The 72089-nt window shown below is 37.4% G+C and overlaps 2 long non-coding RNA genes and 1 pseudogene across 2 annotated transcripts; 2 read left to right on the top strand and 1 right to left on the bottom strand.

Annotated features, from left to right (window-relative positions):
* Window positions 1-20521: 20521 nt before the first annotated feature.
* On the bottom strand, window positions 20522-22045 carry LOC112759173 (uncharacterized). The gene is made up of 2 exons (XR_003179972.2): window positions 21519-22045; window positions 20522-20716 (listed from the first exon to the last, which is right to left on the bottom strand). It is a non-coding gene; the product is annotated as an uncharacterized lncRNA (long non-coding RNA).
* Window positions 22046-23791: 1746 nt separating this feature from the next.
* Window positions 23792-26756, top strand: LOC140179861 (uncharacterized). The gene is made up of 4 exons (XR_011873687.1): window positions 23792-23957; window positions 24050-24103; window positions 24181-24337; window positions 26478-26756. It is a non-coding gene; the product is annotated as an uncharacterized lncRNA (long non-coding RNA).
* A 521-nt stretch (window positions 26757-27277) lies between these two features.
* Window positions 27278-42806, top strand: LOC114925517 (uncharacterized; annotated as a pseudogene).
* Window positions 42807-72089: the final 29283 nt, after the last annotated feature.

Below are 72089 nucleotides of genomic sequence, written 5' to 3'. Positions count from 1 at the left end.
CTTGAATATTAGCATTCCTCTTAAAAAATTGTATCAATTCTTTAGTTTTTCACGATTATTTTATATAAAAATTTGAATATATATCCTGTAAAATATGTAAAAAAGAAGTTAGAAGAACAAATATTAAAATTTATAATACTTATTGAATTTTTTTATCAATTTATACAAATACAATAATACCAATACTTATTGAATATTCTAATATTTTTTATCATATAAAAAATTAAATTAAATAAACAGTAAAATATAAAATAATATCAAATTACATAAATAAAAAATACCTATTTTTTTATATTTGAACTCAAAGGTAGAGGGAGTATTACTTATTGAATAGAGATGAAAATTGAACTTTGATATTTTAAGTCATAATAAAGTATTTGAGCCAACTAAACTATTTTTTATTTTTTGAAGAAGTATTACTAATTTTTTTAACAAAATTTTGGGGCCATGCCCTCTTGTCTCAATTAAACTCCACCACTGGTTCTGTGAGTTGTGAAAGTCTAGAAAAAAAATGATACTATACTTTTTTAATTTTTATTAGTCTCTTGATAATCATAAAATAGAGAAGAGTTTGTCACACCGACTATAACGAGATAATATAAGCCAAAAAGATTCTGTGAATCTCAAAAGCATTCATTATAACTGCCCAAGCACTAGTGATGTGGGTGCAGACTTTTACATCTCCGAATGCAATACATCAAATCTATTGGGTCCGTCGTCGCATGTTGGTAACAATCTTGAATACACTGTTGCTGCTGCATTATTGTTGATGCATTATTGTTGTGATAGGCTTTAGCAATTGCAACATACATAACGAATTCAATGATCAACATTGTTATTATTAAGTTGTTTCTAGCCATATGCCTCAGTTCCATTTTGGCTTGCAATCATAAACTTAAAATAGATTACCCTTTATATAGGTTTAGCATGCCAACTCTATATTGTATGTGCTAATGGATAAGCTACGTTTAGATTACTCTTCCTAAATATTATTATATGTAACGTGATTCTTAATTTAGAATATTCCTCTTCTTATTATGTCCCTTCCCTCCACTAAAAGTTTTATATTACAAATATAAAAAAGAAAATAAAGGACAAAATGTTCGTTCTTACTATAAAACTAAGAGGTGTTTTAGAATGATTTATTCTTTTGGTTAAGCTTGTTTGCCTCTTAAGCTTATCATTCTTTAGAAGCAACCATTATATGATGTGTAATTTAATTCTTCGTAAAAACATATAAGATGTATATTGAAACATTAAAATACATAAAAGTTATTATAAGATATTTATACGCTAAATTGCGTTAATATTTTGGTCACAATTTCAATATATACTCAAACTCAAAAAGTTTTACATTGTGACATAATTAGATTAATTTGTTTAATTATATAACAATTCGAGTAAGAGTCATGCGAAAAATAGATAAACTTTTTTTAATATGGAAATATATGACTACATGTATAAAATCTTTTTATACATACATGGGATATATATATCAGTAGATTACAATCTAATCAATCATGTGTCACATAATTTATTATTATTATTATATTAAAATGTTAATATAATAAGTCGTTGATTAAATTTAGAGATTTATCATTGTGATAGTAATCATAATATTGAGAGATAAATCTTTTATAATTTAATCTAAATTGTTCTTGGTCATAAGATTATTAAAAAGATATTATAATCTGGAAAGATCAATATTTTATTAAAGATTTTCTTCAATAAAATTGCGTTGCAAGTATAGCTCTACCAACAACAATTCTCAGGTGTCAAATTTAGAAGAGGGATTTGGTTGTCACAAGTTCAACCCCAATAGAAATAACCAAAGTATTCAAACCTCGGGTCGTCTCACAAGGAATGGGCAAACATATGCTTCAACATTAGTTAGAAATCCGGGGTTATAATTTATGAGCATGAAAATAAATGGAAATCTTAAAAAGCAAATAATCTTAAATTGCAACAAACTAATTCAATTAACTAAGCAAAACATGAGCAATTCCAATGAATAAGTAGCATTCCACTTAATTCTACTATAAACCAAACAAGTAACTATAACTAAAGCAAATAATTGAGAAAGTTGGTTTTCAAATATGAATAATAAAAGCAACTCTTGGCTAGGCATGGGAATTGGGATCACCATCCTTGTCTAACAACCATATCTTGACAATTATAAGGAACCAAGCTCATTAAATCTACCCTCAAAGTCTTAAGTACGTGATATCTACTCCTAGACTTGAAGTACGTCAAATGGCTTTGATCACATCAACCCATAAGTCCCAACCTACCTACTAATTAGATTAGTAGTGGGTTGGCTTCAATGAGTATCAAATTGACCACCAAGGGTTCCCAAATCATCAAATCCATTAGACCCAATGACTCAAGTTTACCCAATTCCCTTGACCTAGGCCAAGAGTAAAGAAGACTACTCCATAATCAAAGTAAACAATTCATCGAACACATGGTAAGCATTAACAAAAGACATGTTCAAAATAGTAATTAAATTGGAATCTACAAATACCCACTAACAATTATCAACATACAATCATCAAAACAACAAGACTAAACATAGAAATCATCAATGTAACATCAACAAGTCAAGAATCACAACATTCATGAAATGGATATAAAATGACAAGTAACAAGGATTCATAAACTATCACAAGATATAAGCAAAATTGTAGCAAGGAATTCAAATTGAACAATTAAAACTAGCAATTAACAAGATCCAATTTATAAATCAACAAGGGAAGATCAAATTAAAACTAGATCTAGAGAGGAACAAGGGTTTCTCTCTCTAGAATCACCCAAGAACCAAAAACTAGCTAAAAATTATGTCCTAGTGTAAAATGATTGATCCCCCCTTTCCCCCTGGCATCATTGGGTCTTTTCCATGCAGAAACAGCTTGGAATTGGGCCTCATGAGCCTCAGAAATCGCCAAACACAATTTCCTTTAATGAGGTCACGTGCAGCTTCCCACGCGTGCGCGCCATGCGTGCGTGCGCGTCGATAGGAATCTTCTGATCCGCGCGGATGCGTCCATCCTTGCGCACCACTTCCAGCCAACCTCATCCACGCGTGCGCGTGGAGTGCGCGGATGCGCCGATGCTGCTTTTTCCAAGATCTCAATTCTTCATGTTCCTCCCTTTTTGTACATGCTTTCTCCCTCTCTTCTAAGTCATTCCTACCCTATAACTCTTGAAATTACTCAACAAATACATCACGGCATTGAATGGCAATAGAAGAGGATTAAAATATGGCAATTTTAAGGCAAAATAAGCATGTTTTCTATCATGGAGCAATATTGGGAAGTGAACACAAAACCATGCATTTCTTGCGAATAAGTGTGAGAATTGTTGATAAAATCCCCCAAAATAAGCACAAGATAAACCACAAAATCGGGGTTTATCACAAGGTCGAATCTTCTGGATCAGAGAATGCTGCACTTTGATTCTAGCCTTTACCACAAAGACCCTAATCTCCCCATACATCGGCTGAACTGATGTCTCGAGAAGTCCCCAACGAAGTCATGGATTATCCGTCTAAGAGACGTATCCTCAAGCTAGTGGTTCAGTAATATCCGATGAAAGACGCTCACAGAACCCATGTAGAATAGAGATAACTTGTGACGGTTCAACTCATTCACAAGGTTGAAGAACGAAGATACATCTTAGGAGAGAATCAAACACGAATTGAAATAGAAGAATAGTGCTTTTATTAATCCATAAAACTCAGCAGAGCTCCTAACCTTAACCTTAGAAGGTTAGTGACTCATACTGTACATAATAGTGTTCGAAAATAATGGGGGAGGAAGAAGATCCTAAACAAGAGTGATCTTCTCCTATATATACTAATCTAATGACTAAGGATTACAGAAATATGATAGACTAGACTTAAGAGTGCGAAAATCCACTTCTAGGGCCCACTAGGTGAGTGTTTGGGCTAAGCTTGAGTGTCTCCTAGGTGCTAATGTCCCTTAAATTAGGAGCGTTGAACACTGGCTAGGGACCCCCTTTTAGGCGTTGAACTCCAGTTGCTCCCTTGTGGGCGCTGGACGCCAGGACTGGGGCTGGTGGCTGGCATTCAACGCCAATTTTGGGCGTATATTTCTGAAACAAACTATAGACTATTATATATTTCTGAAAATCCCTGGATGTTAGCTTTCCATAGCCATTAACAGTGTACCATTTGGACTTTTGTACCTCCAGAAAAGCTCCTTTGAGTGCACGGAGATCAGATCATGACAGCATCTGCAGTCCTTTCTCTGCTTCTGAATCAGACTTCTACTCAAGCTCCTCAATTTCAGCCAGAAAATACCTGAAATCACCATAAAATATACAAACTTAAAGTATAATCCAAAAATATAAATTTTGCACAAAAACCTATGAAAATATAATAAAACTTAAACAAAACATACTAGAAACTATATGAAAATATAATGCCACAAAGCGTATAAAATATCCACTCATCAGAATCCCAAACTTAAATTGTTGCTTGTCCCCAAGAAATCAAAAACAAAGTAGGATAAAAAGAAATATAAGGGTGCAATAAATTTCAAAGTTCTCAATGAAGCTCAGTTTCAAATAGATGAGCGGGATTAGTAGCTTTTTGCTTCTGAATAGTTTTGGCATCTCAATTTCCATTGAGGCTCAGAATGATTGGCATCTTTAGGAAATCAGAATCCAGATGATATCATTGATTCTCCTAGTTAAGTTCTTTTTTATTCTTGAACACAGCTTCTTTAGAGTCTTGGCTGTGACCCTAAGCACTTTGTTTTCCAGTATTACCACCGGATACATAAATGCCACAGATACTTTAACTGGGTGAACCCCTTAGGATTGTGACTTAGCTTTGCTAGAGTCCCCAGTCAGTGGTGTCCAGGGTTCTTAAGCATACTCTTTGCTTTAGACCACGATTTTAACTGCTCAGTCTCAAGTTTTTCACTTGACACCTTCACACTACAAGCATATAGTTAGGGACCCAGCTCAATTGGATTGTTTAAGCTAAGATATTTCTTCTTTTAGGCCCTCCTAACCATTGATGCTCAAAGCCTTGGATCCTTTTGCCCTTGCCTTTTGGTTTAAAGGGTTATTGGATTTTTGCTCTTGCCTTTTGGTTTAAAGAGCTATTGGCTTTTTCTACTTTTTATTTCTTTTTCTGCTTGCTATTTTTTTTTCACATGTTTTTTTTTTCTTTAATTGCTTTTTTCTGCTTTTTCTTGCTTCAAGAATCAATTTTAGGATTTTTCAGATCACCAATAATACTTCACTTTTATCCTCATTCTTTCAAGAGCCAACATTCTTTAACTCCAACATCAAATATGCACTGTTTATTCATGTATTCAGAAAACAAAAGCAATGCCACCACATCAAAATAATTGAACTACTCTTAACATATAACTCGAAATTCATGCATCTTACTTTTCTTTTTCAATTAAAATTTTTTCTTTTAAGCAAGGTGAGAGATGCATGAAATATTTCATAACTTTAAGACATAATGACAGATGATCATGCACTAGAAATAGATAATAAAACAAAATAAATGGAAAACAGAAAAATAATAAGCAATAAGGGAGTAAAGAGAATGAATCCACCTTAGTGATGGCGGCTATTACTCCTTTTGGAGGATCCAATGGAGTGCTTGATTTCCTTTATGTCACGCCCCTGCCTCTGTTGTTCTTCCCTCATAACTCTTCATTCATCCTTTATAGCTCTTTGATCTTCTCTTATGTCATGGAAGATGGTGGAGTGCTCTTGATGTCCCATCCTCAGCTGATCCCTGTTGAAGCTCAATTCTCCTAGAAAAGTATGCAATTGGTCCTAAAAAAAATTTTTGGGGAGGAAAATACATCCTTGAGGCATCTCAGGGATTTCTTGTTGAGGCAGCTCCACATACTCTTGCTGTGGTTCATGTGCCGACTCTTTAACATGCTCCATCCTTCTTTTAGTGATGGGCTTGTCCCCTTTAATGGGGACGTCTCCTTCTGTGACAATTTCAGATGAATTGCATAGATGACATATGAGGTAAGGGAAGCGGAGGCAAGTGCCTTTCCCTTCCTTTTCCTTAAGGTTTCACCAGTCTTTGGTGCCATATTTAGGAGTGGTAGAAGTCAAAAAGCAAAGCTTTTTCAACATCAAACTTAAGAGTTTTGCTCGTCCTCGAGCAAATATGAACAATTGGGAATGAGAGAGTTAGGTAGGGTAGGTGGAGTTTTTATGGGACCCACTGGTCTTGGGGGCTAGGAAATTCGAATTTTCTGCCCCCTTATGGGCGTTGAATGCCCAGCTCTTGCTCCTGGCTGGCGTTCAACGCCAGCTTGGTGCTCCTATGTGGGCGTTGAACGTCCATTGGGATGTTCCTGCCTGGCGTTCAACGCCAGGTCTCTACCCCATCACTGGCGTTCAATGCCAACAATGTGCTCCCTGATTGGTGTTCAACCCCAGCAATGTCTCTGCTCCACGGTGTTCTGTTTTCAGCTCTGACTGTTTCTATTTCTGTTCTAACTACTACACATGATCACAAACACTAAAAAGCAAGGAAAAACTCTAAAAATAAACTAAAATAAACTCAATTGAAAATAAAATAAACTCAATTGGCAGGCTGTATGTGATTAATGCCGGTTGAGAGGCCGCCAATCTTCCTCTAGGCTGAACACCAGGTTTAGTGCGCATCCAATGTGAATGAGGGTGAAGCTCCTACAGTCCATCCCCTTGGTGATCCTACTCAAAATGCCACAGACAAGGTCGAATCTTCTGGATTAGAGAATGCTGTGCTTTGATTCAAACCTTTACCACAAAGACCCTAATCTCCCCATACCTCGGCTGAATTGATGTCTCAAGAAGTCCCCAACGAAGTCGTGGAATAGCTGTCTAAAAGACGTATCCTCAAGCTAGTGGTTCAGAAATATCCGATGAAAGACGCTCACTAAAACCATGTAGAATAGAGATAACTTGTGACAGTTCAACTTATTCATAAGGTTAAAGAACGAAGATACATCTTAGGAGAGAATCAAACACGAATTGAAATAGAACAGTAGTACTTTTATTAATCCATAAAACTCAGTAGAGCTCCTAACCTTAACCTTAGGAGGTTAGTGACTCATTGATAAACCACTATTTTATGGTTTATCTTGTGCTCATTTGAGTGGATTTTATCAATCTTTCATACACTTATTCATACTATTTGCATGGTTTTACATTCTCCTTCCTGATTTTGTGCTATGATTAAAAACATGCTTCTTTGGCCTTATATTTGCTAATATTAATCCTTTCTCATCACCATTAGATGCCTTGATATGTGTGTTAAGTGATTTCAGATATTACAGGACAGGAATGGCTCAGAGGATGGAAAAGAAGCATGCAAAGTGGAAGCAATACAAGAAGTTGGAGAAATTGCTAAGCTGTCCAGCCTGACCTCTTCACACTCAAACTGCTATAACTTCAGCTACAGAGGTCCAAATGACGCGGCTTCAGTTGCGTTGGAAAGCTAACGTCCAGAGCTTCGATTTGATATATAATAAACCATAGTTTCCCTGACGCTAGGTGATGCGAACGCGCGCTCCACTCGGACACGTCGCAGTGACGAAAAATCAGCGTGTTTGAATTCACAACTAGCGAATTTTGGGCTGTTTCTGACCCAGTTTTCGGCTCAGAAAACATATTAGAGTCTATAAAGTGGAGGAATCCATTCATTCATATCATCAGCTCATAATTCATAATTTTTAATTTTAGATGTAGCTTTTAGAGAGAGAGGCTCTCTCCTCTCTCTTAGGATTAGGATTTATACTTTTATGCTGTTGAGTTGGATATTACTACCTCTATTGAGGACTTTATTATTCTAGTTTGTTTTCTATTTCCTTACTCTTTTATATCTTTAATCCTTATTCAGAGTTACAATTGGAAAGCTTTTATGACATTATTAATGCAAAGAGTATCTTTCTATTTACCCCATTATTTGTTTGATTATCCTCAAGTATTTATTTAGTCATTTATTATATGAAATTGGCATCCATGTCAATGGAGTAGGTTCCTAACTTGATTTTGGAGTTGATTAATATTTGGAGACCCTTGGGTTGAATTACTCAAGAGTTAAATTGTAATTGGATTTATTGTTGGCTGGCTCTCTAGTCACTAACGTTAATCCTTCCCAAGGGAGAGGATTAGAACTTGTGAATAGAAGTAGACTTCCAACTTACTTGAATTTCTTTTACTTTACTTGGTAAAGGATAACTAAGTAGAAGTAACCTTCAATTATCAATTGATCTTGAGAAAAATCCAACAAGGATAGAACTTCCAATTAATCTTCTCCGGGTCAAGGCTTTTAATTTAATTACATAAAATTTCTTATTTATTTTTATTGCTTTAATTTATAATTATATCTGTGTCCATTGCCCAAACTCCAAATTCCCCAGAAAACCCATAACCATTAATAACACATCTCCCTGCAATTCCTTGAGAAGACAACCCGAGGTTTAAATACTTCGGTTATCAATTTTAAAAGGGGTTTGTTACTTGTGACAACCAAAACGTTTGTAAGAAAGGATTTTTGTTGGTTTAGAAGCTATACCTGCAACGAGGATTTATCTGCGAATTTCTAGACCACGTAAAAATTTCTCTTCAAAATGGCGCCGTTGCCGGGGAATTGCAAACGTGTGCCTTATTATTGGTTATTGTAAATATTTGCTTTTTGCTTGTTTATTTGTTTTTATTTTTGTTTTTATTTTTGCTTTTTCGTAAATTAAGAGGTTATTGGTTTTTATTTAGTTATTAAAAATTTTTCAAAAATTTTTTCTTGGTGTTCATCTTGATCTTCAAGTTGTTCTTCGTGTTCATCTTGACCTTCAAGTTGTTCTTAATTGTTTTCTTCGTTTTGATCTAAAAATTTTAAGTTTGGTGTCATTTTATTGTTTTTCTCTTTCCTCATTGAATTCAAAAAATTCAAAATTTAAAACTCAAATTTCAAATTTCAAATAAAAAAAATTTTAAATTCAAATTTCAAAATTTCAATTTTCAATTTTCAAAATTCAAATCTTTTTCAAAAATCATATCTTTTCAAAATCTTATCTTATCTTATTTCAAAAATCAAATTTCAAAATTCAATATTTAAATTTCAAATTTCAAAATTTCAAAATTCAAATTTCAAAAATTTAAAATTCAAAATTTCAAATTTCAAATTTCAAATTTCAAAATTTAAAATTCAAATTTCAAAATTTAATTTTAAATTTGTTTTATTTTCGTTTTTAATTTTTATTTACTATTATGAGTTCTCACCCCTCTCGCTTTGAGTTTGGTTCCAATGTTGTTGCAAGGAATGGAAATTATAGCAGGAACATGCATCAAGGTCAAATTAATCAGAGATGGAAGGAGCCACGAGGATCTGATTAACCCTTTAGGCAACAACACCCTCCAAGATACCATGGACCACGACCATTCCACAATGCATGTCAAAACAACAGTTATGGTGGACCCTTCCGTGACAACCAACAACCACCAAACTACTATGGTCAAGAGCCATTCCAGGGAGCATGCCAAGATGATGAATATGGTGAACCCCTTGTAATTACCAACAAGGCCCACCACATGATTATGAACCGTCTCTTCAACATGACTTTAGACCACCATACTCACAAGCCTCCTACTACCAAACACCATCACATGATTCTAACCCTTATCTACCATACCAACCACCTTATGAGCCAAATGAACCATACACAGAACCACCCCCATTCCAACACAACTACTCTCATGAACCACCACCTCAATATACACCATCTCCTTATCATTATCAAGATGAACCACCTTCCTATTATGAACCCTCTCTCCCAACCAATGAACCCTCATATCCACCCCAACCTCCAATGGATGACAAACTTAGTGTTATTCTTCAAGGGCAAGAAAAGATGAATAAGAGTGTGCTAAATTTCGGCCGCCTTAGGCGAGTTAGTAAATATAATAGCTTCCCGACATCTGAGCACTCAAAGTACTCCCATGGCTACATGTGGAGAATCAAAAGAAGAGCGAAGCATGAAGTAGACACTAGAAACTTCGGTGGACAATGAGGAACATGGCTTTGTATTGGAACAAGTGGAGGAAGCCATAATAGTTGCAGAGGAAGAAATGGTTGAAGACTTGGGAGATGCTGAACCTCCATGGGAAAGTCAAGACATAGAGCCTCCTTCCAAGACGGTTACATTTGATGTTGAGGAGGGTGTACAACCTCCAAGGCATATCATGGTTGAAGACTTGGAAGAGGTTGATCAAGAGATGGAGACTAAAGAAGCAGAAGCACAGCCTCCCATGCCCTTGGTGAGCAATGAAGAAGAGATTGAATTGGAAGAAAGCTACCAAGAGGAAGAGGTTGATATTAAATAAACTTGCAAAGAGGTGGAAGTTGTCAGAGAAGAGCACAAGGGAGTGGAGCTTGCAAATTCGTTAGAAATACCTCCCCCTAAGTTGCCATCATCCTTCACAACATTCAAGTGGGTAAAATTCATATCCCTTAGCTTTCTAATTTCACTTGAATATGGGCTACTGGAGACGGATGGTCAACTTAGAGCTTTTTGTGGCATTAAGAGTAAGAGGAAGATGGTCAGTGGTAAGAATTGTCCTGCAAGGTTCATTATGGTTGGAAGCTTTAAGTTTAAACGCAAAGGTTGGTGTAGAGCTCAATTGAATGGGTCTGGGAAGTTGTTTGGATGCTTCAGTGAGAATTCTAAGGCTAAACCACCCGGATGGAATCATGATAATCAACTTGAAGACGGGTGTAGAAACAAGATTTTGGATCCAGGAATATATGAGGATCAACTTTGGGAGCTCAAAGCTTGTGAAGAACCCCATCAAAGCTTGAGGAATTTACTTAGTATCAATAGAGCTTATTGGAAGTCCAAGCATTGGCGGAAATTTCAAGATGAGTTCAAGCACAAGCCGCCATGACAAGGAGCTCAGCACATGTCCAACTTAAGGACTTTAACTAAAAGTGCTAGGTGGGAGACAACCCACCATGGTATGATCGTTCCTTTTTTCATTTTTTATTTAGTTTTATTTGTTTTCGAGTTTTATTTTATTTTATTGTATTGAACCTGGAGTTTTGCATAACATTCATATTAGCATTGCATTATGCATACTGCATTATTAAAAAAAAATCATGCACGCGACGCGACAGCGTCGCTGACGCGTCCGCGTCACCAGTGCGTTGTGAAGAAAAGAAAGTAAACAGAAAGTCACGCGAAAGCGTGGCTGGAGGCGTGCTTTAGGCTTAAACATGCCCACGCGTCCGCGTGACCCACGCGGCCGCGTCATTTGGAAAATAGCCTCCCACGCATCCGCGTCGCCCACGCGAAGGCGTGCTCCAACAGATCGACGTAAAAGGAGTGCATGGCCGAAATTTGTGCTGCTAGAGTAGGGCTGGACTCGTGCTAGAAGCCCAAGTCCTCCCACGCGAACGCGTCACCCACGCGTCCGCGTCATATTGGAAATAAGGCCATCCACGCGATCGTGTCAACCACGCGACCGCGTCACCCAAAAATTTGGCAAAAAGAGTTTCGAACAGAGAGTTACGCGAACGCGAGGCTGCACTCGCGCCACTAGCACAAATCGAGTCATGCGACCGCGTGACCCACGCGTCCGCGTCACATGACCTTATTGCGCACCACGCGACCGCATCACTCACGCGTCCGCGTCGCCTACGTCGCACAACTTATCTAGATTAGTGCCAATTATCTTATCTTTTCTTCCCTACTCCTAATTTCTTCTATCTTCTCTTCTTTCTCTCTCCTTTCTTACTTTCTTTTTCTTCATCTTTTTAACTTCTCATTCTTTTTCACTTCCATTCTATTTCATTTGCATACATTCATTCATTGCATTATTTTCATTGGTGTTAGAAATTTATTTGGGTCATTATTTTCTATATTTTTGTGGATTATTAAAGGAATTGTTTGCAATTATATATTACTTTTTAAAAGGTTGCTTGCATGTTCAATTTAATACTTTCAATAGCTTATTTACCATGCTTGCTATGTATTTGTGAAACAGCCTGTATGGCATTGTGCCCTATTTTTCGATTTCTTTCTATTTACTACTCTAAATGCTTGCTTTTCACAAAATCTTTTGTATATTTTATTACTTAAATATAATTGTTATTACAAACATGTTGTTAGTTTGAAAGACTTGGTAATCTAACTTGGACATTGAATGCTTGACCTATGCTACTCATGCCTTTACCAGCATGCCAATAAACATCTTGCATTTAATTGTCATTACATGCACTTGCTATATTTTCATTGATGAACTTTTCACATGTAGTCATGACCATGTGTTAACGTCATTCTTCTTTCTTGTACATTGATTACCACCTTTCCCGCTCTCTTCCTTGCTCTAACCCTTAGCTTTCAAAGTTACTTTCTTTTTCCCTTTTCAGGATGGCCACCAAGAAGGGTAAAGAGAAAGCTACTCCCAAACCACCGGCAAGGAAAGAAACAAAAAAAAGAGCCCCAGCTGAGGCACCACAACCCCCATCCACTTGCACATCTTAGCATGCACCGAGGATGGTGCAATCTTTAAGTGTGGGGAGGTCGATACCGACTTCCAGGGGTTAGTTACCTTCTTTTCAACACTAATACTCTATTTTCTTTGTTTGTTCATTGTTGCATTTGCATATTTGATTGCATATTTGTTTGATTTTATGCATTTAGTCACTACTTGGTTGAAGTAATATTTTCTTTTTCAAGAAATTTTTATAGTATTTCACTAATTTAAAAATTAAAATTTTCTATGTGTTAAATTTGTTTGAAGTTGTATTTGGAACATGGTTTTTGAGCTAAAGAACACACAACCCGTGAGATTTTGAGCTTATTTACATGGTTACATTATTTAACCATAAATTTTTATTCTTGTGTGCTTTCTTCTCTATGATTGCAATCTTTGATTTGTTTCAGTCTATATGTCCAATATTTAGTGTATTTACATGCTTGCATATGATTGATGCCATTACTTATTATTAGCTCACTTATCCCAAATAAGCCTACCTTTTACATCACCCTTGCTAGCCACCTTGAGCCTTTTATCTCCATTTATTATGTTCTATAACCACATCACTAGCCTTAAGCAGAAAAATAATTAAATATCCCAATTGAATCTTTGGTTAGCTTAAGATAGGGATTGTGTAACAATTAAGTGTGGAGAAACTGTGGGAACATGGGTGAATAAGGGAATGTGTTATGTTTTTACTTTGATAAAATATTAGGAATTTGGGTACCTACTCATGTGAAACTATAAAAAATTAAAAAAATCCATGTGCATTGATAAGCTATGTTTATTTTCATGTTCAAAAAAAAATCTAAAAAAATATTCAATAAATAAGTAAATAAATAAGGGGACAAAATTACCCCAATGCTAAGCTTAATAATGAAAGATCAATGCACATGTGATAAATTAAAAAAGAAAAGTTGATACATGAGTGTGTGATGCAAAAGTGGGAATTTTGGGTAGCTAGGCATGAATTAGAATATATAGAGTGTATGTATGTTAGGTGAGAGCTTAGGTTAGTCAAAGATTCAATTCATAGCTCACTTAGCCATATATATACCCTTACCCTTACCTTAGCCCCATTACAACCTTGAAAAGACCTCATGATGTTTGTATTGATACATTAAATATTGTTGATTGGTTAGATGAAGAACAAAGTTTTAGAAAGCATGACTAGAGATGAGTAGAGTGATTAACCCTAGACACTTGAGAGATTAGAGTGATATACACTACCAGTAAGGGTTCAATGCTTGATTCTATGTTCTCTGCTTTCATGAGCTATCTTCTTACAAGTTTACTTGTCTTTTATTGTATAATTTGAATTACTGAAATCTGATTTATGTATATTCTTGGAGAATTCGATTTACTTTTAACCAAGTAGGTAGAAACATTTTGCATGTAGTTGCATTCATATAGATATGTTGCATTTCATACATTCTACCATTCCTCTTCACTCCTTTATAGCTTCTCTTGAGCTTAGCATGAGGACATGCTAGTGTTTAAGTGTGGGGAGGTTGATAAACCACTATTTTATGGTTTATCTTGTGCTCATTTGAGTGGATTTTATCAATCTTTCATACACTTATTCATACTATTTGCATGGTTTTACATTCTCCTTCCTGATTTTGTGCTATGATTAAAAACATGCTTCTTTGGCCTTATATTTGCTAATATTAATCATCTCTCATTACCATTAGATGCCTTGATATGTGTGTTAAGTGATTTCAGATATTACAGGGCAGGAATGGCTCAGAGGATGGAAAGGAAGCATGCAAAAGTGGAATGAATACAAGAAGTTGGAGAAATTGCTAAGCTGTCCAGCATGACCTCTTCACACTCAAACGGATATAACTTTAGCTACAGAGGTCCAAACGATGCAGTTCCCATTGCGTTGGAAAGCTAACGTTCGGGGCTTCAATTTGATATATAATATGTCATAGTTGCCCTAATGCTAGGTGACGTGAACGCGCGCTCCACACGGACGCGTCGCAGTGACAAAAAATCAGCGTGTTTGAATTCGCAACCAGCGAATTCTGGGCTATTTCTGACCCAGTTTTTGGCCTAGAAAATACATATTAGAGGCTATAAAGTGGGGGAATCCATTCATTCATATCATCAGCTCATAATTCATATTTTTTAGTTTTAGATGTAGTTTTTAGAGAGAGGCTCTCTCTTCTCTCTTAGGATTAGGATTTCTACTTTTATGATGTTGAGTTGGATATTACTACCTCCATTGAGGATTTTATTATTCTAGTTTGTTTTCTATTTCCTTACTCTTTTATATCTTTAATCCTTATTCAGAGTTACAATTGGAAAGCTTTTATGACATTATTAATGCAAAGAGTATCTTTCTATTTACCCCATTATTTGTTTGATTATCCTCAAGTATTTATTTAGTCATTTATTATATGAAATTGGCATCCATGTCAATGGAGTAGGTTCCTAACTTGATTTTGGAGTTGATTAATATTTGGAGACCCTTGAGTTGAATTACTCAAGAGTTAAATCGTAATTGGGCTTATTGTTGGCTGGCTCTTTAGTCACTAACGCTAATCCTTCCCAAGGGAGAGGATTAGAACTTGTGAATAGAGGTAGACTTCTAACTTACTTGAATTTCTTTTACTTTACTTGGTAAAGGATAACTAAGTAGAAGTAACCTTCAATTATCAATTGATCTCGAGAAAAATCCAACAAGGATAGACTTCCAATTAATCTTCTCCGGGTCAAGGCTTTTAATTTAATTACATAAAATTTCTTATTTATTTTTATTGCTTTAATTTATAATTATATCTGTGCCCATTTCCCAAACTCCAAATTCCCCAGAAAACCCATAACCATTAATAACACACCTCCTTTCAATTCCTTGAGAAGACGACCCGAGGTTTAAATACTTCGGTTATCAATTTTAAAAGGGATTTGTTACTTGTGACAACCAGAACGTTTGTAAGAAAGGATTTTTGTTGGTTTAGAAGCTATACCTGCAACGAGGATTTATCTGCAAATTTCTAGACCACGCAAAAATTCTCTCTTCACTCATACTATACATAATAGTGTTCGAAAATAATGGGGGAGGAAGAAGATCCTAAATATACTAATCTAATGACTAAGCATTACAGAAATATGATAGACTAGACTTAATTAGGAGTGCGAAAATCCACTTCTGGGGCCCACTAGGTGAGTATTTGGGCTGAGCTTGAGTGTCTCCCACGTGCTAACGTCCCTTAGGGGCGTTGAATGCTGGCTAGGGACCCCCTTTTGGGTGTTGAACTCCAGTTGCTCCTTTGTGGGCGCTGGACGCCAGGACTGGGGCTGGTGGCTGGTGTTGAACGCCAGTTTTGGGCCTTTATTTCCAAAACAAATTATAGACTATTATATATTTCTGGAAAGCCCTGGATGTTAAATTTCCATAGCCATTGAGAGCGCGCCATTTGGACTTCTGCAGCTCCAGAAAAGCTCATTCGAGTTCACGGAGGTCAGATCTTGACAGTATCTACAGTCCTTTCTTTACTTCTGAATCAGACTTCTGCTCAAGCTCCTCAATTTCAGCAAAAAAATACCTGAGATCACCATAAAACACAAAAACTCAAAGTAGAATCCAAAAATATGAATTTTTCACAAAAACCTATGAAAATATAATAAAACTTAAACAAAACATACTAGAAACTATATGAAAACAATGCCACAAAGCGTATAAAATATTCGCTCATCAATAGTCAAAATTAGCACCAGTTTTGGTTTCAAAATAGTAATCCATGCAATAACTTTTCATGTCATACTGCATTTCAGATTTGATCTTGTATGTGTTTTTAGAATTCTCCAAGGGAATTGCACCTTTTTCCTAGAATCAAAGAAAATAGCAAAATTCCATTATTAGAAATGTAAAGAATAGGAAAATACACTTGGTATACTAAACTAATAATATCTTAGAACTGATTATTAAAGATTTTAATATTCATACTAGCTGCAACTAAACAAACTGTATTTACCACGAGATAATCCAAATCAAACATATAATTTATTCAAAAAGAAAGTTAATTCTTAAATTCAAGTCCTGAAATTTGAAATTAAACAAGCATATCAATAAATTATTAGGACCATCAGCCATCCAAAGACAACAAATTGCCTCAATTTTAGAAATGAACCTACTTAGGATACACTTGCTTAGATAACATAAGCCTAGATAACATTTTGACATACTTAGAAAATACTTGCTGCATCAACCAAGTAAAAAAGGAACTTGTTAGTTGTTACTTCTAACCCAAACATGAACAATACATATTGATGATAAAAACTGCAAATGAATCAATGAACATACAAGTATACAAGACACTGTATGCCAAGTAAGGAACATACTGCATAAAAGTAAAATATTTTCCCATATTAATAATAAAATATTAATTAGCTAGAAACCTTACAGGATAATAAGGAATTAAGAAAACTTACAGAATCCAGCAAATGTAATAGAAAGCATAACAGCAGAAACAATGATAAGGGCCAATCTCCTACAAGCCATAGCTGATCTTTGTTAATTATCAATAAAAATACAAATAAAATGGTATACATATAGTTAATTATTATTATTATAACAACAAAAATGAATGATCTAATACAGAAGCCATCAATGGAGAAGAAAACTCAGAGCATAGATAGTGAATCAAAAAATGGTGACAGAACAAAGAATGGTAGTGAAATTAAAGTCAAACGAATAAGCCAATCATTAATGGCAGCAAGATCATCACAAATAGAATAAAGAACAAAATTAGAATTCAACACTAATAATAACAAGCAATTCTCAAATGTGATACGAGAAAGCTTCTAACACAAACAGCACGACATAAATTGAACCAGACATAGAAAAATCCTAATTAAATACGAAATTGTGATATAAAACTCTAATTAAATTTAACACAGGCCAGTGATATAGAACCCTAAAAATCAGAACAACAAATTCTCAAAAAAAATTGCAAAACTAGAAATTTCATATACATCACTTATCTCTATTCAGTGTTAATGTCTTGGTTCATCGTCACTACCATCTCAGTTCTCCATCGCGGTTCGTCATCACCAAGGCCAACTTGTCGTTCTTCAGTGTTCTTTGTCTTTGAGAATAGAGAATGAGCGGTTTTGACCGAGACCGACTGAGTGGTTACGAGAGGGATAGAGAGATTCTGAGAAATTAAAATGTGGAGCCAGAGTGGTGAGTGGAGATGAATCAATTACAAATGAAGAGTGTGACACAACGTCGCAGATTTATCTCATTCGCAGCGTCTTATCTTCGCATCTCCACCCATATCAGTCACCATCACACCTCTTTCTTGCAGTCGCAGCTTAGTTCCCGTCGCAACTCACCTCGCCTCCTCTGTTCTGTTGCTTTTTACCAGTCGTGGTTCTGTTACTCAATGCCTCCCCTGCCATTAGCTATCGTCTGTCCAGTGCTAGAACCATAAATGAGTGTTTGAGAGATGAGAGTGTGTGATTTTGAAGATAAAGGGGCAAGGGTTTCAAGAGAATTAAAAGGAGAAAGGGGTTTTTACTTTTTAGAAACATCAGGGTAGTTTCAGAGAATTAGAAGGGGGAAGAAAAAGGGAAAAGGGTTTTGCAAGATTAAGGGTAAAGAAGGGGTTTCACGGGTTTGTTAAGAAGGAGGACGAAAACGGCGAAGAAGAAGGTAAACTCTGATCTCTCAACGAAGGAGAAGGGCGCAGGTTTATGAAAAGGAGAAATTCATTGACGTTATAGCCCGCTTATATTAGGAAACACTTCGTAAGCATACCCAAAATATAACCATTAGGCTGCTCTTAAAAAGCACCCTCTTTGATGAAAAAAATGTACTTATAGATATTAAGATAAGGCTATGCTTTATAAGTGATATTTATAATATCTAAGGAGACACTTTTTAAGTGATGCCACAACTGTGTTTCCTATTCTTCTATAAAATGGTAGCACGGAGAAAAGCGTAGCCTATTCTATGAATCGGCTATGCTTTTCAAATGTAGCTTAAAAAATGTGGCTGAATGAGTATTTTTCTTATAGTATTATATTTTATTGAGAAGGTTGAGAATGGTTTGGTTGGGACCCTTGAAGGGTGGCAGAGTCTAAATTTTAGAGGATGTGCTGTCGAAATTTTTATAAAAATTGAAAGTTTCGTTTGAATTGCTTATTAGAAAGATTTGGATTTTTAAGAATTTTATAATTTGATTTTGAGTTATTAAGAAAAGAAATTACGTTTTGAGTTTGATTTATTTAGAAAAGAATGAATTATGTTTTAAGTTCGAATTACTGATGAACAGAATGGGAGGAATGACGATGATTGAAAGAGAATGAAGAATGATGAGATTATGACTGTAAAAGTATGATTTTTGAATGAATTGAATGATATTGAGAAATGGATTTGAAAATGAAAATGAATTTGATTAAGAATGGAGACCCCGGGTAAGAGGCAGTGGCGTTGTCCACTTGCTTCGGGAAAGAGATGAGGAAGAAGAATGATGAAAACTAAGTTTGATTATGAAATTAAATGAATATCATAAATGAGACATGGTTGAGGATGATTGATGACAAGTATGTCTGTGTCTTCTCTCTGGTTGTAAGGGTGACAGGACATATAATCCCTCTAATGGTGACAGGGCACATAATCCCTCTAATGGTGACAGGGCACGTATTCCCTCTAATGGTATTAATGCGCAATAGAGAGACAGTATCCGGGTTAGCTACCAGACATGTCGGGTTTGACTATATAACCGACAAATGAGCTCATTGGCCATGGGGCAGACATGCATCATATGCATTTGCATGCTTTGTTTGAGTTTGAATTTGTTTTGGTTTGCTTAACTGTTTAATTGTTATTAACTGCTATCTGAGCTACTTGTTGTAACTTCTATCTATACCTGTGTTTTTTTTGTCTGTTTTGCATGTGTTTGCTCTAGTGTGGTACTTTTGAGATTGAGTTTTGGTGCTGAATTGATGATAACTGCTGATTGATTGCGTGAATGGGCATGAGGTCGTGATTGTTTTTTATTGAGGTTAAGTATGAAAAATCAAGCTGGTTCTGCATAGACTTAATGAACATATGCTTGGAACAGGTTGGTCATTCATACAGTCTAGGAAACTTTTAAGATTTTTCTTATACGAAAAGAAAGGTTTTAGATTTGAATAGTTAACTGATTTCTTTTAAAAAGGTTTTGAATTTTTGGATGGTTAAACTGTCGGTTTTCAAAAAATTCATGAGACGACGATAATCACTGAGCTTGAAAACAATATTCTTATTAAATATCTTCTCATGACAATTCTAAAACTCCGTGGTAAGGCCGTATGGTTAGGTTCTCACCCCCTACAGCTTTATCTTTTCAAGAAGCGAATAAAGAAGTGTATGAAAAGTTTTATTACGTTTTTTCTATATAATGTTGTTTTAGTTAGATAATTTTTCTTCCCTTGCCTTTGTTATTATAATTTTATAAGAAGGACGGGAGTTGTATATTTATATATATATTATATTTATAAGCTACTTATGTAATAAATTTTGTATATATGAATATGCTTGTTGATTTTCAAAAAAACAGCGATACGGTTTCGAGTCAAAGAGAAACCAATAGAAGATGTTACACAGTCCATTATTGCACCAGTTTTAGCTAGCATATTTTTTTTTATAATCAAAGAGAAAACAATAGAAGTCCAAGAATACCTAAGTATAAACCATTTGTGAGAATCTATCAGCATCTTTGATTTTTTTTCCCATTTTAGAATATTATCTGCTTTGAAATTTTGGATCTCACAGTTTTATTTTTAAGCGACTGATGTTTATTTTTCCAAAATAACTATACTTGGCTACACATTAAGTAATTGAACATGTCTTATATTTATGTTAATTAATTTAGCATTCCCAAGTTTGGATTGGAGTTTAGACTGAGAATTTATTAATAATAATTGTAGCTATTATTAATTCATCTCAGGATGTTTTACTGCATTTGATTGTAACATATAGGTTGCTACCATTGAATTACAATAAATATAATTAAAGTGTTGATACTCAAACATAATATAATTGAGATACACGACAAGGAAATAATATTGTAAACAATCATTGAAACACCTAATAAAACCAACATTGCGAATCATCCACTTTCTGATATGATCAAAGTGCTTGAATATTCTATCCATGGGAGAATTTATTTAAATTTTGACTTTGAAAGACCTGTGACAAGTAAACTTTATGTCTAAATTAAAAGAATAATTAACTATGGGGTTCACATAAAATAATTTAAACTCAAGGAATCATAACAAAAAGTTCATATAGTTAGATCTTGGCTGCAAAACAATTATTTGAGAATTACTTCATACCAATTTACTAAATTTACTACATTTAATTGTAGTTAATTATATAAAGAGTTTACATGTGATGAATAACATTAACAAACACTTGTGGTATATCTCATTCCACAAACATTTATTACATATTATCATAATTTAGGTAACTATATTATTTTTCTGAAAAATACAATAAACAAATTGCTAAAACTCGATGATAAATGAAATATATATGACAAAAAAGTAAATATTGTAACAAAAAACATCAAACACATCCTAGTTTGATTGAGTGCTTAAGTGGTTTTTTTTTTTTTTTTGAAGATTTATTTAAATGAAGTTCAACTTGAACGAACATGTAAATAGAAAATGATATCTTATTAGATTCCATTAACAATAAGTATAGTACAAGTAGAACATTTCAAGCTTAGAAAAGCACTAAAAACTAAGATAAATTTTGAATTTATTTATTTAATATATTATTATAGGCTACTCTAGGTTTCCTAATTCGTTTAAAATTTTCAAAAATAATTGTATTTAATGCTATACAAGTGAATAGCACGAAACTATACTATTTTCATTGGTCTTTTGATAATCATAAAATAGAGAAGAGTTTGTCATCACATAAAATATTCATAAGCCAAAAAAATTCACAAAATCCCAAAACCATTCATTATAACTTAGATGCTTACCACTACCCAAGCACTAGTCATGCGGGTGCATACTTTCACATCTATTAATGCACAATGTCAAAACTATTGGGTCCGGTGAGTGCGTTTTACAATCTTCAATACATTGTTGTCGCATAACTGATGCAACATAATATGATGGAGTCCATGATTGTTTAGGAATGTTGCCATAGACTTCAGCAATCGCAACATACATAACTAATCCAATAATCCACATTGTTATTATTAAGTTGTTTCTAGCCATATGTCTCTCTTTCTTTTTGGATTGCAATCATAAACTTATAATATGTTACTCTTTATATAGGTTTAGTGTGAATGAACAAGTTTTGCCCAAAGTACTCTTCCTAGATATTTTTATTTCATGTAATATGTTTTCTTGATTAATTTACGATATTCTTTGTTTTGATTATGTCTCCTCCCTTCACTAAAAGTTGTAAATTACGAATAAAGACAAAACAAAATGTTCTCATTATAAAACTAAGAGTTGTTTTAGAATACTATTATTTTTATCAAGCGCGTTTGCCTCTTAAGCTTAATGAAGTTTTGGAAGCAACCACTATATGATGTGTAATTTGATTTTGTATAAGATGTATTACGGGGTATTAGTTGTTCTTGTATATAAAACGCAAATTAAAATACATCAAAGTTAAAAGATATTTATGCGTTAAATTAGATCAATATTTATTTCTAGAATTTCAATATATTAAAGTTCAAAAAGTTTTATAGTCATAAATTTAGATTGATTTGTTTCGATTACAATTCGAGTAATGATCGTGAAAAGAAATTAAACTATTATAAAAATAAGATTTAGGATTTGAAAAGAAATTAAAAAGGGAAGAGAAAAGAGCATAGTTGTTAGAATCGGATCGACCCGTGTGTCTGGTCGGACCGAAAATCCGGTGAACCGATGACAAGGTCGATTCAGGTGTGTTAGCTAACCAAACAAGGAAGCAAACCAGTGAGATTTGGTTTGAATCGGTCGAGTTTGACCAAAACCAGCGAACCGGCAAATTTGAAAAATCCGGACCGGTTTGGACTCTATTTTTTTTCTCCAAGTGAAACGGCGTCGTTTCGACCCTTTAAAAAAAAAAAAGAAACCTGAAACCCTAGCTAAGTTGCTCACAGCCTCCCAGACACAAACTCATTCCCTTCCCCCAAACTCCAAATGGCTGAGACAGTGACTGTGAGAGAGACCCCTTCACATCCTTACCGTGCTCGCAGTCTTGCACCACCCGACCACAACCAGTGCCACCTCCACCGCATGGTGCGACGTCAGCGGCTACTCAGAGTCGTTGTCTCGGTAGCCCCTGTGCATCTCGGCTTGTCGCCTTCTGTCCTGTGTGTCTGTCGTCGTTCTCCTTTTGCCGGTCCGGTCATCCACTCGTCCCTATCATCGTTGTCGGTGCCATACTTCTTCTCCGATCTCCCTCTTCTCTACACGCCGTGCATCAGCCATCAGGTATGTGTTTTTTATTTTTTTAAGCTATTCAGTGTTTCAATAATTTAGCACTTCAGTTAGAATTAATTGATTAATGATGTTGCTTATCTATGTTGATTATATTTGGTTGATTTATAACTTGTTGATTTCTGTTCAATTGTTCAATTTTTTGTTTTATGTTGTTACTGTAATATATTGTTGTTGTTCAACTGTTGTATATTATTCCCAATAGATTATTGTTTTATATTATTCCTGGTAGATTAGTCATTTAGTCCTGGTTGATTAGGATGCCTTCATCAAATACATCATTAGAAATACCAACTTTCCAAGAACAAGGATAAACTCCTTATGTTTTACTTATATGGGACCGGATTAACCGGTTCAACCAGTGACCCACAGGTTGAACCAGTGACCCAATGACCAATAGCCTGACCGGTTCAATCACCAGTTTGGTTATGACAACTATGGAAAAGAAAATAGAAAAAAATAATAGATGACTTTATTAATAATTGTGTTCTCTAAAGAACATCTAAAATGGACTATTTATAGCCAAGCGCCCAACTCCTAACTGACTCAGCTAGGTTACATTTGTAAACCCCGCTAAAATCGGTAAATTATTAGTTAGTAAATTGAATTTTAATTAGGAAAGTTAAAAATACAAAACTAATATCAAAATAGGATAGAGCTCATCGAAACGAGAATTTTGATACCAATTTCGATAATTTGGCCCAAAATCGGACCGGAAGGGCCGAACCAGTTGAACCGGGGCCCAAACCGGACCCATGGGTTCAACCGGGCCCCTAACATAAATGAAGCAGCAGCTTCATCTTCTCCATTTCACCACAGCAATGAAAAACACAGCAAGGGGGAGAAGAGAAGAAACCTAACCCTCACCATTCCTTCCAACTACCATAACTTTCTCATCCGGGCTCCGATTGCCGCACCGTTCGCGGCCACGCGCTCAGCGCGTCGAGCTCTACCTTTCTATCCAAACAATTTCTCTGGTAAGCCTTCTATTGAGTTCAGAATCTCTATCCCTCTTTCTTTGGTAAACTTGAAAACCTATAGTGAATCTTGTCCAATTTTTGTGTTCTAGGTTCAAGTTAGATTCCGGAACTTGTGGGCTCAAGCTATTGAGCATATGGGTATGGTAAGAACACCCTAACCCTAGCTCAATCTTATTTTTGGTAATGGAGAACTGAATTGGAACATATATATGTGTATTAGGTGTAGTTTAAGAGGGTGTTTATGCATTGAACTTGAATTTGGATTACTTGGAGCTTTGTTGGTGACAAGGCTTGCTTTGGGGCTGTTTGATTGAGCTTGGAGGGGCTGTGATTTTATGTTGAGAAGCTGCCTTGGGTGAATTAAGTGATCGGCCAAGGTATGGTTTAAGTTTCGCACGTTTAATATTTACGGTGTTGTGAAAACTTAGGTTAGAGGAACCATAGAATAAGTTGGATTGTTTGTTGTATTTAATGATTAGCCTTGTAATGTTGTTAGAATAGATTTGTTAGTGAATTTATATATTAGAATTATGAGGTGTGAAAGCTATTAATGGTGTGCTCTTATATTTATTTATGATGGATTAGAATTGGTGTTTGTTAATAAGGATGTAGAGTTGTGTTATGGTGGTATTGTATATGCTGTAACTAATTATGTAATGATTGGAATTGCATGAGACCAAGTTTGGGCTAAACTTGGGAATATAAGGAACTAAACTGGAAATTTTGGGACCTTTTTGTTAAATATACAATTTATGGCAAATTTTTAAAGTTAGGTTGTTAAATCTGTCCAGCAGCAGAAAAGATCAAACAGGCAGCAACTTGTTTGTCTTGCTGCGACTTTTACGAGTTGATTTTTGGAGCGAAACCAATTTTGTTATAAAATTTGATTAACTTGCTTTAGTTCTCTAAAATTTCAGAATTTTAAGAGTTGAGGATTGGGAGCTGTGAATTTTTGAATATTGGTGGTCAAAACTAAAAAGAAACAGATTTCAGCAAGCTATGCATCAACTTCCAATGCTTGTAACTCTTAGAATTAAATAGAAATTGGGTTGCAACCAAGACACACTTGTTTTTAGATGAGCTAGGGGTTCTCAAATCAAAATTTAGCTTAATTGGAGTTTTGTAATAAAAGTTATTCCAATTGAAAGGTACTAAGCTTGTTGGTTTTTAAAACAGATTTTGTCTCATTTTTACTTAACTTCCAGGTAATGTAACTTTTTCATTAAAAATGGTATTGACTCAGAACCAATTGAAAAAGAAACCTGGATGAGTAAATTTTAACTACATTAATTTTCAAAGTCATTGGATTTAACTTGGATTTTATATTGAATTTTGAATATCACATGCTGCTGCTGTTTTTCTGGTTTTATGCACTGCAGAGCAGTCACGGTTTTTCCTTTATTCTTGAGGCTAGAAAAATCAGAAAATTATGATATTTAGTTTGTTAGAAAGCTTATTTCAATATGAACGCCTGGACATAAAGTTTGTGCAATTCCGAGTTCATTTGCTATATTAGAAACAGAAAAGAAAATAGAGTGTCGAGGATGTCTTAGTGATAGTCATGAGTTCGAGAAGTTAAAGTTCAATCCTTGTGTGATGTGATTGATTTAATGTTAGAGTTGGGTTGATTTTAAGATTATTCGATATTAAGAAGGATGAGAAGAGTTTGATAAAAAGTTTGGTCAGGACCCGGAAAGGGTAATCAAGTTGAATTATAAGGGAATGACGATGAAAAATGTGAAAGGGAGGTTGTTAATAAAAGGAGTTAATATGCCATGGCTTGATGAATGATTAAATAATGATTATGACTATGAAATGGCTTATGAATAATTCTATCTGAGATACGAGTTCCCTGGGTAAGAGCCGTGGCTCGCCATCACGTGTTCCAGGTTGAATCTCGATACTCAGTTGACCCTACGTCGTAAGGGTGACCGGGCACGTATAAATTCCCGGGTATGGATAGCCCCCATTGAGTGATTTTATGAAATATGAATGTGAACTCTATGCATAGACTCTTGGGGATGCGCGACGGGGGACAGTCTAAGGTTTTCGGACTTGTCGGGTTGGCTGGATAACCGACAGATGGGCCCCATCAGCCATAGGACAGGCATGCATCATATGCATTTGTTTGTATTGATTGCTATGCATTTTTTTGGGTATGCCTAATTGATATATATTACCTGCTATTTGTTATACTTGCTATTTGTACTATTTGATCATTACTTGTACGTGAACTTGTTTGGTTGCTTGTTTCTGTTACATTCTGAATGATGAAAGGATGGAGGAAACGGAGGAAATGGTTTGGTGTTAGGTTAAGCTTGAACTTGAGTAAGTTAGGCAGATTTAGAATATCTACCCCTGTTTATGGCTTCTGTTTAGTACTTAAGTTGGATAATTGAATAACGGAGTTCTAGGATTGCCTATGGCATTCCCAGGACCGTATTTCTTATGCGCGTGGCACTTTTACCATGCTGAGAACCTCCGGTTCTCATTCCATATTGTATTGTTGTTTTTCAGATGCAGGTCGAGAGGCTCCTCGCTAGACGTCTGGATCTTGGGAAGCGAAGTAGTCCTTGGGTGTATTTTGGTTTTTGGTTGTATATATGTATATATTTGTTTAGCTTACTCTCCAAGTAACTTGTGTATGCTGCTCCTCTTAGAGGATTAGGGAGAGATAGGAGTTTACTTTGATGTTTTGGTGTATTTTGGGGATACTTAAGTATGTTTATATGTATATATATATCCTCCGGCCAGCCTTAGCTTCGCAGGCTGAGTCAGGGGCTAGTTATGCTGTTACCTTGGCTTTCCTTTATCCTTCTGCTTATCTTTATCATGTTCCTATTAGGTCTCTTAGCATGCAAGTAATCCTATTCCTTGAGCGTTGCGCTTTTTATTTTGCGATTTTGTTTACCCGTTTTGTTTCAAGGCTTCTAGTATATTATTTCTTTCAGTATTATATGTATATCTTTACTGTTTAGAGGTCTGTTATACCACACTACCTCTGTTCTACGACTTAAGCGTAAAACACTGTGTAGTAGGATGTTACATTATGGTATCAGAGCAGTTCGTTCCTATAGAGCCTGAGGACGGACTGATTATGCTTTTGTGCATTCTCTGTGTATGTGTTTATGTGCTATTAGGATATCTAACTGATATATGTGGCATAAACGTTCCTGAGCATGCATTTGGGACTTAAAGCACTGAACTTGCGATATTGAGACTGATCAACTTGATATCACCTGTTTGGTGTGTATAGGGACCAGATGTCTACTCGCGGACGCAGACGCGGGCGAGGTAGAGGCCGAATAGGCAATGCCATGCCTGAGGTATCAGGAAACACTCCTAATCCCATAGACTTCATGGCTGCATTAGGCAATATGGCAGCAGCAATGCAAGCGACAGCTGAAGCCCTGGGAAACCAAATTAATAATGGAAACAATGGTAACAATGACGAGAATGGTCCAATGTCACTGCATTCCTTCCTGAAGGTTCACCCTCCAACTTTCAGAGGGACCTCGAATCCTACCGATGCCGATAACTGGATACAGGCCATTGAGCGGGCGTTACATGCTCAGCAGGTTCCTGATGAACAGTGGGTTGAGTTTGGGACCTACCAGTTGCATGGTGAAGCTCAGCACTGGTGGCAGGGCATGAGGCGCATTCTGCAGCCTGATGGGATTGTGATATCTTGGGAGTTGTTCCGAGATGAATTCTATAAAAAATATTTCCCCACTTCAGTTAGAAATGCCAGAGAACTTGAACTGCTTCAGCTTAAACAGGGACAGATGACTATCACTGAGTACACTAGTAAATTTGAGGAATTGTGCCGCTTCTCACGCATCTGTCAGGGAGCTCCTGAGGACTTTGCTGAGTGGAAATGCATAAAGTATGAAGGAGGCCTTAGGAGTGATATTCAGAGCTTTGTGGCGCCTATGCAGATTCGGGTGTTTTCTGAGTTGGTAAATAGGAGCAGGGTGGCAGAGGATTGTGTTAGAAGGGCTGCAGCAGAAAAAGGGGGTCTGAGGATGCCATTCCAGAGGACCACAGGGAGAAATTTTGCACCCAGAGGCAGACAGTTCAAGCGTGGTAGCTTTGTTCCTCAGGATAATCAGGGGCAAGGCAACTCCAGGAGGCCTAATACCAATGCTAATCAAGGAAGGAGACAGGGTAAGCAGCCACAGCAGGATATGAGTTGCCACAGATGTGGAAAGTATCATTCAGGACAATGTAGGTTTGGGACTGGAGTCTGTTACTCCTGTGGGCAGCCGGGACACTTGGCTAGTAGTTGCCCAGAGAAGAAGAGATATGAGACAGGCAGGGTGCAGCAACCAGGAAGGGTATACACTACTTCCTCTATAGGCGCTGAGGGGTCAGAGGCATTGATCCGAGGTAAATGTGAGATGGCGGGTAAAACTTTGAATGCTTTGTTTGATTCTGGAGCTTCACATACTTTTATTGTATTTGAGAAGGCTGATGAGCTAGGATTGAAAATAGTAGTACTGGGGTATGATTTAAAGGTATATAATGCTACCCACGAGGCTATGGTGACTAGATTAGGGTGCCCCCAAGTTCCTTTTCGAGTACAAGGGCGTGATTTCGTGCATAACTTAATTTGTTTGACGATGACTGGTCTTGATCTCATTCTGGGATTGGACTGGTTATCCAAGAACCGCGTTCTATTAGATTGCTCGGCGAAAACAGTGTATTTCATGCCTGAAGACACTGAAGGGCCAGTTGTAGTGAATAACTACTACTTGAATTCCATGATGGTGAACTGTTCTGGGGTTGAATGTCAGGGGATATTGTTGCTAGCTGCGGGTGTTTCGGGTGATGATCAAGATTTGGAACAAATCCCAGTTGTGTGTGAGTTTCCGGAGGTGTTCCCTGATGATATTGATGAATTTCCACCGAAACGGGAAGTTGAGTTTGCTATTGATTTAGTACCTGGAGCTGGACCAATCTCGAGTGCTCCTTACAGGATGTCGCCTATGGAAATGGCCGAATTGAAGTCTCAACTGGAGGATCTGTTGGGTAAGAATTTTATCCGACCAAGTGTATCTCCGTGGGGTGCGCCAGTATTATTGGTGAAGAAGAAAGATGGAACCATGCGCTTATGTGTTGACTATAGGCAGCTGAATAAGGTTACAGTGAAGAATAAATATCCACTGCCAAGGATTGATGACCTGATGGACCAATTACAGGGAGCTGGCGTGTTCTCCAAGATTGATCTACGATCCGGATACCACCAGATAAGGGTTAGAGATGAGGATATCCCAAAGACTGCCTTCAGAACGCGCTATGGCCACTATGAATATACCGTGATGTCCTTCGGACTAACTAACGCTCCGGCGATATTCATGGATTACATGAACAGAATCTTCCATCCATATCTGGATAAGTTTGTTGTTGTGTTTATTGATGACATTCTTATCTATTCTAAGACCGAGGATGAGCATGCAGAACACTTGCGAACAGTGCTACAAATTTTGAAGGATAGGAAGTTGTATGCCAAGCTATCCAAGTGTGAGTTCTGGAAGTCTGAGGTGAAATTTCTTGGTCATGTGGTGAGTAAGCAAGGAATAGCAGTGGATCCTGCTAAGGTTGAGGCGGTGATGAATTGGGAGCGGCCAACTTCAGTGACGGAAATCAGGAGTTTCTTAGGCTTGGCGGGTTATTATCGAAGGCTCATTAAAGGGTTTTCACAGCTCGCTTTACCCTTAACGAAGCTGACCAGGAAGGATGTTCCTTTTGTGTGGACTCCCGAGTGTGAGGAGAGTTTCCTTGCCTTAAAGCAGATATTGACTACCGCCCCTGTATTAGTGTTGCCTGAGCCGAGAGAACCATTCGAGGGGTACTGTGATGCATCCTTGAAAGGTTTAGGATGCGTGTTGATGCAACATCATAAGGTTGTAGCTTATGCCTCACGTCAGTTAAGACCTCATGAAAGAAACTATCCGACTCATGATTTGGAACTTGCAGCCGTTGTCTTTGCCTTGAAGATTTGGAGGCATTATCTCTATGGAGTGAAATTTCAAGTCTTCTCGGACCATAAGAGTCTGAAGTACCTGTTTGAACAAAAAGAATTGAATATGCGTCAGAGGAGGTGGATGGAACTTCTGAAGGATTATGACTTTGAGCTAAACTATCATCCGGGAAAGGCGAATGTAGTGGCGGATGCCTTGAGTAGAAAATCCCTATGTGCTGCTTGGATTATGCTGAGAGAGGAAGAGTTGTTGAGAGCCTTCGAAGGATTAAAATTGGGAATCAGAGAAGAGTTTGGGACTTTATGCTTAAGCCAATTACAGATCTCAAGCGAATTCAAGGCTGAACTGATAAAGGCTCATCAGAACGACCAAGAATTGTATAAGATTTTGCCGGCGATTGAGAAAGGCAAGCAATGGAGAGTGTCAGAAGATAGAGATGGATTGTGGAGGTTCAAGGCCGGATAATTGTGCCAGATGTTGGGGATTTGCGACATAACATATTGGAGGAAGCTCATAAGAGCGGGTTCTCCATTCATCCTTGAAGCACTAAGATGTACCAAGACTTAAAAACGATGTTCTGGTGGCCAGGAATGAAAAATGATGTGGCGTTACATGTTTCTAAATGCCTAACTTGTCAGAAAGTTAAGATCGAACACCAAAAGCGAGCAGGAACCCTTCAACCTTTGGAGATTCCACAGTGGAAATGGGAGAGCATTGCTATGGATTTTGTTTTGGGCTTACCAAGGACTCGGACCGGTTGTGATGCTATTTGGGTGGTTATAGACCGATTGACTAAATCAGCTCATTTTCTGCCTATTCGGATAAGTTGTTCTATGGAGGAGTTGGCGCGCTTATATATAAAGGAGATTGTGAGGTACATGGCGTACCTTCCACCATTGTATCGGATAGAGATCCTCGCTTTACATCACGGTTCTGGGGTGCATTTCAGCGAGCTTTTGGCACTCAATTGAGCTTAAGCACTGCCTATCATCCTCAGACGGATGGCTAATCAGAAAGAACAATCCAAACCTTGGAAGACATGTTAAGAGCTTGTGTTTTGGATCAACCGGCGAGCTGGGATCGATATATGCCTCTGGTAGAATTTGCTTATAACAACAGCTATCATGCAAGTATTGGAATGGCTCCATATGAGGCTTTGTATGGAAGAAAATGCCAGTCTCCATTATGTTGGTACGAAGCAGGAGAAAAGAGCTTGATAGGACCGGAAATGGTAAGTGAAACCACTGAGCAAATAAAGAGAATTCGGAGTCGAATGCTTGAAGCTCAAAGCCGTCAGAAGAGCTATGCTGACCGAAGACGGAAGCCCTTAGAATTCGAGGAAGGAGAACACGTCTTCTTGAAGGTTACTCCGACCACTGGAATAGGGAGGTCCATCAAAACCAAGAAGTTAAATCCCCGTTACATTGGGCCATTCGAAATCCTGAAAAGAATTGGACCAGTGGCATATAGGATCGCATTACCACCACATCTTTCGAACCTGCATGATGTGTTCCACGTATCGCAGCTTTGTAAATATACTTTTGATCCTAGTCATGTCCTAGAGCCGGAATCAGTCCAAGTGAGAGAAGACCTGACGCTTCCAGTAACTCCGGTTAGGATTGATGATACCAGCACCAAACGTCTCCGCGGAAAGGAAGTTTCTTTGGTGAAAGTAGCTTGGAGTCGGGCAGGTATTGAAGAACATACCTGGGAGCTTGAATTAGAGATGCGAAAGGACTACCCACACCTCTTTTTAGGTAACTCCCTCTGAATTTTGAGGACAAAATTCCTAGTTAGGTGGGTAGGATGTAAACCCCGCTAAAATCGGTAAATTATTAGTTAGTAAATTGAATTTTAATTAGGAAAGTTAAAAATACAAAACTAATATCAAAATAGGATAGAGCTCATCGAAACGAGAATTTTGATACCAATTTCGATAATTTGGCCCAAAATCGGACCGGAAGGGCCGAACCGGTTGAACCGGGGCCCAAACCGGACCCATGGGTTCAACCGGGCCCCTAACATAAATGAAGGTCATATTTCTCCATGCATAGCTTTTTCTCATATTTATAAATTGCTCAATGGAGGTCAACCTTCCCGGGAATTTAGAGTGCCCGGTCATATTTTACATCGTAGGCTCAATAGAGTATCGAGTCTCGACCTGGAACACATGGTGGCAATCTACGGTACTTTACCCAGGAAAACTCGTATATCAGATAATTGAGTGTATAAGCCAATAAACATTCATATTCATAGTGCTTATTACGTCAACATATTATTTAAGCCATTGTATCATATACATTCCAAGTTCACACATTTTCATACATAATTTATCACTTTTTCAACTTTTCTTCATCCCCAAGTTACCTCCATTTCCTAGCTTCAACTCATCACTAGACCTATTAGTATGATATAAGGTTAAAAGGATGGAAATAGAGGTTTAGAGGTTGAAATTTGAGCTTTAAAACATGAAAAACATTTTTGCTAAGACAGGGGTCATGCGTACGTGTGGGTACGTGTAACAGCCCAGACCACCCGCTAGCACGATATTGTCCACTTTGGCACATAAGGCCTCACGGTTTTGCCTTTGACGATAGGGATGATAGCCAAAGCCCCCCACACTCACTCGTCAAAACGCGTCATGCTAGGGAGAGGTATCCACACCCTTATAAGGCATGCTTCGTTCCCCTCTCCAACCGATGTGGGCCTTACAATCCACCCCCCTAAGGGAGTCCAGCGCCCTCGCTGGCACATCGATCCGGGTTCTAGCTCTGATACCATCTGTAACAGCCCAGACCACCCGCTAGCACGATATTGTCCGCTTTGGCACACAAGGCCTCACGGTTTTGCCTTTGACGATAGGGATGATAGCCAAAGCCCCCCACACTCACTCGTCAAAACGCGTCATGCTAGGGAGAGGTATCTCTGTAACAGCCCAGACCACCCGCTAGCACGATATTGTCCGTTTTGGCACACAAGGCCTCACGGTTTTGCCTTTGACGATAGGGATGATAGCCAAAGCCCCCCACACTCACTCGTCAAAACGCGTCATGCTAGGGAGAGGTATCCACACCCTTATAAGGCATGTTTCGTTTCCCTCCCCAACCGATGTGGGCCTTACAATCCACCCCCCTAAGGGAGTCCAGCGCCCTCGCTGGCTCATCGATCCGGGTTCTGGCTCTGATACCATCTGTAACAGCCCAGACCACTCGCTAGCACGATATTGTCCGCTTTGGCACACAAGGCCTCACGATTTTGCCTTTGACGATAGGGATGATAGCCAAAGCCCCCTACACTCACTCGTCAAAACGCGTCATGCTAGGGAGAGGTATCCACACCCTTATAAGGCATGCTTCGTTCCCCTCTCCAACCGATGTGGGCCTTACAGTACGCGTTTAGAGCAAGACACGTACGAATACCTCATCTCGCGTACGCGTGCAAACCAGGCAAAATCGTCTGGTCGCGTACGAGGAGTTTCGCGTATGCAGACAACGGGGGTTACGCGTACGCGTGGGCATATATCTTGGCCTATTTCACGTACGCATTCCCCTTTACGCGTGCGCATGCATGTCAAATAGAACCGCATGGTCGCGTAAGGGTGGTTTGTGTACGCAAAAATCCCAGGTCACGCATACGCGTGGGCATACATTTTGTGAAAATTTTTAACTAAGTCTGAAAAAGCTGCAGAAATTCCATTTTGGACCCTAAACTTCCAACGTGCATAACTTTCTCGTTTTAAATCATTTTTCTTTGATTCTTTGAACGACATAAACTTCTCGGATCCAACTTTCATATAAAATAGATTTGAAATAATTTTGGGGGTCTGGAAGTTGAGTTATGACTCGCTGAAATTTGGCCAAAAACCAACTTTACACAAGAAGTCTCAAACCTCAATTTTCATAAAAACCAAACTCAATTCCCACTTCCTTTACACATATCCAACACAACATTATACCAGTTTAAATGCCAAAACTTCCACAACCTACCACAATCAATTAAACCTCAACATAAACTTCACATGCTTGTCAACAATCATCAAAATACCAACCTATATATATACACCTTCATGATCACCAATTCATCAAACATCATCACATCATCATTTATCATTCCAATTCCAACATAATCAATAAACACCCACACATGTTCAAACCATATTATCATTCATTATCACAAGCACTACGCATTTAACACACTTAATCTTTTCAACCTATCCTATGGTCATCTAGCCTAGGTTTTCACAGAACATTATATATTAAGTACATGAAACCTAAAACCATACCTTGGCCAACTTTCACGTATTATACCAAGGCAACCCGCTAATGCACCAAAGACAGACCCAAGAGGTCCAAAATTACCAATGCAACATCACCCAACCTCCACCAAGATCCAAAGCTCACAATTCATATATATATATATATATACACCTAAATTCACATATATCACACACATATACCCAAATTCAATACCCAATGCACTAATTCAAGAAATTAGCTAGAGTTCTAGTATTCTCACCTTGCCCAAGCATCATATAAGCAAGAGTGAATGTTCTCCTCAAGCTAATCGGCTCCTATAACATCAAGGAAGCAAAATCTCACTACCGCTTACATAATTTTCCAAAATCAAGAGGGTAGAGAAACTGGATTGAGAGTGAAGGTTGCCAATGAAATTGTTCCGATAGATTCGTAGAGCTCGACGTAGTGAACGCTTGGCCGTAAACAGTGCGGCGATCAGAGCTCGGAGTGGTAAAATATGGTGGTTTGAATTGAGGGTTAGGGTTTTAGGTCCTCCTTCCTTCCTCCAAGAATGTTTCCAGCGTGAGTGTTGAGCAAGGAGGAAGGGGAAGCTGCATTCATGAATTGTTATTGGGCTGAATTGGGCCTTGGGTCCATTTCGGATCCGGTTCGCCCGGTTCAGCTCGTTCGGTCCAATCTTGGGCCAAATTCCTTCAAATTAGTGTCAAAATTATCATTTTAATTAGCTCTATCCTAATTTAATATAATATTCATATTTTTAATTTTCTTTATTAAAATTTAATTTATTGACTAATTATTCGCTAATTTAACCAGGTTTACATCTTTGCAAAAGTTGACTGATGGATGAATATATCATCCTTCAAATGTTCAATTTGTAAACCAAGGTAACATTTTGTCTTGCCAAGATCTTTCATTTCAAATTCTTTTTTTAAATAATCCATAATTTTTGAAATATCTTCGAATGATCCAATGATGTTTAAATCATCACATATACTGCAATAATAACAAATTTAAATTCAAACTTTTTTATGAACACAGATCGACATACACGGTCATTTTTGTATCCATCTTTCAATAAGTATTCACTGAGACGTTTATACCACATAAGCCAAGATTATTTTAATCCATACACGAGTTTTTGAAATCTTAGTGAACAAATATCTAGAAGAATTATTATACATGTCTTTATCGATTGAGCCGTATAAATAGGTTGTAACAACATCCATTATACGCATGTCAAGTTTTTCATGCTCTGCTAGATTAATAAGATATATTAATGTAATTGAATCTACTACAGGAAAATATGTTTCTATATAATCAATACCAGATTTTTGTGAGAATCCTTGTGTTACTAGTCGTACTTTATATCTTTTTATTTCATTTTTCTCATTGCATTTATGCACGAAAATCCACTTGTTCCCACTGATTCTATACCTTCAGGTGTTTTGACTATAGGACTAAAAATTTTACGTTTTCTAAGAGAAGTTAATTCAGCTTGAATTACGTCTTTTCATTTTGACCAAACATCTCTTTATCTACATTCTTTGATCGATTTTGGTTCACGATCCCCATCTTGCTTTACTTTCGGTCCCATATTTTTTCGGTAGTGACATAACTTATTGAGATCTCTTCATTTTCAAGTAACTGAACCTCTTCAGAGGTTTCATCAATATTTATGTCTTTAGATTCCCTTTGAGTACTTGCCTCCATATTGTGACTGTTATGATTAATTATCTCTCTTTTTCCAATTATGTTTATCCTTAGAACTAATTGGTCTTCCATGCTTTAGTTATGAATTACTTTCATTTGCACTAACAACTTGTATTTCTGATACACTTGTTTTTATTGGTGCATTTGCAGCTAGAATGTCAGATTTTGTTACTTTCTTTAGGTCAGTAAATTTGTTTGGCAATTGATTTGCAACATTTTACATATGAATTAGCCTTTGTACAAACTAGAAGAAAGAACGAGTAGTTTCTCTAACACACATTTTTCTTTTGATATCATAGTTGTAATATAGAGATGTTCATTATTTTCTTCTATTGCGATTTCTACATCGTATTCATTTTGGTAGATATCTTTAAAACCTAGCAAGTTTCTATGAGACTTACTAGATACTACTACATTATTTATAAAGAACTTGGTTCCTTTAGGAAATACTATAGTAGCTCTTCCGGAGCCTTCAATCATTTTTGCACTACCAACAATCATACATATATTTGTTTTCTTTATAATAAGAGAGAAAAATATCTTTTATCTCTAAGTATTGTATGCGTTGAAGCATTGTCAGCGAGACATACTTCTTCATTGTTGAATTTGAACGAAGCGTGAAAAATATCCATATCTTTATTACGAAAATAAAAAATTACCATTAATAAAAAAAATACAAAAGTTTCAAAAAAATTGAAAACTACAACCAAAGAAAAAAAAGCTAACAAAGAAGAAGAAAAAACAAATCTAAAATAATAGATTTTTAATTAACATTCTTCTAAGATAAATTTGCTTCATCCAAATGAGTAGCATCACTTGAATAACTAAAATCACTTGTTTTAGACTTACATTAGTTGCTAAGGTCAATGATGTCATCAAGATCTGTAAAGATATCACTTAAGAGAGTTCACGGATCAATTCAGATTAATATGACTAAAATCTTGATCTGATCCGCATTAAAATCATCCGCACTAATAATAATACGAAACTATACTCTTTTTTATTGGTCTTTCGATAATCATAAAATAAAGAAGAGTTTGTCACATCAAATATTCATGAGATAATATAAGCCAAAAAATTTCACAAAATCCCAAAAGCATTCATTATAACTTAGATGCTTACCACTACCCAAGCACTAGTCATGTGGATTCATCTTTTCACATAAACTAATGCACAATGCCAAAATTATTGGTTCCGGTATGTGCATTTTACAATCTTGAATACATTGTTGTCGTTCCACTGATGCAACATAATATGATGGAATCCGTGATTGTTTAGGAATGTTGCCATAGACTTCAGCAGTTGCAACATACATAACTGATCCAATAATCCACATTGTTATTATTAAGTTGTTTCTAGCCATATGTCTCTCTTTCTTTTTGGCTTGTAATCATAAATTTATAATATATTACTCTTTATATAGGTTTAGTGTGAACGAACAAGTTTTGCCCAAAGAACTCCGCCTAATTATTTTTATTATATGTAATATGTTTTTTTTATTAATTTAGGATATTCTTTGTTTTGATTATGTCCCCTCCCTTCACTAAAAGTTGTAAATTACGAATAAAGACAAAACAAAATGTTCTTTCTAAAACTAAGAGTTGTTTAAGATTACTTTATTATTTATACTAGGCACATTTGCCTTTTAAGCTTAATGAAATTTTAGAAGCAACCACTATATGATGTGTAATTTGATTTTGTATAACATGTATAATGGGGCATTAGTTGTTCTTGTATATAAAACGCAAATTAAAATACATAACAGTTAAAAGATATTTATATGTTAAATTAAATAATCAATATTTATTTCTAGAATTTCAATATATCCAAGTTCAAAAAGTTTATAGTCATAAAATTTGATTGATTTGTTTCAATTACAATTTGAGTAATAACCGTTAAAAATAATTCACTACAAGGCTTTTGTTGATTTGTGGTAATTTTTTTTCCTATTTTTCGAGGTTTACAACCCCCACTAAATGGTTTGTGAGGGTTTCTAAAACCCCAAAAATTTAAGATGCCACGAGGTCTTTTGTGGAGGTTTTTAGAAACCTCCACAATCTATTCAGTGGGGGTTTTGTGTATATTTAGTGGGGATTTTATATTAGATTTTTGTGACCATTTTAAATCACTATTGTGGCAGTTTAAAACTCCCACAAATTAATTTTTTAATTTAACAAAAAATAACTATTTTATGAAATTTTCAAACCTCCACAAATCATGTAATTATTTATTTATTTTTAATTTCAAATCATTCATTAATCTCATCTCATTTACAAATTGTCACCATTAAAATATATTATGGAAGTTTATAATAACTCCCACAAAAAAACTTCCACAAACAAGCAAGAATTTTGTAGTGATTAAACTGTTATGAAAATAAGGATTAAGGTTTGAGGAGGGAAGAGAAAAGAGAATAAAGAGAATAATAGATGACTTTATTTTATAATTGTATTATCTAATGAACATTTAAAGAGGGCTATTTATAGCCAAGGACCCAACTCCTAGCTGATTCAGCTAGGTTACATTTATAACTAATTCTATCTGTTTGAATTTTTAAACATGGTTATAGTCTAGAGCATCCACAATGTAACACCCTACCACACAAAGCCTTACGTTATAGTCGTAAATTAGAGGTGGTGACGTATTACGACGCCTAAGAGAAAAGTACATAGTATTCAAAGGAATATACAAGGTTTTAAAAACCGGACCGGTCATCAAACCGTTCTAATTACTGGTTCACTGGTTTACTGGTCTAACCGGTCCAACCGGTGGTTCAACCGAAAAAATCGTTTTAGAATAAAATAATAAATAAATTATAAATAAACATCCTAAAATATAATTATAGTCTAATATAAATTTTAAAATATCTTCAAAATTTAAAACACTACATAAAATATCATCAACCAAATACATATGATCTTATCAAAATCCAAACTCAAAAGTTAAATAGTAAAAAAACATATCTAAACACATAACATAATGTGAAGAGGCAACACAACTACACAAGAGATTAACACAATGGTCTGTTCAAGCTTGCATAACTTCCTGAAAAGTAGTACTTTTCATGGATCTAAACACATACACAAACACAAATAATTATTAATTCAATTTAACAACACTGCCTAATTATTTTCTATAACTTAGTCCATATTTTTCAGTTGTTTTGAGAACAACCCTTTTTGTGTAACCTCCAATTATCACGTAAAAGAATCTTTGCCCATATAATATATAAAAGTTCAAGAGTTCCAAATCAACAACAATAAATACCTTAACATTGCCACATATCCAAATCAAAATAACAAGACACAAGCCAAAGATTCAGTTGGTAAGAACACAGTCACAAAATAAAGATGTTGAAATTCAAGTTTCTTCAGACTCTTCTGTTGATTTTCTGTGCCAAACACACCATAGCAGAAACAACATAGAACAATCCAAAAAAAACATACATAGTCCACATGGAGAAGTCCACTATGCCAGCAACTTTCAATGATCACCACAATTGGTTTGAATCATCATTGCAATCACTATCAGAATCAGCAGAGATGCTATACACCTACAAGCATGTAGTCCATGGCTTCTCAACAAGGCTAACTAACCAAAAAGCTGAGGTGCTCTCGAAGCAACCAGGAATCCTTTCGCTCATGCTGGCAAGATTGAAAATTATCACGTCTGAGCAATTGCTGGCAAGATTTTCATCAATAAAATTTCAATAACAGCAACAAATAATCAACAAAAACCCAATCAAAAACCATAACTGAAATCAACAAGGCAACACTGCAGTAACAGCAGCTCTCAAAGGATACACACAATCAAAAATACCATTATCAACAGCACAACAGACAGAACAGAGCCAGGAATCAAGAACAATCAGCAACAAAATTAAAAAACAGCAACAAATAATCACCCTAAACCTGAAATCAATAAATTTATCAAAAAAAAAAAAATTCAAACACAGCATACTCAGAAATTAAAAAAAGCAGCAGCAGAGTAACAAATCCATTTTAACCAATAATTTCAACAACACAAAATCAATTATTATATTTCCATTCACATTCAGAAATCAGTCTCACTAAACAGAGCATGAAAGGAAGAGCTGAAAAACCCTATAAGCAGTGACATTAACTTTTGACGGAGAGCAAGATGACGAAGAGACAACGGTGAGTGGCAAAGCGAACCACAGACGACGAACCACACGACGGCAAGCAGCTAGAATCCTCAAACAGAGAAGCCGCGGGAGATGGGGATGACATGCCAAGCTAGAAGAGGATGAGTTCGGTACAGGGGGAAGGAGGAAGGAGTGGAGGCGCCGACAACCACGGACGGCGGCGGCAGAACCGTTGAAGAAGCTATGGTTTTGAACGTGCTATTCTGAGTGAGTGAGGTGAATCACGAAGGAGGGGTGTTGGGGGAAGGGGTGGGTGGGTAATGCGTTGGGAGGGTTCTTTTTTTTTTAAAGCAAAACCCAAAACAATGCCGTTTATAAAGAACCGGTCAGTTTCCGGTCTGGTTCAGCCGTCCGATTCTCGGCCGTTTCAGCGGTTTTCAGACGGTTTTCAATTTGACAATTTTAGACACCAGACCGGACCCTTTTCGTTGCCGATTCCTGGTTAGATCGGTTGAGCCGACCGGTCTGGTCCAGTTTTCAGAACCATGGGAATATATAATATAACTAGTATAAGAGCCTATGATGGAAACATAAACAAAATGACAACCGTTATCACATTTGAAGCGTTAAAGGTAAGAAACGTCGCGTACAGAGCAAAAGATATATATATTCAGAATAAGATACATAATAAGTACTAGTCTCGACTCATGAAGAAAAGGTCGACTATAATATTACAAACAAAAAAGTATACACAAAGTAACATTTTGCTTCTCCAAAAATACAAACATCTAAGAGGAATATACAATAATATGTAATATGTTCCAAAAGTGGAGAATAATACTAAATAACAAAATAAATCCAAAAGTATCTTCTTCACTTCATCAAAGAGAATCCTGCACACTCAACGAGGTGCATTACGTCCTATATCTGAAAAATAAAAATTTCCATAACGGATGAGAACCCAAAGGTACCTAGTAGGGTAATAGTTCCAAATAAAGACTATATAAAGAGACATGAACTCACTAGGCAATCCTAATATCCAAACACACAAGGTTCAAGCCTAGGGTTTAACTAATCCCAATAGAGTTAATATGCTAACTTTTAGATCTTATCATTTGTCTCTAGCCTAAGTTCATCCCAATGCATTTCAATATCTTTAATTCCTAATATCTTAAATGATTAGTTCAGTATTTAGTATTTAGTTCAGTAGTAACAAACACAAGTAATAACACTACAAGAAAAATACCCATTCAGCCACACTTTTTTTAAACTACATTTGAAAAGCGTAGCCTATTCTATGAATAGGCTACGCTTTTCTCCGTATTGCCTTTTTATAAGAGAAAAGAATACACAATTATGGCATCATTTAAAAAGTGTAGCCTTAGGTATTATAGAAATCACTTATAAAGCGTAGCCGTAGATTGATACCTATAGATTCACTTTTCGTATCAAAGAGAATGCTTTTAGAGGGTAGCCTATTTATTAAGTTTTGGGTGCATTTTAAAAATGATGCCTAATGTATCTAGAACTAAAAACTTTAACACTTGTAAATTTTTTCCCTCTTAACACTTGTAAATTTTTTCCCTTTTAATTTTTTATCCAACTCACACTTAGTGAAAATTTTTCCTCCAAGAGAAGAAAACCATTTCACCTTTCACAAAGAAAAACCCTCATCGTCATACACTCAGCTCACATACACTCATCAACTCACAAAAACCATTTCACCCGTGTTTAGAAGAAAACCTCATCGTCATCACCCTCAGCTCGTCATCACCCTCAGAAAACCCTCCTGCATCGCAAATCGGAAACCCCAGTCACCACTCGCCGCCACACACCACTCACCACTAACCACTGACTGTCGCTCCAAGCTAAGTCGCCCTCTTGCACTGATCGTAGCGAGCCGCCCAGACCGTTCATCTACCTTCGTGGTCTCTGCTCTCACCATCACTGGTCACCATTGTCGTATCTGCACTCACTATCGCCGCTCAACCAAGTTGTCTCTGCTCTCACCGTTGCATCTCACGCTTGTTGTCTCTGTGCCGACCGTCGCCGCGCGCCTAGCATCATCGTTCTCTCTACTCACCATCGTCGAGAAGGTATGTATAGATTTTCATTTGGTTCTGAAATTGGAGGTTTAGGGTTCCGATTTAGGGTTTTTAATTTGGGGGTTTGGTACACTAATTGCCTGTTATCAGTGAAATCTCAAGTTTGGTTTAGTTCAAGTGATTCAGTTGTTGTTTACTGAAATCTGAATTCAAGTTTGATAAAGCATTCATATTTGAGCTAATATTTTTCAGTTTATAATCAATCATTCAATCTAATAAAATGAGAACTTGTCCCATGAATACATAGTTTACGAGATGCATTCTATCTTGTAGTAGCTTAAAATCTCATTGACCACTAATTTGATTCCTTTGAAGTCTTATATCAGTTAAAGCAGAGATCCCTTCTGGTATATTACCAAAAATTTTATTACAAGAAAGATCTAATTATTTCAGATGAATCATTTCAAATATTATTACAAGAAAGATCCCTTCAAAACTGTTGTAAGATAGGTTTGAGACATTATTATGTTGGTTACTCCACAGTTCACTAATTGAAAGCATAGCATGGGCTTCTTGGTCTAAGGCTTCTTGTAAATTATAACTGAATGTTAAATTTCTTTAAACTATGGCTAATTACCTTAGTTGAAAAGTACCTCTCCCAGGTAATAGAAACAGTAAAGGTTCTTGGTTTTTGGTTTCCTGATTCTGATCTTGTGATAATAGAGTGTGAATTAGAAGTTGTATGAGGAATAGAAGGTAAGCAGATCTCAATACACTAATAGTTATCTGAGTTTGAGCCTAGTCAAGTGCTGTTAACTTATTCAATCTTATGTAGATAGAAGCCAGAAAATTGGGAATTGCTTTGGTGCTTCAAATTGGTTTTTGAGGGAGTGATGAAAGTGATACTGCTGAAAGCCACGGGAACAAGGTAATAGGACAAGTTTAGTGGCTTTGAATTTATAATCAATTGTTTTGTGTTAGTATTGGGAAGCTGTTAACTTTGTCATATCATGATTTAGCCCCTAAAATTTATGTTAAATCACTACAAGAAAAATACCTATTCAGCCACACTTTTTTCTGGTGTGTATGAATTTTCTGGTTTTGCAGTTTTTTTGAGGGTTTGTTGTTCTGATTTTTGGAGTTCTACAATCTTTTGTAATTTTTGCTTCTTACTATGTTAAGAGTTTTCTTTTTTATTTTGCATTTGCTTTATGATTTTGCACTTACACCCAAAACTTTTGAATTTGCAATGCACAACTTTGAGGTTGTCAAGTGGTGTAGAAAAGGCCCTATGTTAAATTTTTTTTCTTTTTCAAATTTCCTTTCTAATAAAGGGTGGTGTTGTCAATAAAACACTTCAAGTGAAGCGGTAATTTTGTATGAAATGGTAACACAGAAAACTTGCAATTGTCAAGTGAATATTTTGAAAGTAAGAGTGTAGTGTGGATAAGAGACAAAGTTAATTGAATGGTATCCTAAGAAAACTATAAGCATTTTACATTACTTTTTAGACGCAACTACTATAAGTATTGTTAATTGAATGCTCTTTGCATATCTTTCAGTTGTCAAAGATGTTGGTAGAAATGACCTTGCTGCTTTAATTGATAGTTCACAGGTAAAGTAGATGTTTTGACTCTCGGAAACAATGTTTCAATTCCATATTTCTGTTTTGAACCCACTCTCCCAAATGTTCATTAAGAACATATATGATGTCCTCTCATGCATAAACCCTTTGAGCTTGAAAGTTGAAATGTGAACAAGCCCATTTAACTATTTATAGTTCACGATATTAGCTTTTGTTAGTTCTGCAAGGGGAGTTTAGCCTTCTGCTTCTCTAGTTATCCTTGTATACAGTATATAAATCAATGTCCCACTTTATATGATTTTTTTATCATCTCAACGACTAAAACTTAATTAAGTTTAAGTTTTTATTCCTGAGTTTTCTGTATTGAAGGTTTGTAATATATATTGTTTTCATTATCAAAGGAAGTGGCTAAGAAGTCCTTGGAAAAAGCTGCAGAGTGTGTGAGATGCCTTGAGGAAGATATGGCAAAGGCTAGGTAAGTTGTTTATTTGTTCTCAGATGCATCATACTGTATTTTATATACTGTTGTGTGAAGTAATTACATTAAAATATGATATGATGCAAATTATGCACTATAAGAAGCCAATTAACTCGATGCCAATTATAAAAATTTAGGGAAAGAGTCGAGCTGCAAGAGTTTTCATTGGGTTCATGCCCTCCTAGTGTGGGTCTTCAAGGGATGCGATGGTCAACTATCGGTGATAAGGTTTTACTTCCTTCAATTTCAATATTATAACCTGAAAAATAGTAGTTTTAGATATTTTATTAAGAATATTTCACATGATTAGGTTTTGATTCAGACACAAATGAAAATGAGCATTTTCTTGGTATTTCACAGCGAGTCGTAAAACTAGGTTTGGATTGTGACACAAATGAAATGAGTATTTTGATGCTTGCAAAGCCATTGAATGGCCCGGTGTTTCTTCTTGTCTAGTGTGTTTCTACTACGTTTGATTTAATATAATTGTTCCAAGAAAAATAATAAAATTCGAGTTGTGCTATTTTTCGTAAAAGACTTCTATTTGCGGTGCTGTTGCAGAAAGAATATGAACTTCGGTTTTGATGCAACTCTTAGAAATTGTAATGCATTATGGATTATGAAGCTGATTCTATGTAAATGGATACCAGCTTGAAGCCTTTCTTGTAATCATGCTTATTTTTTTGCGGTGCAGGGTGGCATGAAGTGGAGAAGCAGTTTGATGTTCTTACTACTTCAACTGATGGATGGCTTCATCTTTCTCTCTTTGGAAAATGTATAGGTAATAATTGAAATTGAAGAGTTCATAACAAATCTGCACTATTTTTTTGTTTTTTCTTTCTAAGTGTTTGTGAAATTGTTTGTGTGTATGTGTGTGTGAGTGAGTGAAATAAGGACTTGTTCTGAGTAGTTTTCTTTTAGGAAGTGTTTGGATAACTATGGTTCGAATTTGTTGAGTTGTTTGTATGTGGGGATGAGCAAGGAATCTGAGGCATGCTGGTGTACTTTTTGATTCGTGGCTAGGAGGAGGGATATTCATGGGGATTCAATTAACAAGGCTCAATTGAAGGACTTTTGGGACCAGATTTCTGACCAGAGTTTTGATTCCAGGCTCAGAACCGTCTTTGACATGTAACTAATTCATTACCTCTTTACTTAATTTTAGAACTAGAAAAATAAATTGGTTGGTATTTTCTTTAATTCCCACCATTAAGTATGTTAACCTTCATTTGGAATAATGCAGGGTTGATAAAGATGCAGATGGAAGAATCACCGAGGAAGAAATTAAAGAGGTTTATATGAATTTTCTTTTTAAATTCATCAACAGAAAAATTAGAATGAAGATAGTGAAGTAGTTTTTATTGGCAACCTTTTTTCCTTTCCTAGCTTTGCATTTTGTTCCCATGAGAATAGGAGTTTCCTTGATCACAAATGATCAATTCTGTTTTCAGATCATCTGCCTTAGTGCCACAACAAACAAACTCTCAAACATACAGCAGCAGGCTAAAGAATATATAGCTTTGATCATGGAAGAACTAGACCCTGAAGAGACAGGATTTATCATGGTATTTACATCATCCTATTTCAGATCGTTTTGGTATAAAACTTATCAAAATTAAGTAAAATTAGTTACTATTACAGTTTCACATACAGATAAGTACTTATATTTCAAATCATAACTCATAAGTATGAAGTTGATTTATATTTAAGATTATGAGAGGGATTGATTTCACTTGTATTTAGGAAATTAGATCAAATCCATAAGAAAAATTTGACATAGACCAACATCATAAATAGCTATCTCTAGAAGTGACTAGAATTTTAATTAATTTAATTGATTCATTCTATTTGAATGTTCTCGTGGATGATAGTATCCTTAAATCATCCTTTTACTAGTTGGAGTTGTTGATAAATGTTGGTTTCAATGTAACCTTAGTGGCTCATGAAATAATATGCTGCCTTATTGCTCATGACATGGAATGTGATGAATCAGGAATCCACTATAAGTTCTGGCATGGATTGTTCTTTGGTTCCTTTTATTGTGATTTATGGACTTGTCATGTATGATCATGCTATCACTTCATATTTTGTTGGGTTTCTTATTGTGCAGGGGTCTAATTTAGATAGTTTATTAGAGTAGAATAATGTAACATCTTCGGCCAAAACAATTGCTGGCTCAACACCTTGGAAGCAGAATCAGAGGCATGAAAGTAGTGCAAGGATTATTAGAAGCATACTCTCAAACAAGGAAATGCGCCAAAGTCAGTCAGCCAGGCCTCAATCAGAGCAGGCAGTACCAACATCTGATCTACAAAAAGAAAGACAACATATTCGCCTTGTACATGTGCAATTGATTTTGAAGTAATTTATTTTTAAGAAATAAATTTTATTTTTAGAGAAATAATTTGTATTATTCCCAAATAGAAGATCTTATGACTGCTAATTTATTATGGCAACCTAAATTTTGTTTAAGGATAATTTTTATTATTTCAAGAATATTGGATTGTATTATTATGTATTTATTTTTATTTTATAATATTTTACTAATTTAATTAAAAATATAGGATTATATTTATAATTATATTATTAAATATTAGGTTTTAGAAAAAAATAATATATATATATATAGAAAATAAAAAAAAAACAATGAAGGACCTAAGGCTACACTTATATACAGTAGCTATAGTATACAAAAAAAAAAAAAAAAGAGGGACCTAAGGCTACACTTATAAACGGTAGCCATGGTATACAATGTGGCTACGCTTTACAGGTGATGCAGTAGCGTTGAAAAGCGTAGCCTATTCTGGAAAAATGAAAGCTGAAAAGCGTAGCCTTTGGTCCTGGACAGCATCACTTGAAAAGCGTAGCCTATTTCCAAACGTCAAAAGCGTAGCCCTTGGTGCAGAAAAGCGTAGCCTTTGAGAATAGGCAACGGCCGAATAGGAATCACCCCGAAAAGCGTAGCCGTAGCCTAAGGCATCATTTTTTTTCACTTTTGGCTACATTTTTTAAGTGTACCTGAATGGGTGTTTTTCTTGTAGTGTAAGTAGTACAAGTCAAACATAATTAAACAAGTAATACAGATAACAATTAATCAGGATAAGTAGTTAGGCAAAACAAAGAAAATTAAGCACACCCAAACGGTGGCAAATAAATGCAGCATGATGCATTCCTGTCCTACTGACCATGAGCTCACGTGTTAGTTAAACTGTTAGGCCCGACACATCCAGTAGCTAACGCAGATATCGTCTCTCTTCTGCGTATCCCCGGGAGGCATACAATCGAAGGATGAGTATCCTACCACCTTTTCCTGTGCGGACATGCCATACAAATTGAGGGATTAGTGCCCTACCACCTTGCAGACAGAGAGAATGTAAGCGGGATGAGATCACCATCCCCACATCACACCGTAACCACGAAACAGCGAGATGGAACCACCGTCCTTGCCTGGTGCAGGTGCCAAACCAATACGCAAGTGGGACAAAACCCACAACCTTGCCATGCTGATGAGGGAAAAACGATTTCCACACAAACTAACCGGCAAGTATACCGGGTTGCATCTAGTAATAACTCACAGGAGTGAGATCGATCCCACAGGGATTGATGGATCAAGCAATTTTAGTTGGGTGATGAATTTAGTTAAGTAGACAGTTGATTATTTGAGTGAGAATTTAGTAACAGAATATAAATTGCTGGAAAATTAAAATGCAGAATGTAAATTGACAGAAAAGTAAATGACAGGAAGCTTAAATGACTGAAACTTAAATTGCAAGAAATTAAAAGTGCAGAATCTAAATTGCAGGAAACTTAAATTTTCATGAACTATAAAAGGAAATGGGTGCAGGAAAATAAACAGTAAGATAAATTAAATGGAAAATGAAATTAGATAGATCTAAAGTGAATAAAATCAGAGAGAATGATTCATCAGGGATTGGAGATATCATAATCCATCATGAATCAATTGGGTCTCAACTCCTTTCTCAATCATATGAGTAGATCTATGGCGGATTGAAATTGATTGGATCCCAATTCCTTGGCAATCTAATCTCTCTAATCACAATCAATCCTGCCAATTCCTTGATCTAATTGTCATAAGAAGAGGTTAAGTGCAAATCTCTCATCCATAAGCCACACAGACTCTCAAGATCTCAATTCCTCCCGAATGGTGTTGATCAAGAGAGTTGTAAAGGATAGAGCCTCAGTTCTAATGCTCATGATTCCCCTTCCGAGGCTCACACAAGCATTCAACAGATTCAAACCCCCTTCTGGAATGAATGAATCTCAAATAAAACAGAGGATATCCTATAGCTACACAAATGAATTGAGAAGAAGAGGAAATTTACTAAATCATGTGAATCATAACAGAACTCCTCCCCCTAATGAATTGGGGTTCAGTGGATCATAGCTCAAAGAACAAGTGCAGAGAAACTAAATTGGCAGAAAGTAGAATTGGCAGAGAGGCAAAGATGCAGGGACTTTAAATTGCATAGAAATTAAACTCAGCTCAAACAAATTCAAATGTAAAATTTCAGAAGAGAAATTGCAGCAGAGAATTATACGAAATAGAAATTGCATAAACCAAACTAAATTCAATTACAACTGAAATTTAAAAGTGCAGAAAAGAAATGAAATTCTAAGCTAAGCTCTCTACCAGAACCTTCTATCCTACTCATATTCCTGCTCCTACTACCCAAGCCTTCTCAATTCTACCAGAGAGCTCCTATTTATACTCTTCTTCTCTTCTTCAATTCGGACTTCAATGTACTTGGATGTGGGCCCTTTGGCCTTGTTGAGGCAAGCAAGAATGGGTCTCAGTGATGTTGAAGAGGGGTAAACGGGCAATTCACCTTAAAAATCAGCATGGGTGTTTAACTGCCTTGGAGCTAATGTCAATGTTGGCCTCAACATTTACAAGAAAACATTGAGTCAAACGTTGGGCTTGAGAAATGATTTTCGGAGGAATGAGTGTTGGTGCCAACGTTTGACTTGACATTGATGCACCAACATTTTTTCACTAACGCGTGCGCATCGACCACGCGTACGCGTGGAGGCTGTGTTTTTGCCCTTCCACGCGTGCGCGTACACTACGCTTACGCGTGCATTGCCAATTTTTCCATTCCATAGACACGTGCACGTCAATTAAAGTTTCTCAATACCAAATTCTGGGCTTCTCGTCGCGGACGTTGGTGGCAGCATTTGATCAACAACGTTCCCTCCAACGTTGGCATTGTCACGCGTACGCGTGACCCACGCTTACGCATGGATGGTCAATTTTGCCATTTCACGCGTGCGCGTAGCTCATGCTTACGCGTGGATTGAAAATTTTTCTTCTTTCATGCGTACGCGTCGCCCAAAATTCTTTTAGCTCCAGTTTTTGAAAACTACCAAAGACGTTGGAGGTAACATTGGCTCACCAACGTTCCCTCCAATGTTTGGCACCCATATTTGCTTTCCATAACATTGCTCCTCCCTTTCTCCTCCAACACTACTTGCTCTGCTTCTTCCTCTTCTTTCTTGCTTCTTTCTTGCCTATTTTTCACCTATTATCAATCAAACAATTGCATCAAAGTTGGCTATAATCACAAGGTGTTTGCATCATTCATATGATCAATTAAAATTAGCATAAAACCTTATGAAAAAGCACATAAGCAACCTGTTTAATTGACTTAGGAATACATGAAATTTCAATCCAAACACTTACTTATTACCTAAGAAATGCATGAAAACCAAGTAAAAACTAATGAAAAAGGCTTGTGAAACTAGCCTAAGATGACTTGTCATCACATACAAGTGGGACAAACCTCCGACCTTGCCAATTCAATCATCATTATCAATCTCAAACACGCAAGAGGGATAAGACCAAATCAGTCATTCAGACCACAATCAGTTATAATCATTGACTTTAATCAATTTTATAACTTATTAGATTTATTAACCCCAATTTCGCTTTTAATGCATTAATTCTATTATCTCGTTAGTCGGACCATGCCACTGTCCTCACCGTGTGAGGGAAAAACTTCCGTCCCTACAATATTTTTCTCCGGTTAACCAAGATTCTATCCAAAATAAATCTATTTAATTAATTGAATTTACCCAGACTCTTTTTAGAGATTAAAAATTAGTTATCAGACATCATATGGGGATTGCAGGGGGTTACAAGCATGCGGGAAAGGTTAAATAGTAAAAAATAGTATTTTGCAGAAAACAGGTCATGTACACACGCATAGATCAGCAAGCTTTCCCAAAGTGGTGTGTATGCGCTACCTTGTGCGTGTGCACAAGTTCATTTTTTCTTCTTGTGCACACGCACACCAGCGAAAATTCTGGTATGCTACAAAATTTTGAGATTTCAGTTTTTTACCACCAATTTTCAATCTTGCATAATTTTTGCTACGTAATTCATTTTACTCTGTTCTTCGACGTTTTAAAGTTCTCATCTCCAATTTTAATTCAACATAAAGTCTACTAAATTTCGAGCTCCGAACTCCAAGTTATGACCCATCAAAGTTAGTCAAAAATCCAATTTTACCCAAATTCTACATAATATTCATTTTTACAAAATCTCCATTTTACCTCTTTCAAAACCAACATAGCCAAATTCCTAAGCACCATTTTTACTCAATAATCAATTCTCAATCATAGCCTAGCCATTCAAAACTCAATCAACCAATTCCAACTCCATTTCATAATTCATCATAATCACAACCATGACATATCAATTTAACTTTTTCAATACCTCAATAGGTTTATAACTTACCAAAAAGTATAACTCACATAATCACGGCCTTCAGCCTAAATTTTCATACCAATAGCCTTAATAGGCAATCAAATCACAATTTGTATCCAAATTCAATCACACACATAAGCATTCTTAATAGCAATATATATATATATATATATATATATATATATATATATATATACGAGTCTCTTCCTTTTTGTGTATGGCATCGCCACTCCCTTTTGTAGCATCCACTAATTCGGAACTTAATTTGAAAGCCATATTTCGACCCGGATGTTTTCGGGATGTCCCTAATAACCAACGAATGGCAAGTGCTTTTCCTTGTGTGGATCCTATTTCAATGGGAACATGATGAGTAGATCTGCCTACACGTCTTGCTTTTACTGCTATATCGGGAGTTACTCCACGTATTGCTTGACGTGAAACAAATAGTGGATTTGTTTATGTCTTTTGTTGAATCTTTTTCATGGATCGATAGGGTTCACCAATTCCCCAGGGGGTAGTTGGTGCTTTTCTCAGAAGAGGAAAACAAATCGCCCATCGAAGACATCGCGAGGTTCAGGAAGCTAAAGAGGTGTCAAACCAATCTGCCTGAGAGAGAATGCGTCATAATTTCCCCTCAGGGGGCTAAATTTCAATCTGCGAGAGAAATTTCTTTCATTTTGAAAAGGACTTGGACTTGGCTAGAAAGCCTATAATATAAGGAAAAGACTACCGGCTTCAAGCTAGTCCTATATATATATATATATCATAAAGACTCAAAATCAGGCCACAACACATCATTCAACGCAAGCATTCACACTAAACCACATACCATCAACAACATCCATCATTCAACACTATCCTATGAGCATTTAACCTAGGTTTTCAAATAACCTTACAAAGTGTATAGCCGAAACCAAAATCTGTACCTTTGTTCCCAGTGGTTCCCAACTCCTTGAATTTCCTCTCCGATCAAACCTAAGCCTCAATTGACCCTCCTCCAACCAAGTGAAGTATCCATTTCCGCACCAAAATCATTTAAGCATCCAAGCTACTCCATACAGTCTAATTACATCAATTATTCAAACATTTACACTAGGATTTTCACTCAAAATTGGAAATAATGAAAGGATTGAGTTTTCTTATCTTGTACACTTAATCTTGGGTCAAAATTCCACTAGAGATTGCCCTTGAGCTTCCTCTAAAACATCAAAATCAAAAACTTCAATCCAACATATACCGAAGCTCAAATTTGATAGGAAATGGAGAAATGAGCTATGGTTCTCGCAAATACTCAACGCAAAAGTTAGATAGAAATGTAGGTGATGTCAAGGAGGTTGCGTGGCCAAAAATAGGTTGTCGATCGGAGTTCCAAACTGAGAGAAAAGTGGATTTGAATGTTGTTCTGAGGGTTACCTGAAACTGAAGGTCGATCTCGGATGAGACTTGCTGTGGTGGCCGGAGCTGTTGCGTCTGACTTGTTGATTTTGGTGGTGCTGCTGATCCTTGGTCACCGGAGAGTGGTGGTACCTGCAAGGGACTCCGATGCTTAAGTTAGCATGGGCTTTAAGCAGGTATTTAGTGTAGAATCAGAGTATGAGTTATACCTGGGTGCTCCAATGTATTTATAGTGGCGAGTGACCTTTAAGATAAGTTAGTTATCTTATCTTATCTTTTTAGGGGTTCCGCCTTATCTTTCTTAGGCTTTGCCGCCTTTAGATTGGGTTGTGTCCCTTCGTTTAGGCCTACTTGGGCTTCTTATGGTGATTTGGCCGAACTCTTTAAAGAAGAGGTCGGGGGACCTGACCTGAGGAGGTCGGTCACTTTGTCTTCAATCAGCCCGGGTCGCATAGCTCGACCCAGGGTACGAACAGTGCCACTGCTTGAGCTCGGTCTTTCCTTTGAGGTCATGTTTTTTAGACTTCGACCCCTTTTTGGGGAAGCCGTGCTCGAGCATTTGGCCCTTTGTCGATCTCTTGTAGAACTCCTGTTAGGTTAGCCTTTCTGCTTTAAAATGCGGAGCGTTTCTTTCCCTTATTTGTAGCGTGCATTTTTGTTTCCTTGGGAACGTGGGAGGATTTAATGCTTATTAACTCCTCTTGCCGTTCCTTCTTTTCCTCTTTTACATCTCATTTTGAATTTCAAAAGGCTTGCTTTCAGTTTCTTCTTCTCCTTTCTCTTTGCCCTTTGCTTCGTCATCCACTGAAGTGCTTCATTCCCTCTGTTTCTCTTATGCTTCGGAGTTTTTCTATTTTCTTCAGCTCGAGAGTGTTCACCTGTGCAGATTTTGACTGTTGCCTCTTTCCTTTGTTTCCTCTTTCTTCATAGGTTGGTATCTCTTCCCCCTTTTTTTTTCATTTCGATGATTTGTCTTGATATTGCATGTCTGCGAAACTTCTATTTTACCAAGTCCGTTTTGAAAAGCTTGAACCTTTTTGCTAAAGGTTGCATCTTTTAATTTTGATTAATGCTGTGATTCCCTTTACTTGCTCCTTTTTTGAGAAAAATGCGTTCTTTTTAAAGGTTTTTGTTTGGCCGCTGCTTCTGTTTATGGTTACATAATTTCTTTATGTACAAAGCTTTGTAGAGAAGGGTTGTAGCTTCGAAGATAAACTGTTGGTAGGAAAGGTTGTAGTTTTGATAATTTTTTATAATTGCATGGTCAATTGCTGATGATGGCTTTCTTGCCGCTTGCGTAGAGTGTCTTTGCCAGAAAAAGATTGATCTCTTTGTGTTTTTTCCTTTTTGAGAGATAGACTGTCAAATTCCCTCTTTCTGGATTCTTGCCTTGTTGTTGCCTCCAAAGAGTGCCCCTGGGCTTTAGTGTGAGTCCTGAGGTTTTTCTTTTACTGTCGTATCTGTCACTTGATGTTTTGCTACTATTGTCCGAGTTATTTCCATGTTTGCCCGGGTTGTTTGGTTGTAACCCAGCTTTTCTTTTTCTTTCTGTAAGAATAGTTGACCTATGTCTTTGACGTTGGGATTTTTTGCCAGTAAAGAATTTCATAAAACCAGTCGCGTTGTAGATATAGTCTCTAAACTGACAGAAATCCCTTCGTACAAACGTTTTTGGTTATCACAAGTAACAAACCCCTAAATAAATTGATAACCGAAGTATTCAAATCTCGGGTCGTCTTCTCAAGGAATTGCAGAGAAGTATGTTCTTATTATTGGTTATGAGTTTGTAAATTGGGGTTTTGGAAGTAAGGTGGGAATATGTTATATGACAAGTAAAATAAAATAATAACAATAAAATCTCTTGGCAAGGTATGGAGAACTGAAAATCCTGTCCTTGTTATCCTTATCAGATGTGATGAGAATTGGATTTTAATCCCACTTAGTTAAGTCAAGTGGATTAATTAGCTTGATCCTCAAGTCCTAGTCAACTCCTGTGGAGAGAGTAGTGTTAGAGCAATCCTAGCTAAAGCAAAATCTTCCAATTTCAACCACTCCTGAGTTTGACAACTCAAGTGTTACCAATTACCAAACCAAAGCCAAAAGGGAGAAAATATTTAATTTAAATTAAAAGCATCAATATAAGCAAAGCAATCTTAAATCTGAAAATACCTCGAATTGCATTAACAAAAGAAATTAAATCTGGCATAGATGTTCATAAATTAAATTGAGAAAATAAATAAAAATAAAAAACCTGGGATTGAGAGTCACTCCTAAAACTAAGAGAAATCCTAAATCCTAATCCTAAGAGAGAGGAGAGAACCTCTCTCTCTAAAAACTACATCTACTCCTAAAATTGTGAATTATGAGAGCCTCCTTTTATGAATGGATGCAGTCCCCCACTTTATAGCCTCTAATCTGTATTTTTTGGGCCGCAAACTGGGTAAAAAACAGTCCAGAATTCGCTGGTTTCGAATTTTGCCACGCTGGATTTCCGTCACTGCGACGCGGCCGCATGGATCATGCGGTCGCGTCGCTTAGCGTCAGGGGAACTATAACATATTATATATCAAATCGAAGCCCCGGACGTTAGCTTTCCAACGCAACTGAAACCGCGTCGTTTGGACCTCTATAGATAAAGTTATAGCCGTTTGAGTGCGAAGAGGTCAGGCTGGACAGCTTAGCAATTTCTCCAACTTATTGCATTCCTTCCACTTTTGCATGCTTTCTTCCCATCCTCCAAGCCATTCTTGCCCTGTAATCTCTGAAATCACTTAACACACATATCAAGGCATCTAATGGTAATAAGAGAGGATTAATAATAAGCAAATATAAGATCAAAGAAGCATGTTTTCAATCATAGCACATAATTAGGAAGGCAAATGTAAAACCATGCAAATAATATGAATAAGTGGGTAAAGAGTAGATAAAAACCACTCAATTGAGCACAAGATAAACCATATAATAGTGGTTTATCAACCTCCCCACACTTAAACATTAGCATGTCCTCATGCTAAGCTCAAGAGAAGCTATAAAGATGAAGAGGAATGGTATGAAATGCAACCTATGAATGTAACTACATGCAGAATGTTTCCACCTACTTGGTTAAAAATAGATAAATTCTCCAAGACAAACATAAATCAGAATTCACTAATTAAAATTATACAGTAAAAACAAGTAAACTTGTAAGAAGATAGCTCATGAAAGCAGGGAACATAGAATTAAGCACTGAACCCTTACAGGAAGTGTATATGCACTCTAATCTCTCAAGTGTATAGGGTTATTCACTCTACTCTTCTCTAGTCATGCTTTCTAAAACTTGTTCTTCATCTAACCAATCAACAAATATTTAATATGCTAATGCAAACATCATGAGGTCTTTTCAAGGTTGTAATGGGGCTGAGGTAAAGGTAAGGATATATGTATGGCCAAGTGAGCTATAATATGAATCTTCAATTAACCTAAGCTCTCACCTAATATACATATACTCTATATACTTTTAAATTCATGCCTAGCTACCCATAATTCCCACTTTTGTATGATTCCCATACTCATGTACCAAATTTTTCTTTAATTTTTATCACATGTGCATTGATCTTTTATTAAACTTAATATTGAGGTAATTTTGTCCCCTTATTTACTTATTTATTGAGTATTTTTGGATTTTTCTCTTTTTTTTTATTTAGAGAAACAAACATAACTTATCAATGCACATGAATTTTCTATTATTTTTCTATTTTGGTTTTTCATGAGTAGGTTCCCAAATTCCTGATATTCAAATAAATTAGAAACATTATACTTTTCCTTTATTAACCCATGTTCCCACAGTTTCCCCATACTTAATTAACACACTATCTTAAGCTAACCAAAGATTCAATTGGGATATTTAATTGTTTTTCTGCTTTAAGGCTAGTGATGTGGTAAAATACAGAACAAGAGGGGGTTAAAAGGCTCAAAGTGGCTGCCAAGGGTGATTTAAAGGGTAGGATTATTTGGGATAAGTGAGCTAAAATCAAATAATGGCCTCAATCATATGCAAACATGTAAATACACTAAATAATGGACATATAGGTTGGAACAAAATATATATTACAATCATAGAGAAGGGAACACACAGGAATAAAATATTTATGGTTAAATAATGTAACCATATAAATAAGCTCAAAATCTCACAGGTTGTGTGTTCTTTAGCTCAAAAACCATGTTCCAAATACAACTTCAAACAAATTTAACATAAATTTTTTTTCCAATTTAAATTAGTGAAATATTATAAAAATTTCTTGAAAAAAAAATATTACTTCAACCAAGTAGTAACTAAATGCATAAAATCAAATAAACATGCAATTAAATATGCAAATGTAACAATGAACAAATTAACATTGGTGTTGAAATAGGAAATAACTAACCCATGGAGATCGGTATCAACCTCCCCACACTTAAAGATTGCACCGTCCTCGGTGCATACTGAGATGTGCAGGTGGACGGGTTGTTTCAACTGTTGCTTTTCTCTAAGGATTGTGCAGATGGACTTGTTTGTCTCCCCATGTAAACGTCTTCCAGTTCCCTTCCGGGTGGCCATCCTGAAAGAAAAAGGGAAGAAGAGTAATCCAGAAATAGAGATAAGAAAATAAAAGAAGTATGGGTGTGTTAATGCCAAATGATAAGGGTCTCATTTACATGGAAGCTTCAACATGTAAGTGAGAAAATAATAGAAGCCATGGCATACCAGTGGTGCAAAATTTGCAACCATGGGGAAAAAGGTGGGTAATGAAAGACAATGTAAATTCATGTCAATGCAAAAAGAATATCAGCAATATAAAAATTAGCATTGATTTAAATAATATTACCCAATCAGAATAAAACAAGTCATGAAGCACCAAGAAAATACCAGAAAAGATGTAACAGTTGAATAAGAACATTTGAACACCAATAATAAATTTAGAAAAAATAAAAATATGCAATGAATGAGAGTATACAATTAAATAAAAAAAAATGAAAGTGAAAAAGAATGAGAAGTAGAAAAAGAAAGTGAGAAAGGAGAGAGAAGGAAGAAATTAGGATTAGAAGAGAAAAGATAAGAAAATTGGCACTAATCTGGACAGGTTGTGCGACGCTGGCGACGCGGTCGCGTGGTGCGCAATAAGGTCAGGTGACGCGGACGCGTGGGGCACGCGATCGCGTGACTTGATTTTGTGCTAGTGGCGCGAGTGCAACCTCGCGATCGCACAACTCTCTGTTCGAAACTTGGTATTGCCAAAATCCAGGGTGACGCGGTTGCGTGGTCGACGTGATCGCGCGAGTGGCCTTATTTCCAATATGACGCGGACGCGTGGGTGACGCGTTCGCGTGGCAGGGCTTGTGCTACTAGCACGGGTCCAGCCCAATTCCAGCATAACTCTCTGCCATACACCCTTTTTACGCCGATTTCAGGTCACGCGACCGCGTGGGTGACGCGGTCGCGTGGGAGGCCAATATTCCCATATGACGCGGTCGCGTGGGGTGATTTGTGCCATTGGCACGCCTCCAGCGCTGCTCCTGCGTAACTCTCTGTTCATATTAATATTATCTCCCATCTCCTTGCGACGCGGACGCGTTGCTGATGCGGTCGCGTCGCGTGCTCGCTTTTTTTTTTAATCTGAAAAGATGCAGAATGCAGTGTTAATATGAATGTGATGCAAAACTCCAGGTTCAATATAATAAAATAAAATTTCAAAAACAAATAAAACTAAATAAAAATGAAAAAAGACGATCATACCATGGTGGGTTGTCTCCCACCTAGCACTTTTAGTTAAAGTCCTTAAGTTGGACATTTGGCGAGCTTCCTGTTATGGTGGCTTATGCTTGTATTCATCCAGGAATCCCCACCAGTGTTTGTAATTCCAGTGTCCTCCGGGGTTCCAAATTAAGTATGTAAAGCCCTTAAGAAGCTTCAAACAGATTCTTAGGCTCCCGGGGTGTTGGATGTCAGAACAGATTCCAAGATCCCAAATCTTGCTTTTACACCCATCTTTGTCGGGATCTGTATTTTTCCAGCCGGGTGAAAGGTGATCTGAATTTTCACTGCAGCGACCAAACAGCTTCCTAGACCCATTCAGTTGAACTTTATACCAACCCTTGCGTTTGAACTTAAAGCTTCCAACCATGATGAACATTGCAGGACAATTCTTACCACTGGCCATCTTCCTCTTACTCTTAATATCACAAAGAGCTCTAAGTTGACCATCCGTCTCCAGTAGCCCATATTCAAGTGGGATTAGAAAGCTATGGGATAAGAATTTTACCCACTTGAATGTTGTGAAGGATGATGGCAACTTAGGGGGAGGTATTTTTAATGAAATTGCAAGTTCCATTCCCTTGTGCTCTTCTCTAATAATTACCACCTCTTTGCAAGCTTCTTCAATTTCAACATCTTCCTCTTGGCAGCTCTCTTCCAATTTAATCTCCTCTTCATTGCTTTGCAAGGGCATGGGAGGTTGTGCTTCTTCTTCTTCTTGAATCTCCATCTCTTGATCAACCTCTTCCAAGTCTTCAACTGTGATATGCCTTGGAGGTTGTACACCCTCCTTAGCATCAATTTCAAACGTCTTGGAAGGAGGTTCTATGACTGGACTTTCCCATGGAGGTTCTGCATCTCCTAAGTCTTCAACCAACTCTTCTTCTTGAACGATGACAGCTTCTTCTACTTGTTCTAGTACGAATTCATTCTTTGTCTTGTCCACTGGGGTTTCTGGTATCTCCTTCATGCTACGCTCTTCACTAGACTGTCCACATGGAGCTGTGGCTGATCCTTGTATATTTGAGTGCCTAGAAGCCCATTGAATTAATGCTTGCTCCACTTGTCGAATGGTTGCCTGAAATTTAATTACTGTTTCCCTTAGGCGAACCTCTACTTCTCGGGTTGCCGGACTTGGACATGATACAAAAGAAAGTGGTGGTGGTTGGGAGTGATTGGATTGGAATTGGGGTGGTTCTATATATGGTTCATATGGCTCATAAGGTGGTTGGTATGGTGGTTGAGGGTTCGGGTCATATGGAGGTGAATGGCGGAAAGGGGCTTGTGAGTTTGGTGGTCCAAAGTTATGTTGAGGAAAGGGTTCATAGGCACATGGTGGTGGTTGTTGATAGTCCATTGGAGGTGGTTGTTGCCAAGAGGGTTGATCAAATCCTTGTGGCTCCTCCCATCTTTGATTGTTCCAACCTTGATGCCTGTTCTCATTGTAATTTCTTCTTCCTGCAACATTATTGTAACCAGACTCATAGCCAAAGGGGTGAGAGTTCATAGTAAATAGAAATTAAAAATAAAAACAAATTGAAATTAAAAGGTTATTTAAATTTTTAATTTGAAAATTAAATTTTGAAATTTTTTTGAATTTTAAATTTTGAAATTTTAATTTTTTGAAATTTGAAATTTGAAAAATTTTTAAATTTGAATTTTGAAAATTTTTAAATTTGAATTTTTGAAATTTGATTTTTGAAATAAGATAAGATAAGATAGAAATTTTAAAATAAAAACCAATAACCTCTTAATTTACGAAAAAGCAAAAATAAAAATAAAAATAGAAACAAATAAACAAGCAAAAGAAAATATTTACAATAACCAATAATAAGGCACATGTCTGCAATTCCCCGGCAACGACGCCATTTTGACGTTGGGATTTTTTGCCAGTAAAGAATTTCATAAAAACAGTCGCGCTGTAGATATAGTCTCTAAACCGACAGAAATCCCTTCGTACAAACGTTTTTGGTTGTCACAAGTAACAAACCCCTAAATAAATTGATAACCGAAGTATTCAAACCTCGGGTCGTCTTCTCAAGGAATTGCAAGGAAGTATGTTCTTATTATTGGTTATGAGTTTGTAAATTGGGGTTTTGGAAGTAAGGTGGGAATATGTTATATGACAAGTAAAATAAAATAATAACAATAAAATCTCTTGGCAAGGTATGGAGAACTGAAAATCTTGTCCTTGTTATCCTTATCAGATGTGATGAGAATTGGATTTTAATCCCACTTAGTTAAGTCAAGTGGATTAATTAGCTTGATCCTCAAGTCCTAGTCAACTCCTGTGGAGAGACTAGTGTTAGAGCAATCCTAGCTAAAGCAAAATCTGCCAATTTCAACCACTTCTGAGTTTGACAACTCAAGTGTTACCAATTATCGAACCAAAGCCAAAAGGGAGAAAATATCTAATTTAAATTAAAAGCATCAATATAAGCAAAGCAATCTTAAATCTGAAAATACCTCGAATTGCATTAACAAAAGAAATTAAATCTGGCATAGATGTTCATAAATTAAATTGAGAAAATAAATAAAAATAAAGAACCTGGGATTGAGAGTCACTCCTAAAACTAAGAGAAATCCTAAATCCTAATCCTAAGAGAGAGGAGAGAACCTCTCTCTCTAAAAACTACATCTACTCCTAAAATTGTGAATTATGAGCCTCCTTTTATGAATGGATGCAGTCCCCCACTTTATAGCCTCTAATCTGTGTTTTCTGGGCCGCAAACTGGGTCAAAAACAGTCCAGAATTCGCTGGTTTCGAATTTTGCCACGTTGGATTTTCGTCACTGCGACGCAGCCGCATGGATCACGCGGTCGCGTTGTCTAGTGTCAGAAGAACTATAACATATTATATATCAAACGAAGCCCCGGACGTTAGCTTTCTAACGCAACTGGAACCGCATCGTTTGGACCTCTGTAGCTAAAGTTATAGCCGTTTGAGTGCAAAGAGGTCAGGCTGGACAGCTTAGCAATTTCTCCAACTTATTGCATTCCTTCCACTTTTGCATGCTTTCTTCCCATCCTCCAAACCATTCCTACCCTGTAATCTCTGAAATTACTTAACACACATATCAAGGCATCTAATAGTAATAAGACAGGATTAATAATAAGCAAATATAAGATCAAAGAAGCATGTTTTCAATCATAGCACATAATTAGGAAGGCAAATGTAAAACCATGCAAATAATATGAATAAGTGGGTAAAGAGTAGATAAAAACCACTCAATTGAGCACAAGATAAACCATAAAATAGTGGTTTATCAGTCTTCCCGCAAAAATATTGTTGAGATGTCTACTAAGATCCCAGATGGCATGTTTGACTGGCTAGACTCCATAGTTTTGATGTGCGTTACTGTGGTTGACCCCGAGTACTGTGTGCAACTTAGGAGGCACCATAGGATTTGTAGTAGTAGGGACCAGGAGAAAAATTATGAGTTGGTGTCACCTAACCCTGAGAAGAGGGTTAGTTTTCCTCCTTTGACTCAAGGGGAACGGCCCTTTTTTCTATGCTTATGACTACTTCTTTAGTCAATTGAATATTACCATTCCTTTTACCCCCTTTGAGACCGATCTGTTGTGGTCCTGCAATGTAGCCCCTTACCAGCTCCATCCAAACTCATGGGGTTTCATAAAAATCTTCCAATTGTTGTGTCGGGAGTTGGATATCCGACCTATCCAAACTCTCTTCCTTTACCTTTTTGTGTTGACGAAGCCTGGGGTATCTAAGAAGAAAGCCTCCTGGATTTCTTTCCAAGCTACCCAAAGAAAGAAAGTGTTCTCTATGTAAGACTAGTCCTTTAGGAATTTTAAGAATTACTATTTCAAGGTCCGAGCTGTTGAAGACGTCCACCCTTTCTTCTTGGATGAGAATAACGAGCCCACTTTCCCTTTGTGCTGGCAAAAAGATGTAGTAGTGACTAGGTACTCTTGGGAAAGTCTGGATGAGGTTGAGCAGGTCTTTGTGCACGTGTTAGAGGAGAATTGGGGAGAGCCTCCTCATCTCGACACGAAGAGGTTTTTAGGGGATCCTTCCCTTCTTCGTGCTGAACTGGGTAGTGGCCGATTTCTTTTCAACTTTTGTTTGTTTGTTTGTGTTGCCGATCTATCCCTTTCTTATTTGTAACTGGATTTCATTGTTTTCCTTTTTCAAAGTTGGTGAAGTCTATGGGTTCTATGAAGCACTTCCATAGGGTTAACGATGAGCGGATAATTTATAGGCTTTTTGGCATTATTTTTACATAGTTTTTAGTATGTTTTAGTTGCTTTTTATTATATTTTATTAGTTTTTATGCAAAAATCACATTTCTATATTTTACTATGAGTTTGTGTATTTTTTTGTAATTTCAGGTATTTTCTGGCTGAAATTGAGGGATCTGAGCAAGAGTCTGATTCAGAGGCTGAGAAAGGACTGCAAATGCTGTCGGATTCTGACCCTCCTGCACTCTAAGTGGATTTTCTGGAGCTACAGAAATTTAATTGGTGCGCTCTCAATTGCATTGGAAATTAGACATCTTGGGCTTTCCAGAAATATATAATAATTCATACTTTTTCCGAGATTTGATGGCCCAAACTGGCGTTAAACGCCAGCCAGAGACCCTTTTCTGGCGTAAAATGCCAGAACTGGCACTAGAACTGGAGTTAAACGCCCAAACTGGCACCCAAGCTGGCGTTTAACTCCAAGAATGGCCTATGCACAAGAAAGCTTCAAAGCTCAACCCAAACACTCACCAAGTGGGCCTCGGAAGTGGATTTCTACACTACCTGCACTTAGTTACTCATTTTCTGTAAACCTAAGTTACTAGTTTAGTATAAAAACTACTTTTAAAGAATCATTTGGTAACTCATGACATTTTACATTTCATATTGTATCTTCTACGGCATGAGTCTCTAAACCCCATAGGTGGGGGTGAGGAGCTCTGCTGTGTCTCATTGGATTAATGCAATTACTACTATTTTCTTTTCAATTACGCTTGATTCTGTTCTAAGATACTCACTCGTACTTCAATATGAAGAATAAGATGATCCGTGACACTCATCATCATTCTCAACTTTATGAACGCGTGCCTGACAACCCTCCCGTTCTATCTAAGCTCAACGTAGTCATTAGGCGACAGCTTGAGTGTGTATCTCTTGGGTCTCTGATCCACAGACCGAGTCCGTGAGATTAGAACCTTCGTGGTAGAGGCTAAAACCAATTGGCAGCATTCCCTAGATCCAAAAAGTCTAAATCTTGTCTGTGGTATTTCGAGTAGGATCTAGAACGGGATGAGTGTGACAAGCTTCAAACTCACGAATGTTGGGTGCAGTGATAGTGTGCAAAAGGATAGAGAGATCATATTCCAACACAAGTGAGAACTGATAGATGATTAGCCGTGCGGTAGCTGTACCTGGTATTTTTCATTCGAGACGAGATATCCGACAGTTGATTAGCCGTACAGAAACTGTACCTGGTATTTTTCATCTGAGAGGACGGATAGTAGCCATTGACAACGGTGATCCACCAACATACAGCTTGCCATTGAAGGAAGCCATGCTTGTTTGGAGAAGAAGACAGTAGAAAAGCAGAGATTCAGACAACAGAGCATCTCCGGAACCTCAACCTGTTCCTTATCACTGAATCACAAGTATCATTCAATTCATGTTATTTACTTTTCATAAACAAAAACCATTTTGATCACTAATCTCCTGACTAAGAATTACAAGATAACCAAAGTTTGCTTCAAGCCGACAATCTCCGTGGGATCGACCCTTACTCACGTAAGGTATTACTTGGACGACCCAGTGCACTTGCTGGTTAGTTGTGTGGAGTTGTGAAAAGTGTGATCACAATTCCGTGCACCAGCTAAGAAATCAACTGCTACTCAAAACATCTCGTCGAAGGCTTCTGGAGAAGGATCTACTCAAGTTCCTCCGAAGAAGCCGGCCTCGGACACTTCTGGGCCGAGGAAGATTATTCTGACTCCCCAGGTTCGTGTAGTTCCTTCCGACCCTCTCCAACCAACTTCTGGTGCTGCCTCCTCCCCTACTACTGGTCCTCCTCCAAAAGAGCAAAAAACTGTTAGTCCCTATGACTTGAATGCCTCTGATTTTGATGATGTGGGGTTTGTCGACAATCAGATTGCTCCTTATGGCCATCCTACAATGGACGATGTATCCATCCTTCATCACTTGGATTTCATCACTAGTAATAGTGTTCGAATGGCTCATATGGGGGCGGCTTTGTTTCGTACGGTCCAGAGTTCTCCGATCTATGCAACTAAAGCTTTTATGGAGGATGCCAAGTCGGAGTTTAACAGAATTAAAGGCTTGAAGGACGAGCTAGATGCCAGGGTGGCTAAGCTAGAGTTGGATTTGGTGAAGGAGAAGTCGCGGGCTACTGCTGCTGAGGCTGCCGCAAATTTGGATGGAGAGACAGTGAAAAACTATAAGGAGAGTTACACCCGCACTTATGCCGAGCTGTTGGAGTTTAGGGAGAGGATTAATTCTACCCAAGCAGATTACACCGATCTCCAGGGTCATCTGGTAGATACTGTGACTGGTGCTTATGAAAATTTAAAGGCACAGGTCCGAGTTCTTGCCCTTGAGCTCGGCCTAACTCTCTTCAGCTTGGATAATGTGGTGGAGGACGGCAAGATAGTGCCTGCCCCGGATGATGAAGATGACGGGCCTCCCCTGCGCCGCCAGCCAAAGCTTCTACCGCCACGACTTCTTCAAATTCTTCTGCTGAGGTCGACCATCCCGAACTTGATCTTGATGTTCAAATTCTTAACCGGGAGGATGGGACTGTGGATGCCACTCCTTTGAAGACCGTTCCTCCTTCTTCAGCTACGGATGCTACTACTGGGGAGGCTTTGAACCCCTTATGATTTCTTGAGTATTTGTATAGCCCGGTTTGTGGGCTTTTGAACTTTTTAGTTTCTTGTAACTCTTTGTATTGCTGGCTTTCTTAACTTTTAGTTGCTTCTATGCAACTTTATTTTGAAAACAAAACACTTTTGAACTCTTGAGGCTTGGCACTTAGGTGGCCTTTCAAGTTTAATGTTTTTATTTTGATGGATATATTTTTCTGATATATTGTTCATGCCTTTTGCAACCTTTGTAGATCTTTATAGAGTGTTGGTACTTTGCTGTCCGACCTCTTTTTGATCATTTTTTTGTCTATCTTCTGTTTGGGCGAGGTGATCTTTGGGGCCATCTTGTCTGACAACTTTTTAGTGTTCTCGTAGAACCTTTTTAGTTAGTCTGAACAATTTTGACAGCCTTGTCGTGGAGTCGTGGCTTTTTGGGCAAAGCTGTGTCCCTTTTAGCGCACGCTTTTTGTTGGTCTGGCTTCTTTTGTCGGTCCTTCTTTAGCTTTCGTTGGTCCGACTTCTCTTGTTGGTCCAAGCTTTAGCTTTCGTTGGTCCGACTTCTCTTGTCGGTCCAAGCTTTTGCTTTTGTTGGTCAGACTTCTCTTGTCAGTCCAAGCTTTTCCTTTCGTTGGTCCGACTTATCTTGTCAGTCCAGGCTTTTGCTTTCGTTGGTCCGACTTCTCTTGTCGGTCCAGGCTTTTGCTTTCGTTGGTCCGACTTCTCTTGTCGGTCCAAGCTTTTGCACTTGTTGGTCCGACTTCTCTTGTCGGTCCAAGGTTTTTGCTTCCATTGGTCCGACTTCTCTTGTCGGTCCAAGCTAAGTTATTTTTTGTAGTCTATTTTTAGTCAGACCTCGTCAGGTTGCTTTTTATAGATTACTTTTTATAACTTCTTGCATTAATATGTTTTTATCGCTTTCACCTTGCCAACCTCTTTATAATCGGGCGATGAATTTTTGCACTCAGATTAATGCATCTTGGTAGGAAACTTTTTAAGGAATCTGAAAAACTTTATTCAAGTAGAAAATAGGCATATAGACAAGAATATATACATGTGAGTGCTTACCCTTCTAAATCGGGCAATTTTGTAGATCTTGGCCTGACGCCTCATTAAAAAACCTTTTCAAGAAAAAGAGTGCACCTTGACCTAAAATCTTTATTACTTTCTAACTATAGTACCTTCTTAGGTTACAAGCATGCCATGACCTTGGTAGCTCTTGTCCCTCAAGGTTGGACACCTTGTAGTAGCCTTTTCCCAGTACCTCTACAACTCGGTAAGGTCCTTTCCAGTTGGCTGTTAGCTTCCCTTCTCCTGATCAACCTGCTCCGATGTCATTTCGGATTAGGATGAGATCGTTGTTGGTGAAGCTTCGCTGAATTACCCTCTGATTATACCTTGAAGTCATTCGACGCTTTAACGCTTCCTCTCTAATCCGAGCTCTTTCTCGGACTTCTGGAAGTAGGTCGAGCTCTTCCCTTTGATTTGGGAGTTTGCCTCTTCATTGTAGAGGATCATTCTGGGGGATCCTTCCTCTATCTCCACTGGGATCATTGCCTCCATTCCGTAAGCAAGTCAGAAGGGTGATTCTCCTATGGTGGAGTGCGGAGTTGTCCGATATGCCCATAGGACTTGTGGGAGCTCTTCGACCCAAGCTCCATTTGCGTCCTGTAGTCTCCCTTTTAACCTAGTTAATATGACTTTTTTGGCAGCTTCTGCCTGTCCGTTGGCTTGTGGGTGTTCTACGGATGTGAATTGGTGCTTTATTTTCAAGTCAGCTACCAAGTTCCTGAAACCTGTATCAGTGAATTGAGTGCCATTATCTATGGTGATGGAGTAAGGGACACCGAACCTTGTAATAATGTTCCTATATAGAAATTTTCGACTTCTTTGACCGGTGGCATTAGCTAGGGGCTCTACCTCAATCCATTTTATGAAATAGTCTACCCCTACAATGAGAAACTTGAATTGTCCCGACCCCTGGGGAAAGGGACCGAGGAGGTCGAGCCCCTACTTTGCAAATGGCCAAGGTGACGTTACACTGATAAGCTCTTCTGGTGGAGCGATGTGGAAGTTAGTATGCTTCTGACATGGTGGGCATGTCTTGACGAACTCTGTCGCTTCTTTTTGTAAGGTCGGCCAGAAGAATCCAGCTCAGAGTACTTTTTTGGAGAGAGCTTGTGCCCCGAGATGGTTGCCACACATACCACTGTGTATTTCTTCTAGAACTTCCTTTGTATTGGAGGTAGGCACACATTTTAGGAGGGGTGTTGAAATCCCTCTCCTATATAAGACGTTGCCTACTATGGTGTAGTGTTGTGCTTCTCGTACTAGTCTTTTTGCCTCCTTTTTATCTGTGGGGAGTGTCTCCATCTTGAGGTAGTTGATTATGGGGGTCATCCACCCTTGATCATGACCTGATATGGTTAGTACTTTTTCTTCCTCTGAGATTGATAGGCTTTGCAGTGTTTCCTGGATGAGGCTTCTATTATTGCCCCCTGGTTTGATGCTAGCTAGTTTTGAGAGTGCATCAGCTCGAGCATTCTATTCCCGAGGTATATGTCAGACCGCATACTACCCGACTTGTCTGAGCTGTTCTCTGGTTTTGTCCAGATACTTTTTCATGGTGGGATCCTTAGCATGGTAATTCCCTTCTATTTGTGAGGTAACTACTTGTGAATCGCTGAAGATGGTGAGCTTTTGAACTCTTACCTCCTTAGCCAGCCTCAAACCAGCCAGTAATGCCTCGTATTCAGCTTGATTATTTGAAGCAAGGAATTCGAACTTTAGTGAGAGTTCGATTTGGGTTCTCTAATCACTTTCTATTATCACACTTGCGCCACTCCCAGTTTTGTTTGAGGAGCCGTCCACGTAGAGATTCCATTTTATGGGATTTCCTGGGGTATCAGTATACTCGGCAATGAAGTTGGCCAGATATTGTGATTTGATGGCGGTCCAAGCTTCATACTGGAGATCGAATTCGGACAACTCGACTTCCCACTGCAGGATTCTTCCAGCTAAGTATGTCTTCTGTAAGATGCCCTTTATGGGCTGGTTGGTCCGAACCTTGAGAGTATGCGCTTGAAAGTACGGGCGAAGTTGTCGAGAAGTGAGTATGAGTGTGTAGGCGAACTTTTCTATCTTTTGATAGTTCAGTTCGGCCCCTTGTAAAGCTTTGCTGATGAAGTAGATGGGTTGTTGTCCACTTTCATCTTCTCTGACTAATGCTGAAGCGATTGCCCGATTTCCCATCGCGAGGTATAATATGAGTACTTCTCCTTCTCGTGGTCGGGTAAGAATGGGTGGTTGCCCCAAGAATTTTTTAAAATCTTGGAAGGCTTGCTCGCACTCTGTGGTCCATTAAAACCTCTTTCCTTTCCTTAATGTGGCGTAAAAGGGGAGAGATCTTATGGCTGACTCGGCTAGAAACCTGGACAGGGCTGCCAGTCTTCCATTGAGCTGTTGTACCTCTTTGACGCAGGTCGGACTTTTCATGTCGAGTATAGCCCGGCATTTATCCGGATTCGCCTCAATTCCTCTTTGCGTGAGCATGAAGCCCAAAAACTTGCTAGCTTCTAGCGCAAAGGTGCATTTTGCCAGATTAAGGTCGAACACTTTGGTGAGGTCAGGCAACAAGGATTCCCCACTTTGTGTTTTTACCAGCATATCGTCTACGTAAACCTCCATTAGTTTCCCAATGTGATCTGCAAAGACTTTGTTCATCAATCTTTGATAGGTAGCTCCTGTGTTTTTGAGCCCGAATGGCATGACGATATAGCAGTAGTTTGCTTTTGGGGTTAAGAACGATGTCTTTTCTTGGTCAGGTGGATACATTGGGATTGGATTGTATCTTGAATAAGCATCCATGAAGGAGAGGTACTTGTATTCGGAAGAGGCATCCACTAAAGTGTCTATATTTGGGAGTGAGTAGGGATATTTTGGGCAGGCTTTATTGAGATCGGTGTAGTTAGTGCACATCCACCACTTTCCATTTGACTTTTTTACCAAGACAACATTGGCTAGCCATAGCGGGTACTTGACCTCTCTTATGAATCTTGCCTCCAGTAGAGCTTGTACCTGTTCTTTCACAGCTTGGAACCTTTCCGGTCCAAGCTTCTTACACTTCTGTTGCACTGGCCGAGATCCTGGGTATACCGCCAGTTTGTGGCACATTAGTTTGGGATCTATGCCCGGCATGTCTGCGGCCTTCCATGCAAAGAGGTCGGCGTTTATCCTTTAGGAATTGTATCAGAGGCTCCTTTACGTCTTCCTTTAAGATTACCCCGACATTTGTTGTCTTATTCTGGGCATCACCGATTTCGATTTCTTCAATCTGGCCTTCAGGTTGTGGACGAAGTTCCTCGCGAGCTCAAACTCCCCTGAGTTCGATAGTGTTGATTTCCTCTCCTTTGGGGTTGCCTTTAAGGTTAAGACTTTCATTGTAACAGCGTCGCGCAGTTTTTTGGTCTCCTTTTATCATGGCAATCCCTTCTGGAGTTGGGAACTTCATGCACAGATGTGGAGTCGAGACCACTGCGGCGATCTGGTTCAGTGTTGCCCGACCTATTAGGGCGTTGTAAGCCGAGCTCACGTCGACTACGATGTAGTCTATGTTAAGTGTCCTTGATCGGGTTCCCTTCCCAAAGGTTGTGTGTACTGAGATATACCCAAGTGGTTGGATTGGAGTAACTCCTAGTCCGAACAAGCTATTCGGATATGCTCTGAGCTCTTTATCTTGCAAACCGAGTTTGTTGAAGGCGGATTTGAGCAAGATATCCGTGGAGCTTCCTTGGTATATTAGTGTTCTGTGGAGATTAGTGATTAATCCACATTTTATGGTGTTTATTTGCTCTATTTTGGTGGATTTCATCAACTTTTCTTGCATCTATCCATTGAAATAGCATAGTTTCATAATTTCTTCCTAAATTGTGCTTGAAAGTGAAAACATGTTTTTTAAGCTTTATAATTGCTAAATTTTATTCACTTTAATTCTATTTGATGCCTTGATGTGTTTGTTGAGTAATTTCAGGCTTACAAGGCAAGTATGGATTGAAGAAGTAGAAGGAAAGCATGCAAAATAGGAGAATTCAAGAAATGAAGGATTTAAAAAGTTGCCAACCCTGACCTCTCGGTACTAAAGTGATCATAACTTGAGCTACAGAGGTTCAAATGAGGTGGTTCCAACGGTATTGGAAAGCTAACGTTTGGGGCTTCAATTTGATATATAATTTTCTATAGTGGACATAAGTTGAAGTGTGCGTACACACACAATTTGTGCGTACACACAAGTTAGAAAATAGCAAGTGTGCGGACGCACACATCTGTGCGTCCGCACAGGTCCTGGCACGTGAGCTCATTAACTGCAAGCCGATGGGGGCAATTTCTGGGCCTCAAAACCCAATCCAACTCATTTTTGAAGCTATTTCAAGCCAAATTGAAGAGGAATGAAGGGGGAGCACTTAGGTTTAGGTTTTTACATGTTTTTGCTTAGTTTTCTAAAGAGAAAAGCTCCCCCTTCTCTCTAGAATTAGGGTTTTTATCTTCATTCTCTCTTTAATTCTCTCTTTAATTCTTGTTTTATTGTAGTTTCATTTACATTTTCATGTTTTATTGCCTTTAATCTCTTAGTTTCCTTTGTTAATTTTGCTTTCATGCCACTCTAGTTCTTTGAACACACTTGTTACTTTTAATTTCATTTAATGCAATTTTGATATTTTGTCTCTCTTTAATGCTTGTTTGAGTTGTTATTATCATTTTATTGCAATTGATAGTTATAGAATTTATTTTTATTGCAATTTATGATATTTTTCTTTTATGCATGCTAGGTGTTTGATAAAATGTCTCTTTTAGCTTTTGCCTAGTTTTTCACACTCTTGGCTTGGAATTGGATAATTAGGTGACCTTGAGTCATAGATGTCCATTCGATATTGTGATTAGGATTGTTAGTTGGTTTGGTTTCCACTAACGCTAGTCTTTCACTAAGTTAATTAGTGAGTTGATTAGGACTTGTGGATTGAGATCAATTATGCCCTTTTGACTTATTCTCAATGTTAGGATAGACTAGTTGGGATTAATTCTTAGCAATTATCATGTTTGTGGTCTATGATTATGACAGGAATCCTTATCTCCCAATCCTTGCTAAGAGTTCCTACTTTTTGCCACTTGAATTACATTTTTGATTTACTTGCTTTGAGCTTTAATTTCTTGCATGTCTATTTACTTCCTTGCACTTTAATTTCTTGCCTCTTATAATCAACCCCCAAAATCCCTCAAAGCCAATAATAGGACACTTAATTGTAATTCCTAGGGAGAACGACTCGAGAGTTAAATACTCTTGGTTATTTGATTTGAATTGTGATTTATTCTTTAATTTAAACTTTGATTGTGAGAGTTGATTGTTGCTTTGGACTATGATATTAATGAAGTGATTCTTATTTTGATTGATTCTAAACCGACAATAATTCTCACATAAATTAGCGTTGGCCAGTATGATAGTAATGACCATGGGATCATCATGTCCTGGGATAATTCCCGTTGCATCTTCTTGGGTAAAGGTAATAGTGGGGAGGTCGGATGACCTCTCTCCTTCCCCTACATGATATACCTCTTTAAGGTGTCTATTGCGAGATGATTTAGAGATCCCTCCTCCTGCGAATCCTCCATTTATCATATAAATATGTCTCTCAGGAGTGTGGGGTGGTTGTTCAGCCCATTCGACCTCTTCGTCCCTTCTTTTTTTTCTTGGTTCGTCCGCTTTGTTGGCTAAGTACCGATCTAGCCGCCCTTCTCTTGCCAATTTCTCTATGACATTCTTTAAGTCGAAGCATTCGTTAGTAGAATGTCCGTAAATTCGGTGGTATTCACAGTACTCTGTCTAACTCCCCCCTTGTTTTTGATTGGGCGGGGTGGTGGGATCTTCTCAGTGTTGCATATTTCCCAGTAAACATCCACCAGAGATACCCAAAGAAGGGTGTAATTGTGGTATTTTCTAGGCTTCTCACTGGGTTGATCTTCTTTTTTCTTGGACTCTTTATCCTTATCTTGAGGTAGGTGAATCCAAGTTTTGAGGTTTCTCCTAATCGAGAATTCTCCTCCATGTTAATATACTTTTCTGCCCGTTCTTATACCTCGTTCAGAGAAGTTGGATGCTTTTTTGATATGGAGTGACTAAAAGGTCCTTCTCGCAAGCCATTGATGAGACCCATGATGGCTGCTTCTGT

Source organism: Arachis hypogaea, chromosome 16 (genome assembly GCF_003086295.3).
Source record: "Arachis hypogaea cultivar Tifrunner chromosome 16, arahy.Tifrunner.gnm2.J5K5, whole genome shotgun sequence".
NCBI lineage: Eukaryota > Viridiplantae > Streptophyta > Magnoliopsida > Fabales > Fabaceae > Arachis > Arachis hypogaea.
This window is presented reverse-complemented; position numbering and strand designations above follow the sequence as displayed.